Source organism: Aotus nancymaae, unplaced genomic scaffold (assembly GCF_030222135.1).
Source record: "Aotus nancymaae isolate 86718 unplaced genomic scaffold, 86718_ANA_hifiasm-v0.15.2.pri h1tg000012l, whole genome shotgun sequence".
Lineage (NCBI taxonomy): Eukaryota > Metazoa > Chordata > Mammalia > Primates > Aotidae > Aotus > Aotus nancymaae.
Genome location: NW_026988423.1, coordinates 47,717,245 through 47,785,767, shown reverse-complemented (window position 1 = coordinate 47,785,767; position 68,523 = coordinate 47,717,245). Strand labels below are relative to the sequence as shown.

The following is a 68,523-nucleotide window of genomic DNA, read 5'->3' as shown; positions in this document are numbered from 1 at the left end:
ACTCAAGAGATCCTCCTGCCTTGGCCTCCCAAAGTGCTAGAATCACAGATGTGTAAAATTTCTGTTTGGGTCTGGATGCTGTGGCTCAGGCCTGCAATCCCAGCACTTTGGGAGGTCGAGGTGGGAGGATCTCTTGAGGTCAAGAACTTCAGAGCAGCCAGAACAACATGGCGAGACCTCATTTCTACAAAAAATAAAATATTAACGGTGTGTGGTGGCCGATGTCTGTAGTCTTAGCTACTCTGGAGGCTGACATGAGAGGATCGCTTGAACCTGGGAGGTTGAGGCTGTAGCGAATTATGATCACGCCACTGTACTCCAGCCTGGTGACAGAGGGAGGCCCTGTCTCAAAAGAGGGGGAAAAAAAGGTCTGGTTCTTCTTTACAGCTTCTCTTCTTTGCAAAGACTTCCTATATATCCATGGATTTCAAGAGTGTTGGCCTTTCTTGGAACATTTTGATAATAGTTGCTTTAAAGTCTTGATCTGGGACTGGGCATGGTGGCTCATGCCTGTCTTCCCAGCACTTTGGGAGGCTGAGGCAGGCGGATCACCTGAGGTCAGGAGTTCGAGGCCAGCCTGGCCAACATGGTGAAAGCCCCGTCTCTACTAAACATACAAAAATTAGCTTGGCGTGATGATGTGTGCCTGTAATTCCAGCTACTTGGGAGGCTGAAGAAGGAGAATTGTTTGAACCTGGAAGGTGTAGGCTGCAGTGAGCCAAGATCACGCTACTGCACCCCAGCCTGGGTGACAGAGAGACTCCATCTCAAAAACAAAAACAAAAAATCCCAAAAACTTCTGGGCTTGAGCAGTCCTCCCTCTTCAGCCTACAGAATAGCCCAGGCAGCTTTATTGAGATATAACTGGTTACCAACGGTTCTGGGTTCAAATCCTGACTCCACTAGCTGTGTGACTCTGGGTGAGTCACTTTAATCCACCAAGCTTCTGTGTCCTGAGGGTTAATAGTGGCTGTGTGGGGGGCCAGCCTGGCATTGGACAGGCATTCAAGAGGTGCTAATTATTATTTTTGAAGCAGCTTTATTGACATAGAAGTCACATATCATACAATTACCCCTTTTAAAATGCACATTTCAGTGGCTTTTAGGATATTCGCAGAGGTGCGCAACTGTCATTGAAGTCAATTCTAGAACATTTTCGTTGCTACAAAGAGAAACTACAGACAAGGCCTGGGTGTAGTGCCTTATGCTTGTAGTCCCAGCACTTTGGGAGGCCAGGGTGGAAGGATCTCTTGAGGCCAGGAGTTTGAGACCAGCCTGGGAAATATAGCAAGACCCTGTCTCTACAAAAAAAAAAAAAATTAACTGGGCATGGTTGCACACACCTGTGGTTCCAGCTACTCAGGAAGCTGAGACTGGAGGATCACTTAAGCCCCAGGAGCTTAGGGCTGCAGTAAACTGTGATTGCACTACTGCACTCCGGAGACCTGGGTGTCAGAGTGAGACCTTGTCTCTGAAAAATCAAAAATAGAAAAGAGCCGGGTGTAGCAGCTCACACCTGTAATCCCAGCACTTTGGGAGGCTGAGGTGGGTGGATCACTTGAGGTCAGGAGTGTGAGACCAGCCTGGCCAAAATGGTGAAACCCTGTCTCTACTAAAAATACAAAAATTAGCAGGGTGTGGTGGCGTGTGCCTGTAGTCCCAGCTACTCAGGAGGCTGAGGCAGGAGAATCGCTTAACCCAGGAGGCGGAGGTTGCAGTCAGCTGAGATCACGCCACTGCACTCCAGCCTGGGCAACAGAGTAAGACTGTCTCAAAAAGAAAGAAAGAAAAAAGAAAGGAAGAAGGAAAGAAAGAAAGAGAAAGGAAGAAAGAAAGAAAAAGAAAGAAAGAAGAAAGAGAAAGAAAGAAAGTAAGTTAGTTCAAACCCTTTACCCTCATTCCAGGAGACTGGGATAGAGACTTATCCCTAAGTCGCTAATCTATTTTCTGTCTCTATGGATTTGCCTATTCTGGACATTCCATGGAAATGGAATCATATGCTGCGTGACATTTTGTGTCCGGCTTCTTTGACTTAGCGTCATGTTTTCAAGGCTCACCCGTGCTGTAACTTGCATTCACATTTGATCTCTTGTGGCGGAGTCGTATTCCACTGGACGGACAGCACGTTTTGTTGAGCCAGTCATCAGTCGATGGACAGTGGGTTGCTTCTACCCTTTGGCGATTGTGAATAGTGCTGCTATGAATGTTTGGTTAGTTATTATTATCATTATTTTGAGACAGAGTCTCGCTCTGTCACTAGGCTGAGTGCAGTGGCATGATCTTGTCTCACCACAACCTCCGACTCCCTGATTCAAGTGATTCTCCTGCCTCAGCCTCCTGAGTAGCTGGGACTACCAGTGCCCACCACCATGCCCAGCTAATTTTTGTATTTTTAGTAGAGTCAGGGTTTCAACATGTTGGCCAGGCTGGTCTCAAAATCTGCTTCTTTTTTTTTTTTTTTTTTTTTTTTTTGAGATGGAGTCTCATTGTGTCTTCTAGGCTGGAGTGCAGTGGCATGATCTCAGCTCACTGCAACCTCTGCCTCCTGAGTTCAAGCGATTCTCCTGTCTCAGCCTCCTCAGTAGCTGGGATTACAGGCATGTGCGCCACCACATCCGACTAATTTTTTGTATTTTTAGTAGAGACGGGGTTTCACCATGTTGGTTAGGCTGGTCTTGAACTCCTAACCTCGTGGTCTGCCTGCTTCAGCCTCCCAAAGTACTGGGATTACAGGCGTAAGCCACCGTGCCCGACCTGAAATGTGCTTCTTTATAAGAGCCAAGGTCTCACTCTGCGGCCCAGTGGGAATGCAGTAGTAAGATCCTAGCTCACCCCTGTCTCCAACTCCTTGGCTCAAGCGATCCTCCCACCTCAGCCTCCCAAGTAACTGGGACTACAGGTGTGCACCACTACATCTAGCTAATTTAAAAAAAAGTGTTTTTCTTTTCTTTCTTTTTTTCTTTTTCTTTTTTTTTTTTAGAAATGGAATCTACCTATGTTGCTCAGGCTGGTCTTGAACTTCTGGGCTCAAGTAATCCTCCCCACCTTGGCCTCCCAAAGCTTTGGGATCACAGGCCCGAGCCACCTCACCCAGCTAGCATCTGGTTATGCTGAGAAACTCAGGAAGTTTCCAAAGGGAGCAGCTGTTCGCAGATCTGATGTGAGAGAAGGCAGAGAGAGTTGGCAGGCAGTAGGGGAAGAGGTGTCAGGCTCTTTTCAACAACCAGTTCTTGCAGGAACTAAGAGTGAGAACTCACTCCCTTCTGCAAGAATGGCACCAAGCGCTTCATGAGGGCTCTGCCCCCAGCACCCAAACACTTCCCACCAGATCCAACTGCAACGCTGGGGATCAAAGTTCAACAGGAGGCCGGGCGAGGTAACTCACACCTGTAATCCCAGCGCTCTGGGAGGCCGAGGCAGGCCGATCACCTGAGGTCAGGAGTTCGAGACCAGCCTGACCAACATGGAGAAACCCCATCTCTACTAAACATACAAAATTAGCCAGGCATGGTGGCTCAGGCCTGTAATCCCTGAACTTTGGGAGGCCGAGGCAGGCAGATCACCTGATGTCAGGAGTTCGAGACCAGCCTGACCAACAGGGAGAAACCCCGTCTCTACTAAAAATATAAAAATTAGCTGGGTGTGGTGGCGCATGCCCCAAGGCGGGGTCTTAGGCAGGTGGAAAAGGGCTGGCCAGAGAGCTAGGGGGCGGTTGGGAAGTGTGGCTCTTTTGCCAACCTGGCTCTGTCACCCAAGCTGGAGTGCGATGGCGCAATCTCGGTTTTACCATGTTGGCCATGAGGTGGAGGTTGCAGGAGAATTGCTTGAGCCCGGGAGATGGAGGTTACAGTGAGCCGAGATCACATCATTGCACTCCAGCCTGGGCAAAAGGAGTGAAACTTCGTCTCAAAAAAAAAAAAATTCAGCTCAAGATTTAAAGTGGTCAGATATGGAAACCATAAAGCATAGCACGGGCCCCTCCACCTCCACTTGCCCTCCCTCACCTTCTTTCAGCCCCACCTCCCAGGCCCCCGATCTCAACCCGGCCTTCCCGCCTTTGCACCTGTGATTTTCCGCCTGGAAGGTGAGTTCCTCCTAACCACTCACTGGACTCGTCCCTTCTTAGTTTTTCTCTCCAGTTTTTATTTTGAAAACTTAAAACCAGGCTGGCCTGGCACAGTGGCTCACACCTGTAATCCTAGCACATTGGGAGGCTAAGGTGGGTGGATTGCTTGAGCCCAGGAGTTCAAGACCAGCCTGGCCAACATGGCAAAACCCCATCTCTACAAATAATACACACATTAGCTGGGTGTGATCGCGTGTGCCTGTAGTCTTAGTTACCTAGGAGGCTGAGGTGGGAGGGTCATCTGAGCCTGGGGAGGTCGAGGCTACAGTGAGCCAAGATGGCACCACTGCACTCCAGCCTGAGCAACAGAGTGAGACCCTGTATCAAAAGAAAGAAAGAAAGAAGGAAAAATAAAAAGAAAGAAAGAAAGAATAAAAGAAAAACTTAAAAGCTACAGAAGGCTGAGTGTGGTGGCTCGTGCCTGTAATCCCAGCATTTTGGGAGGCCAAGGCGGGTGAATCACTTGAGGCCAGGAGTTCAAGACCAGCCTGGCCAACATGGCAAGACCCCGTCTCTACTAAAAATCCCAGCTACTCAAGACGCTGAGGCAGGAGAATTGCTTGAGCTCGGGAGGAGGAGGTGAGAGTGAGCCAAGATTGCGCCATTGCACTCCAGCCTGGGTGACAGAGTGAGATGAGACTCTGTCTCAAAAAACAAACAAACAAACAAAAAAAACCTACAGAAAATTTGCAAGAATAGTCCAATGAACTTTCAGATGCCCTTCGCTCTGGCTCGCCAAATGCTAACCTGGATATGGCTGGTTGCAACACTTTGCTTTTTCCTGAACCATTTGAGAGCTAGATGAACACGTCATGACAATTGACTGCTCAAAACTTCAGCATGCATCTCCCACAAACAGGACATTCTCCACCAGAGGTTCTGGAAGTGGAGCAAGGTTGAGTACTGAGTCCTGCCTGCTGGCATCTTCAATGCCCCTTCACTGCCCAAGCAGAAGCCAGGGAGGCTCCCTGGAGGAGGCGGGGCTCAGGCTCAGCTTCCCTCCTTTCTTTCTCTCATTTCCTCTCTCCTTCCTTCCCTCCCTCCCTCCTTCCCTTCTTTCTTTTCTCTCTCCCTCCCTTGCTTTCTCCCTCCTCCCTCCCTCCCTTCTTTCCTTCCTTCTCTTTCTCCTTCCTTCCTTCTTTCTTTTTTTTTGAGATGGAGTCTTGCTTTGTTGCCTGGCTGGAGTGCAGTGGCACCATCTTGGCTCACTGCAACCTCCGCCTCCCAGGTTCAAGCGATTCTTGTGCCTCTGCCTCCTGAGTAGCTGGAACTACAGTTGAGCGCCACCATGCCCGGCTAATTTTTGTATTTTTAGTAGAGATGGGGTTTCACCATGTTGACCAGGCTGGTCTGGAACTCTTAACCTCAGGTGATCCACCTTCCTCGGCCTCCCAAAGTGCTGGGATTACAGGCGCTAGCCAGTGTCCCTGGTCTCTTCTTTCTTACAACCTTTATTATTATTTATATTTATTTATTTTTGTTTTGAGACTGGGTCTTGCTCTGTCGCCCAGGCTGGAGTGCAATGGTGCGATCTCTGCTCACTGCAACCTCCTTCTCCCGGGTTCAAGACATTCTCCTGCCTCAGCCTCCTGAGTAGCTGAAATTACAGACACCTGCCACCACGCCCAGCTAATACTTTCATATTTTAAGTAGAGGCAGGATTTCACCATGTTGGCCAAGCTGGTATTGAACATCTGACCTCAAGTTATTCGCTCGCCTGAGCCTCTTAAAGTGCTGGGATTACAGGTGTGAGCCACTGCGCATGGCCTACAGACTTTTTATTATTATTATTATTATTATTTTTTGAGATAGAGTCTCACACTGTTGCCCAGGCTGGAGTGCAATGGTGCGCCCTCAGCTCCCTGCAACCTCCGATTCCCGAGTTCAAGTGATTCTCCTGCCTCGGCCTCCTGAGTAGTTGGGATTACAGGTGCACACCACCACGTTGATCTAATTTTTTTGTATTGTTAGTAGAGACAGAGTTTCACTATGTTGGCCAGACTGGTCTAGAACTCCTGACCTTGTTATCCGCCCACCTCAGTCTCCCGAAGTGCTAGGATTACAGGAGTGAGCCACTGTGTCTGGCTCCTACAGCCTTTATTTCTAAGAACAGTTTCAGATTTATAGAAAAATTGAGAAGAGGCCAGGCGCAATGGCTCACGCCTGTAATCCCAGCACTTTGAGAGGCCGAGGTGGGCGGATCATGAGGTCAAGAGATCGAGACCATTCTGGCCAACATAGTGAAACCCCGTCTCTATTAAAAATACAAAAAATAGCCGGGCGTGGTGGCACGTGCCTGTGGTCCCAGCTACTCGGGAGGCTGAGGCGGAAGAATCGCTTGAACCCATAAGGCGGAGATTGCAGTGAGCCGAGATTCAGCCTGGCGACAGAGCAAGATTCCGTCTCAAAAAAAAAAAAAAAAAAAATTGAGAAGATGGTACAGAGTTCTGTATACCCCCATGCTCTTTCTCCTACTACTAACATTTTACGTTGATACTGGCTGTTTGTTTCAGTTAATGAAACAAGGTTGATATCAATATTGGTACAATATTGTTAAGTGAAGTGTATGTTTTATATGGATTGGCACAGGTTTTTTTGTTTGTTTTTCTAAGACAGAGTCTGGCTCCATCACCCAGGCTGGAGTGCAATGGCGTGATCTCGGCTCACTGCAACCTCTGCCTCCTGGGTTCAAGTGATTCTCCTGCCTCAGTCTCCTTAGTAGCTGTGACTACAGGCACCCGCCACCATGCCCGGCTAATTTTTGTGTTTTTGGTAGAGACGGGATTTCACCATGTTGCTCAAGCTGGTCGGGAACTCCTGACCTCAAGTGATTCTCCTGCCTCAGCCTCCCAAAGTGCTGGGATTAAAAGCGTGAACCACCGTGCCCAGCCTCACAGGTTTTATCTAATGGCCTTTTTCTGTTCCAGGATCTTATCTGGGATCCCATATCACATTTATTTACATTCCATTTACATTTATTTGCATGTATTTGCATATATTGATTTCCATAGCTCTTTCCAATGTCCTGTTTCTGCTTCAGGATCCCATTCAGGCTACCAGGTGACATTTACTCATCATGTAATGAAGGCTCTTCTTGGTTGCCACAGTGTCTCAGACTTCCCTTGTTATGAGGATCTTCGGATCTTAAGAGTGCTGGTCGCCAGGTGCGGTGGCGCGTGCCTATAGTCCCAGCTACTCAGGAGGCTGAGGTGGGAGGATCGCTTGAGCCCAGGAGTTCTGGGCTGTAATGCGCTATGCCGATCGGGTGTCCAAACTAAGTTCAGCATCAATATGGTGACCTCCCGGGAGTGGGGGCCCACCAGGTTGCCTAAGGAGGGGTGAACCGGCCCAGGTCAGATACAGAGCAGGTCAAAACTCCGGTGCTGATCAGTAGTGGGATCGCGCCTGTGAATAAATAGCCACTGTACTCCAGCCTGGGCAACATAGCGAGACCCGGTCTCTTAAAAACAACAACAAAAAAAAGAGTGCTGGTCAGCTATATTGCAGATGCTCCTGTCTTGGGATTTGGTCTAATGTTTTTCTCATGATTAGATTAGGATTATGGGTTTTTAGGAGAAAGATCACAGGTAAAGTGCCATTCGCTTTACATTCTATCACGAGTATAGATAACATGATAAATGACTACTGATGTTGATTTTGATCTCCTGGCTGGGGCAGTGTTTGTTAGCTTTCTTTCTTTCTTTCTTTTATTTTTTTTGAGATGGAGTCTCACTCTGTCGCCCAGGTTGGAGTGCAGTGGTGAGATCTCCGTGCACTGCAACCTCTGCCTCCCAGGTTTAAGCGATTCTCCTGCCTCAGCCTCCTGAGTAGCTGGGACTACATGCACACGCCACCACACCCAGCTAATTTTTTGTATTTTAGTAGAGACGGGGTTTCACCATTTTGGCCAGGATGGTCTCGATCTCCTGACCTCATGATCCGCCCGCCTTGGCCTCCCAAAATGCTGGAATTACAGGCGTGAGCCACCGCGCCCAGAGTGTTTGCCAGCTTTTTTTTTTTTCTTCTTCTTTTTTTCTTTTTGGAGACAGTCTTGCTCTGTCTCCCAGACTGGAGCGTAGTGGTGTGATCTTGGCTCACTGCAACCTCCGCCTCCCGGGTTCAAGTGATTATCCTGTCTCAGCCTCCTGAGTAGCTGGGATTACAGGCACCCATGACCATGCCCAGCTTTTGTATTTTTAGTAGAGACGGAGTTTCACCATGATGGCCAGGCTGGTCTTGAACTCTTGACCTCAGGTGATCCACCCAACTTGGCTTCCAAAGTGCTGGGATTACAGGCATGAGCACCTGGCCTCCATTTTATTTTCATTTTATTCACAAAGACCCCCATAACAACTATTTTATTTTATTTTATTTTGAGATGGAGTCTCCTTCTGTCTCCCAGGCTGGAGCACAGTGGCCGGATCTCGACTCACTGCCACCTTCGCCTTCTGGGTTCAAGCAATTCTCCCACCTCAGCCTCCCAAGTAGCTGGGATTACAGGCGTGCGCCACCATGCCCACCTCACTTTCCTACTTTCACTAGAGACTCAGTTTCACCATGTTGGCCAGGCTGGTTTTGACCTCCTGACCTCAAGTGACCCATCTGCCAGGGCCTCTCAAAGTGCTAGGGTTACAGGAGTGAGCTGCCTCGTCTGGTCCTAGCAGTGATTTCTGATTCCTCGGTGTGGCTGCAAGGCCACTGAGCCCCAGGCCCTGAAGAGACCACACAGACTGAAGCCTGGAGGGTTTTTGTTTGTTTGTTTGTTTTTTTGAGATGGAGTCTCGCACTGTTGCCAGGCTGGAGTGCAGTGGCGCGATCTCAGCTCGCTGCAACCTCTGCCTCCTGAGTAGCTGGGATTACAGGTGCCCGCCACCATGCCTGGCCAATTTTTGTATTTTTAGTAGAGATGGGGTTTTACCATGTTGGTCAGGCGCCTGGAGTTTTTTATGGCAGCCAAAGCTTGGCGATGACTGATGGGACAAATGTGGGGGCCTTCCCTTCTTGATGTCCTGGGACCATATATATTCAGATCAGAGCAGGAGCTACAGGGAGGACTGACTGTGAGTTCCCTGCCAGCCTGCTGAGATGGCAAAGAATTGGAATGAAATTGACAGAAAGAAAATAAACATGCGTGCTTGTTGCATGCAGGTGGGTGAGGAGAGCATGGGGACGTGAATGGCTACTGATGCTGAGGGGTAGTGACACCAACTGGGTGGCAGCTGGGAAGCCCTGGGGCATCCACACTCCCCTTGCTCAGCTGGAGAGAAGGGAGGAAGCATAAAGGGAGGGAGGGCAGAGGAAAAGAGGGCAGAGTTGAGTGCTGTGGGTGAGCACCAAGGCACACTTCAAACGCTCAAGCCGCAATGCATAAGCCCTGATATAAAAAGAGCATTGAGTCAAGCGTGGTGGCTCATGCCTGTAATCCCAGCACTTTGGGAGGCCAAGGTGGGTGGATCACTTGAGGTCAGGAGTTCAAGACCAGCCTGTCCAACACCATGAAACCCCATCTCTACTAAAAACACAAAAAGTAGCCAGGTGTGGTCCCTGCCTGTAATCCTATCTGCTCCGGAGGCTGAGACAGGAGGATTGCTTGAACCTGGGAGGCGGAGGTTGCAGTGAGCAGAGATCATACCATTGCATTCCAACCTGTGTGATGGAGTGAGACTGTCTCAAAAAAAAAAAATTGAAAAATTACGAAGCTCAAACCTAGTCACCAGTGTGGCTGCTCCTGGCCCCACCCCGCCTCCTGCCAGGGGATGGGACAGTTCAGATGTGATTTTACCCTTCCTGAGATGATGCAGACAGGGGAACTGGCAGGGAATGAGGGTTCCAGCAGGGCTGGGTCAGGAGGTGCACCTGGCAATAGGGCAAAGACCTGGCAGCTGGACTTCCTGGGCCCTGAGAAGGCAAGGGATCTGTGTGTGTGTGTGTGTGTGTGTGTGTGTGTGTGTGTGTGTGTGTGTGTGGCAGGAGAGGGCGTGGGCGGTGTCCGCTCATCCATGCTGGGAGACGTGGGAGAGATGGGGTGGGGGACCCGTGGCAGGAGAGAGGCCAGGCCTGGGGCCTCTGTGCCGGGAGTGAAGGGTAATACGATCTCTGAGTCACCTGGAAATGGAGCAGGATGGTGCTGATGATCCCGGCTCCCGGGTTTTGTCCCTGGCTGTCACTGCTGACTCATGGCAGGTTTCTCTCAGCCTCTTGGTGTGTCACAGAAGCAGACAGATTCTCTGTAAACCGTCGTCATCAGGGGTGTGTCGGGCCCAGGGTGCTGGGTTCTGACATTCTCTGATCTTCCAAGAGGAAGCAGGAGAGGACGGTTCCAGCCTCTTGCTCTGCCTACTAGAGACAAGGCCTGTCCTGGCCTGGGACCAGGGGGGCTTCTCTGGGAGTCCTGGCTGGTCCCGAGTCAGGGGCGCCCTCCCTGTGAAGCCCCGCCTCCCCTGTCCTTCATCACCCAGCCCACAGCAAGGCCGCCCTCCTGACTCTCCCTCCAATTAACCGAAGCTCCTGGGTTGGGCCCTTGATGCCCACGCTGATGCTCCCAACTTATCTTCCAGCCCCAGTTCCCTCACCTGCCGGCTTTCCACCCCTCAAGTTCACTTTTCCACAGATACTTCCTCCCCCAACACGCCCCTGTTTTTGTCCCTGCTACTCTCCTTTTGGGAGAGTGCTCTCCTCTTCATAGGTCTCTAAGCTTTTACTCATTCTTCCTGTTTCCTTTCCGCTTGCCACTTCCTCCAGGAAGACTGCCTGGGGTGCTTCCTAAGCTTTTACTCATTCTTCAGGTTTCCTTTCCACTTGCCACTTCCTACAGGAGGCCTGCCTGGGGTGTCCCAGGTCGCCTTGATATTTCCCACTCCGGTGTTCACACAGAGCTGGTTTTCCCTGAGTGGGAGCTGTTTATTTAAATTCGGGATGGGCTGAGTACACCTTGATGAGCTCCACGCCTAGCCCTGGGCCTGGCCCAGTGCAGGCACTCAGCATGTCTTTCCAGAAAGAATGAAGGAATAAAAAAAGATGGAGAGTAATAAATAGGAGCGTAGAGGTAGAAGATGAGCCCCAGAATCAGACATCGGGCAGGGTGTGGATGCCGCTCTTGCCATTATTCTGGTAGCCCTGGAATGTCACATCAGCTCCCAGAGCCTTAGTTTTCTCATTTCTAAAATGGGAATGGGCTGGGCCTGGTGGCTCATCCCTACATTCCCAGCACTTTGGGAGGCAGAGGCAGGAGGATCACCTGAAGCCAGGAGTTAGAGACCAGCCTGGGCAACATAAGGAGACCCTGTCTCTACAAAAAAACAGAAAGTTAGCTGAGTGTGGTGGTGCACACCCGTAGTCCCAGCTACTCCGGAGGCTGAAGGTGGAGGTTTGCTTGAGCCCAGGAGTTTTGAGGCTGCTGCAGTGAGTTACGATTGTGCCACTGCACTCTAGCCTGGGTGACAGAGCAAGACTCCACCTTTTTTTTTTTGGTGCCATGACTCGGATACTCCATCTCTTTAAAAAAAAAAACCAACAAGAGAATGACAGTGAATGCCCCTGCACTGTTTTGCAGTGAGATGAAATGATATCCTGCTATTCAATGTTTTTCAGAGGCACTTAGCGTAGTGCCTGGTCTCAGAGTAGGTGCTCAAAAAATGGTTTGCTGGCCGGGCACGGTGGCTCACCCCTGTAATCCCACCACTTTGGGAGGCTGAGGTGGGCAGATCATGAGGTGAGGAGTTTGAGACCAGCCTGTCCAACATGATGAAACCGCTGTCTCTACTAAAAATACAAAAACTGGTCAAGCGTGGTGGTGTGCACCTGTAATCCCAGCTACTTGGAAGGTTGAGGCAGGAGAATCGCTCGAACCCAGGAGGCAGAGGTTGCAGTGAGCTCAGATTGTACCACTGCACTCCAGCCTGGAGAGAAAAAAAAAGAAAAGAAAAAAGAAAAAGTTTTGCTGGTTGTCTTGCTTCCTGAGAGGCCAAGGCAGAGGCGCCTGGCAGGAGGAGGCTGTCCTGGATGGGGAGTGGGGGTGGGGGCTGGGGAGGATTGACTCCACCATCAGATTACAGGGTCTTCAGGACTTCCTCAGCCCTTAGATCCTCTCCCTCCCCTGCCTCTGGGAAATTGAAGTAAAGGCAGGTAGACAGGGATGCCCTGAAGTGAGGTGGGGGGAGCAGGAGAGCGGGGTGGTGGTGGTGGTGGTGGTGGTGGGTGGGAGGGAGGGTTTATGCCTGGGGCCTGGATGGATTCTCTGTGAAGTGGGGGAGTGACCTGTGAAGGGTTGGACAGCTGAGTAGTAGAATGGTGGGAGTGCCGAGGGTCATGGTAAGTATGGGGCTTGCTATTTATTTATTTATTAGAGAGGAGGTCTTGCTCTGTCACCCAGGTTGGAGTACAGTGGCATGATCAGGGCTCAATGTAGCCTCCAACTCCTGGGCTTAAGTGATCCTCCTGTCTGAGCCTCCGAGTAGCTGAGATTACAGGTGTATGCCACCATGCCTGGCTAATTAAAAAAAAAAAATTTTTTTTTAAATAGAAATAGGGTCTCATTACGTTGCCGAGGCAGGTCTCGAATTCCTGGCCTCAAGCCTCCAAAAGTTTTGGGATTAGAGGCATAAGCCACCATTCCTGGCCAGGCTTTTTGAAACAGACAGACACAGACTGAAATTGATGCACCCATCTGGGAGAAAGGAATTTCACAAAGGGTCTCTCAGTCCTAACCTCTGTGTAAGCATCCCTCCCTTCACACAGCCTTCTCCTCTGAGTCTCTCTAACTAAGCTCTCTCACCAGATCTCCCCACTTCGCTCAGCCCCTCTCCCCATCCCTGCCACCAGAAGTGCCAGACCCTGGGACTCTGCCAGGAGGCAGCGGTGTGGTCTTTCTTCTCTTCCTCGGAAGCACCCCCAGATGTGGCCACCACCCCCACCCTCGGCCCACGTGGGGCCCAGCCTAGGGGCAGCACCTGCTGAGCTAGTCTGGCCAGACTGGCAGGCAGGCCTGTCTTCACCCAGCTCCAGCCCGAGGGGGTGGACGGTCTCACTGGTGTGGGGTGCCAGTCTGAGAGCCAGGGACTCCCCCATTCAGCCTGGTGCCAGGCCTCTAATCTGAGCTCAAGGACTTCAGAAAGAAAAAGGATCTTGCTGCCTAAAGAAAAAAATAATCCATCCTTTGTTTATTTTTTAATTTATTTTAATTTTTTGAGACGAGTCTCGCTCTGTCGCCCAGGCTGGAGTGCAGTGGCGAGATCTCGGTTCAATGCAATCTCCACCTCCTGGGTTCGAGCGATTCTCCTGCCTCAGCCTTCTGAGTAACTGGAATTACAGACACACGCCGCCACGCCTGGCTAAGTTTTTGTATTTTTAGTAGAGACGGGGTTTCGCTGTGTTAGCTAGGATGGTCTTGATCTCTTGACCTCGTGATCTGCCTGCCTCTGCCTCCAAAAGTGCTGGGATTACGGGCATGAGCTACTGCGCCTGGCCTAGGAATCATTTTAATTTACACCAGCTTTCCTGGTTTTAGTCTTCCTGTTCCCAGAAGACATGGAGTGTAGGCCCTGGGACCTAGAGTGCTCAGCCCACTGAGATCTTTTTGTCTGCAGGACAGGGTCCCATCACCGGCCCTAGGGCTCAGAAGCCAGTGGGAGCTTGGGGTTAGAAGGGAGACTTTGTTTTTGTCTCTGCTAAGGACTCCCAGGGAGCTGAGCTCAGGACAAGCTGCATGTGTGTGTGTTACAACTGGGGACTTGAGGCCGGGCGAGGTGGCTCATGCCTGTAATCCTAGCACTTTGGGAGGCTGAGGCGGGTCACTTCAGGTCAGAAGTTTGAGACCAGCCTGGCTAACATGGCGAAACCCCATTTCTACTAAAAATACAAATATTAGCTGGGTGCGATGGCAGGGGCCTGTAATCTTAGCTACTTGGGAGGTTGAGGCAGGAGAATCGCTTGAACCCAGGAGGCGGAAGTTGCAGTGAGCCCAGATTGCGCCACTGCTCTATAGCCTGGGTGATAGAGCCATATTCTGTCTCAAAAAGAAAAAGAAAAAAGAAAAAAGAAGAAAAAAACAATTGGGGACTTGGCCAAGCCCCTGGAACTTTGGGGACAGAGGTCTCAAAGTCCTAGCTCCCACCTGATATGATCAGGATCCAAGCTGAGCAGCAGCCACTTTGCATCCAGAACTTTGCTCCCTCCTCTTGGTATTAAACTCTTTGGTTCACAAAGCATTTTTACATCCTCCTCTCATTTCAAGCGTGCCTCGGACTGGGGAGTGGGCCCCAGTGTTCTCATTGTACAAGAGAGGAAGCTGGGGCTCACAGATGGAATTGTATTATCCAAGGCCCCAGGGCTGGGAGGATGGCTTATGGATACACAGTTTCCCAGCTTTTGTCCTGAACTTTTTGGCTCACGAAGCATTTTTACATCCCCATCTCATTTCATGTCTGTTTTTGTTTTTGAGAGGGGAGGGGGTGCAACATCCTTATTTTTACAAAGGAGCTGTAGCTCAGGGATGGCCCCGGGGCTGGAAAGGTGGTTTACACGGTGGGCAGAGATGGGTGAGCTGATCTGGTGGTTTTTATTCTTGACAGAAACTAGCAAATGTGGCCTGGCGCGGTGGCTCACGCCTGTAATCCCAGCACTTTGGGAGGCTGAGGCAGGTGGATCACTTGAGGCCAGAAGTTTGAGACCAGCGTGGCCAATATGCTGAAACCCTGTCTCTACTAAAACTACAAAAATTAGCTGGGCGTAGTGGCGGGCACCTGTAATCCCAGGTACTCAAGAGGCTGAGGCATGAGAATTGCTTGAACCCGGAAGGGGGAGACTGCAGTGAGCTGAGATCACGCCACTGCAGTCCAGCCTGGGTGACAGAGAGAAAGAAAAAAATTAGAAACCAGCACATGTGATACAATTCTGTCGTCACAAAATCACACAGTGCATGTTATGAAAAAGAAAAAGAAGGCCAGACGCAATGGCTCACACCTGCAATCCCAGCACTTTGGGAGGCCAAGGCAGTGAGATCACGAGATCAGGAGTTCGAGACCAGCCTGGACAACATGGGGAAACCCCGTCTCTACTAAAAATACAAAAATTAGCCGGATGTGGTGGCACTTGCCTGTAGTCCCAGCTACTTGGGAGGCTGAGGCAGGAGAATCACTTGAACTCAGGAGGCGGAGGTTTCAGTGAGCCGAGGTCTCTCCACTGCACTCCAGCCCGGTCAACAGAGCAAGACTCCATCTCAACCACCTCCCCCCACCCCACAAAAAAAGAAAAGAAAACAAATGAGTGCCAACCAACCCTGCAACCCTAAACAAAGGTGATGAATGGCACATGCCTTATAAGGTGTCCCTGTAAAAGATCTTAGGGCTTTGGGGAGAGCGCCAGATGCAGGCCTGGAGGTAAACTTCCTTGTTTTCCTCTGCCTTAGGGCTCTGGGAGCCAGAGCAGAGTGGAGAGAAGCATCTTGCCTTTGCTGGTGTTTTTCCTGCAGCAGGTGGGTGGGACTCAGCCAATCTCTCTTGGCATCAGCGAGGCATCAACAAATCTCTCTCCAGCTCCAGTGCTGAGCTACTGGCCAATCCCCAGGACATCCTTCTGGCCTGCCCCTTCACACCTGGGTCCCCTAGCCCCACCTTCCCCTGTGAGCTCCGAGCCTCTTCCCCTGCCCTATGTTTGCCTGGGGCCCCTCCTGCACCTGCCCTTCCCCAAACTCCCAACCCCTCCCTGCTCTCTGCTCTGGATACGCGTGTCTGCGGCTGGCAGGAAGGACAGCTTCTTAGCCACTTCTGTAGGACCACAGGTGGACTGTTCTAGGGCTTGCCTGCTCCCCCTCCCCCATGGCTGCTTCTCCAAGTGCCAGCTGGCTGTGTCCCAGGAAAGCAAGGGCAGGAAGTGGGATGGGGGGTGGGTTCTGGCCACCTGGCCAAGGCAAGCGTCTACTCAGAAAGCTTGCTAAAGGCTACCTGGCTGGGACCACAGGTAAGAGGCACTGGGGAAGGAGGCACCCATGCTGGAGTGCCCACCGGTCCTGGGCAAGCCCCCGGCCCTCTCTGGGCTTCAGTTCACTCCTTTGAGCCAAGACAATAAGGCCCTAGGGCCTCCTGTTGACTGGCAGGAGGCTGTGATGAGGTCATCACGGAGAAAGCAATTATCGACAATCATGATGGGGGGCGGGGGAAGGCCTTGTAAAGAAAGCCCCAGGGAGGCGTGGTCCAGGCAGAAACCATCCCTGTTTGCTTTGGTGAGTGTGCCTACGATGGAGGTGGTGTGGGAGTGTGATTGGAAACTGGAGAATCCCTCATTCTTTCCATCAAGCATTTATTTTTTCTTTTCTTTTGAGACAGGGTCTCGCTCCGTTGCCCAAGGCTGGAGTGCAATGGTGCGATTATAGCTCACTGCAGCCTCAAACTTCTGGCCTCAAGCGATCCTCTCACCCCGGCCTCCCCAAGTGCTGGGATTACAGGCATGAATGACCCGAATATTTCTTGGGCGTCTGTGATGTATGAAGCCTGGTGTTGGGCGCGGAGGTTGCAGAAGGCATTGTTCTTGTCTTCCAGGAGCACCAGCCTAGCAGGGGAGATATGTGTGTAGAGTCAACCAAAACACCAGGCCTCAGCTTCCCCTCTGTAACATGGGCGGCTCAGGCTAGGCTGTCCCAGGCTGCCCGCTGCTTCATTACCGGTCAACAGACCTACCTCGGATACCTCCCATGTGTATTCACTAATCGCTTCAACCCAAACCATGGCACCCTTGGTTACTTTCCCTCAAGGACTAGGCAGCCTTTTGGTCAGAACTGGGCACACGGCCACCAGTGCTGGACAATGATGGCAGCTCAGGGACACACTGGAGCCGTGGCCCCTGCAACGCTCCCAGCATGGCGGGGAACAGAGATACAAAATGACCACACGGGAGGTGAGGAGAGGCTCCCTCAGTGTGGTTGGGATGAGCCCAGACACTCTCGATCACTCCCACGGTGACCCCTTCCCGGAGGTCCCCTCAGTCGTCTGCCTTGAAGGAAGCTCTTCCTGATCTAGACCCTCCATCCTCCCTCTATCTCCCAGGGCTCGTGCCATTCCAGGCAGAAATTTCTGACCCTTTTACTCTGGCCCCTCCCTCCCCAGCCCAATCTCTGGTTAAACTGGATTCCTCGCTGTTCCCAGAACGAGCTGCCTTTCCCCACCTTGCCACCTCTGCCCTTGCTGTTTCCTCTGCCCGAATGTCCTCCTTCACCAGTCTCGCTACCTGGCACATCTCTCCCGGAGGCTCCGTTCCCAGAACGAGCTGCCTGTGTCCACCTTGGCCCACCCTTGGTCTTTGTCCCCTCCACCAGAATGTCCTCCCTTAGCCAGTCCTGTTGCCTTGCAGAACTTTTCTTTTTCTTTCTTGTTTTTTTTGTTTGAGATGGAGCCTCACTCGGTCGCCCAGGCTGGAGTGCCATGGCGAGATCTTGGCTCACTGCAACCTCTGCCTCCCGGGTTTAAGCAATTCTCCTGCCTCAGCCTCTTGAGTAGCTGGGATTACAGGCACCCACCACCATGCTCGGCTAATTTTTTTTTGTATGTTTAGTAGAGACGGGGTTTCACCATATTGGTCAGGCTAGTCTTGAACTCCTGACCTCATGATACACCCACCTCGGCCTCCCAAAGTGCTGGGATTACACTGCGCCCAGCTGCCTTGCAGAATTTTTCTGGGGGCCTGTTCCTGATGCCTTCTTTAGCATAATCCAAGAATCCAGCACCCCCTGGAGTTGTGCCACGCAGCGCCCCTTTGCAGTCAAGATCCCCCAGCACCACCGCCTCCGCCCCGGAAGAGTTCCCCTTCCCTTTGCAATCTCCTGGGACTTTGCACCCACTCTGGTTTTATCAGAAGGTTTTGTGTCTCCACAGGGTAAACACCCATTTATGGGGCTGATGATGGCTCCAGGATCTAGTTCATGGCTTGCTGGTGACCGGCCCCGCCCAGTTCTGGGCAAGCAGGCTGGACCCCGGCAGGAACAGAGCCCACCAGCCTAAACTTCTGCGGAGGTGGAGAGGGGACAGGCGCCTGTCCCTTTTGGCTGAAGGTGTATCGTGTCCAAGACCCCTCTTCCAGCCAAGCAGAAAAGCCGGGCGATAAAGATGGGTGAGAGTGAGTGATGAACCCAGGGGTCCCGGCCTCCTGGCTCCTCGCTTCCCCACATGTAACTTTATCTGACCAATGCCTCGAACATTGCTGGTGAGGTCAGATGCACTAATGATCAGAATCACAACAGTAACGAAACTGCCAGTGATGAAACTGATAAGATAAGACAATAATCAAGGATAAGAAAGGACAATAATCAAGGTGGGGTTTCTCGTGTCGTTTCCAAGACTTCATCCTCAAATTCTCTCCCTGAGGGTCCCCACCCTGTCCTCCCACCTAAGCCTGGAATGAGGAAGCACTGGCCTGTGGGGACCCTGGTCTTCAGGCTCCCAAACCTGGCTGGGTCTGGCTGCCCCCTGACCTTGCCCTGTAACACCCAGGTGTCCCTGGGTTATGACTCAGTGTCTGTCTGCCGGCTGATCTCAGCACGGGCTTTGAGGAAGGGGAGAGGGTAGTTTCTTCTGAGACAGGATAGTGACTCAGGGGCCCAGGGTTGGGGCCTCAAAAGTGCCTTTGTTGGCCTGGGTTCAGGAATCCAGAGAAACTGGTCAAGGGGAGGCCCCAGTGAGGAAAACCCCTCCCTCTGCCCCCGCCCCTCCACCAGAGCCATATAACCGCTCAACCTGTCCAGGAGAGAGAGCGCGCTGGCAGCTGTTGGCAGGAAGGAACTGGTCTGCTCACACTTGCTGGGTTGTGCATCAGGACTCACAGAGCAAAGGAGCTCTCTGCGAAGGTCAAGTCCGTCCCCAGCGCTTGGAATCCTACAGCCCCCACAGTCGGATCCCCGCAGCCTTCCGGGTCCTCGACCTCCGCGGACGCTGAGCGATGGCCTCCATGGGGCTACAGGTGGCGGGCATCGCGCTGGCCGTGCTGGGCTGGCTGGCCGCCATGCTGTGCTGTGCGCTGCCCATGTGGCGCGTGACGGCCTTCATCGGCAGCAACATCGTCACGTCGCAGACCATCTGGGAGGGCCTGTGGATGAACTGCGTGGTGCAGAGCACCGGCCAGATGCAGTGCAAGGTGTACGACTCGCTGCTGGCGCTGCCGCAGGACCTGCAGGCGGCCCGTGCCCTGGTCATCATCTGCATCATCGTGGCCGCGCTGGGCGTGCTGCTGTCCGTGGTGGGCGGCAAGTGCACCAACTGCCTGGAGGACGAGAGCGCCAAGGCCAAGACCATGATCGTGGCGGGCGTGGTGTTTCTGCTGGCCGGCCTGCTGGTGATAGTGCCGGCGTCCTGGACGGCCCACAACATCATCCAAGACTTCTACAACCCCCTGGTGGCCTCCGGGCAGAAGCGGGAGTTGGGCGCCTCCCTCTACATCGGCTGGGCCGCCTCGGGCCTCCTGCTGCTTGGCGGGGGGCTGCTCTGCTGTAACTGCCCACCCCGCACAGACAAGCCTTACTCTGCCAAGTATTCTGCCGCCCGCTCTGCCGCCACCAGCAACTACGTGTAAGGTGCCACGGCTCCGCTCTGTCCCTCTTGCCTTTGTTCTTCCCTGGACTGAGCTCAGTGCAGGCTGTGACCCCAGGAGGGCCCTGCCGTGGGCCACTGGCTGCTGGGGGCTGGGGACTGGGCAAACAGAGACTGAGCTAGGTAGGAGAGCAGCAGCCTTCAGCCTCTCTGGCCCACTTGGACACCGTCCCAAGGCCGCCTCCTGCTAGCAAAGACAGATGCCACCCTACTCTGGATATTGCGGAGGGTGTGGTGGTGGAGTGGGGAGCTGGCTCCTGCTGGCCACTTTGGGCTCTGCCCGTATCGGCGTTGGCCACTGTCCCCAGTTACAGGTTCTCCACCCTGTCTGCCTGCATCTCCTGAGACTCCAGCTCTCTCCCTGGTGTCTCCTCCATTCCCGGGCAGGACTTGATGTCACCTCTGGGACTGTGGCTTGCTCACCCAAACCCGCGCCCAGGAGTACGGCTGAGGCCTCGCCCACCCACCTGCCTGGGCAGTGCAGAGTGGATGGACGGGTTTGCAGGGGAGGGGTGAAGGCGATGTAAACAGGTTTGGGCAGTGGTGGGGGAGGGGGCCAGAGAGGCCGCTCTGGCTGCCCAGCTCTGCAGCCTCAGGACTCTCTGCTTCACCCACTTCAGCCCAGGGCCCCTGGGCCTCTAGCGACTGATCCCCTCTGAGTCCTCTGCCCCTGCCAAGGACACTAACCAGGCTGGGAGGGTGGCAGGGAGGAGGGGACGGCTTCACCCTCAGAAGTTCCGGGGTTTTTCCTCTGCCTTCTTTGTGGTTTCTGTTTTGTAATTTAAGATCTATTCACCACTGTAATTATTATTATTTTCTACAATAAACGGGACCTGTGCACAGGAATAAGTTGTATTGTCTCCGATTTCTGCTGTGGAGGTGGGTGGGGCAGGGCTGGAGGCCTGCGCAGGGGGTCGGTGAGGAGCAGGACCACTGGGCTGTGGCCAGGACATGAACACTTAAAAAAAAAAAACGAGATCCAGGGAATGGGGAGAAATTGAAGCTGGGCCAGGTGCGGTGGTGTGCACCTGTAATCCCAGCACTTTAAAAGGTGGAGGTGGGAGGATCACTTGAAGCGGGAGTCTGAGACCAGCCTGGGCAACACAGTGGCCCCATCCCTACAAAAAGTTAGAAAAATGAGCTGGGCGTGGTGCCTGTAATCCCTGTACTTGGGGAGGTTGAGGTAGGAGGTTTGCTTGAGCCCAGGAGTTTGAGGCTGCAGTGAGCTTTGATCACACCACTGCACTCTGGCCTGGGTAACAGATCGAGAACTTACGTCTTAAAGAAAAAAAAATCAAAACGGGCCTCCAAGGTATCAACTTAAGAAAGAAATCAAAAAAAAAAAAAAAAAAAAGAAAAAAGAAAAAATTGAAATGGGCCTCCACAGTGTCACCTAAAATTAAAAAAGAAAAAAACAATGAAATGGGCCCTCAAGTCATCATGTTAAAAAAAAAAAATTGAGGCCAGGTGCGGTGGCTCACTCCTATAATCCCAGCACTTTGGGAGGCTGAGGCAAGTGGATCTCAAGGTCAGGAGATTGAGACCATCCTGACCAACATGGTGAAACCCCGTCTCTACTAAAAATACAAAAATTAGCTGGGCGTGGTGGCACACACCTGTAGTCCCAGCCACTCAGGAGGCTGAGGGAGGAGAATCGCTTGAACCCGGGAGGCGGAGGCTGCAGTGAGTCAAGATCGAGATACTGTACTCCAGCCTGGGGGACAGAGCAAGACAGGGTCTCAAAAAAAAAAAAAACAACAACATTGAAATGGGCCCCCAAGGCATCACCTTGTCCAGGTGGGGGGCCCTTCTTTGGTTGGAGGGTAAACTCATATACAGGAAACAGTGTATGCGGACCCCAGTGAAGGTTTGGGGACCCCAGAAGGGAAGCCACATGGGCTCCCAGCTCCGAGGTATGGGCCACCTGCCGCCCCCACCCCGCTGTTGTTCCAGCTTTGTCTGGGAAGCCAGGCTGGTCTGTTCCTCTTTGCTGGGTCACCCTACAGGTCACACTTCCCAGCCTGCACAGGCCATCCCCGCTCCCAGCCTGGAATGTCCCTTTTCCCTTCTCCACCCTTCTGGATCCTGCTTGTCCTGAAAGCCCAGCTCGGAGCCTCCTCCCCCATGAAGTCTTCCCACTGTCTCTGATGGAGAAATTATCATCAGCCCTGTTCACACCCCTTGAGGTGCTGCTGGTCACCAACTGCCTTTCACCTGAAGCGCAGCCTCCAAGCCACAGCCAGAGCTTGGCATTCCGATCCCTTGATGGATGAGGAAATGGAGTGTGGCCCAGCCCCAGACCTACAGCTTGGGGCTTTGGGCTCTGAATTTGGGTGGGGGAGCTGTCCAGGACAGGGCTTGGGTCTCAGCAACCCCTTGGACTTGGCCTCGGCCGTGGGTCCCTGCTCTGACATCGTTGTGCACAGCACGTTCCAAGGTGGCTCAGGCTTCATTTTCTTGTCAGTGAGTTGGAGGTGAGTGGGCCCAGCACCCTGGAAGGAGCGACCCATTATACCTGGCTCAGGGAGGGCTCGGGGAGGGCTCTTCTCTGTCACTTTTTTTTTTTGAGAGAGAATTTTTGCTCTGCTGTTCAGGCTGGAGTACGGTGGCGTGATCGTGGCTTGCTGCAACCTCGCCCCCCAGGTTCAAGCAATTCTCCTGCCTCAGCCTTCCGAGTAGCTGGGATTACAGGCATCCGCCACCATGCTTGGCTAATTTTTGTATTTTTAGTAGAGATGGGGTTTCATCATGTTGGTAAGGCTGGTCTCAAACTCCCGACCTTGTCATCTGCCCTCCTCATCCTCCCAAAGTCCCGGGATTACAGGCGTGAGCCACCGAGCCGGGCCTCTTTTCTTTTTTTACAGTCAGGGTCTTGTCGCCAGGCTGGAGTGCAGTGGCATGAGCAAAGCTCACCGTAACCGCAGCCACGACCTCCAGGCTCAAGCAATCCTCCCCGCTCAGCCTCCTGAGTAGCTGGGACTACAGGCATGCACCCATGGCACCTGGCTAATTTTTACAATTTCTTTTTTGAGACAGAGTCCTGCTCTGTCACCTAGTGGCGTGAACTCAGCTCACTGCAACCTCCACCCACTGGGTTCAAGCAATTCTGTAAGCCTCCCAAGTAGCCGGGATTACAGGCATGTGCTACCATGCCCAACTAATTTTTGTGTTTTTAGTAGAAACAGGCTTTTACCATGTTGGCCAGGCTGGTCTTGAACTCTTGACCTCAAGTGATCCTCCCGCCTCGGCCTCCCAAAGTGCTAATTTTTATAATTTTTCTTGGAGATTGGGGGGGTCTCACTATGTTGCCCAGGCTGGTCTTGAACTCCCGATCTCAAGTAATCCTCATGTGTTGGCCTCCCAAAGTGTTGGGATTACAGGCTTTAGCCACCACAACCTGCCACTTCTTGATTCTGGAACCCACAGGAACTGATGTCACTCTTTTTTTTTTTTTTTTTTGAGATGGAGTTTTGCTGTTTTTGCCCAGGCTGGAGTGCAATGGCGTGATCTCAGCTCACTGCAACCTCCACTTCCCGGGTTCAAGAAATTCTCCTGCCTCAGCCTCCCAAGTAGCTGGGATTACAGACATGCGCCACCACCATGCCAGGCTGATTTTGTATTTTTTTAAGTAGAGACGGGGATTCTCCATGTTGGTCAGGCTGGTCTGGAACTCCAGACCTCAGGTGATCCGCCCACCTCGGCCTCCCAAAGTGCTGAGATTACAGGTGTGAGCCGCCGCACCTGGCCTGATGTTACTCTTTTCTGGGGCTAGAGAACTGCAGAGCCATGAGTCCTTCTGCCCCTTCTGGGAGCTCTTTTAATAGGCAGGGCATTTCTGAGGGGCAGGGTTGGTTTGGCGGTCCCATTTTACAAGGGAGGCAGAGGAGGCCCAGCAGAAGGGCCCAGCTAAGGCCACATGGAATCAGGGGACAGCTGGGGGCTGGGGGCTGGATCTCACTTCCTCAGCCTGGGTCACCTTCTGCTTTCGGTACAGGTAGACGATGCCGGAGATGAAGCCATCCTTGGCAGAGGTGCCAGGTACCACCTCCAGCTCGGAAGTAGCCAGCTCCCAGCGGTCCACAGGCAGGGCCACCAGGCGCTCCCACGCCCCAGCCTGCTCCAGCCTGTCCAGTGTGGCCTCCAGAGCCTCCTTGTATTGAAGATTAGACGAGTTGGTCCTGGTGGTCAGACACACCAGCCCACCTGGGGGAGAGGGGCAGGTGAGGTGGGAGAGGGGCAGGTGAGGTGGGCGAGGGGCAGGAGCCACAGTCCCAGGCCATCTCTGCTGGGGAGGGTTGTCCCTTCAAGGCAAGAAATTTTTCCAGCTTCCTTCCCAGGGCAGTCCTTCTGTGTCTTTTACATCAGGAATTCCTTTTTTTTTTCTTTTTCTTTCTTTTTTTTTTGAGACTGAGTCTTGTTCTGTCACCCAGGCTGAAGTGCAATGGCGTGCCCTCAGCTCACTGCAACCTCCGCCTCCCGGGTTCAAGTGATTTTCCTGCCTCAGCCTCCCGAGCAGCTGGGATTACTGGCACCTACCATCATGCGTGGCTATTTTGTATTTTTAGTAGAGATGGAGTTTTGCCATGTTGACCAGGCTGGTCTCGAACTCCTGGCCTCAGGTGATCTGCCTGCCTCAGCCTCCCAAAGTGCTTGGATTACAGGCATGAGCCACCATGCTCAGCCCTTTTTTTTTTCCTTTCTTGAGATAGGATCTCACCCTATTTCCCAGGCTGGAGTGTGGTGGCATAATCATAGCTCACTGTAGCCTTCAACTCCTGGGCTCAAGCAATCCTCCCACCTCAGCCTCCTGAGTAGCTGGGACCATAGGTGCTCACCACCATGCCTGGCTAATTTAAAAAATTTTTTTAGTAGAGATGGGGTCTTGCTATGTTGCCCAGGCTGCTCTTGAACTCCTGGGCTGAAGTGATCCTCCTGCCTTGGCCTCCCAAAGTGCTGGGATTGGGATTATAGGTGTATGCTACCGTGCCTGGCAGGGAATTCTTAATCTCCTGGACTGAGAAGATACCCTCCTCTCCACTCACGCATGCCTCTGCCGGAGGACATGACTGTCTGAATGGACAGGAAGTAAGCCCTGACGTGTGCTTTGGATCTTGGGCTAGCCCCTTCACCTCTCTGGGCCTCAGTTTCCCACCTGGCATGGAGAGGATGACTATCTTACATCACAGGAAGGCTGGTATGTGTGTAGTGCCCTACAGTAAGTGCTGGCTAAATGGCCTTGTCACCTCAGGTCCAGGCACCTATAGTGTGCCCAGGGTGGCCTCAGGTGCACTGAGAAGGAGAGATGGGGAAGACCCAATGACTGGTCTGGGAAGGCTTCCTGGAGGAGGGAGTAAGGAGAAGCAGGGCGCTGCTGGTAGAAGGGAGCACAGTGAGAGGAGAGGCTCCAGAGCAGGGGAGACTGTCCCCCATGGGCAGGCGACGGGGCTCGGTCGGCAGAAGGGCTTAGCAGGCACACGTTGGGCTAGGAAGTCTGGTCCCGGCTGCTTCACGCAGTACAAAGTTCCTGTCTCCCTGGGCCCAACTTCAACCTTTCTGGCTGACCCCATCCGTGTCCCTGCATCTGTCAGCCTTCAAGACTCCCCAGAGGCCGATGCCTGCCCAGACCTGCCCAGGCTTAGCCACAGCCTCTGCTGGGCCTGGCAGGGGGTGCAGAGAGGGGAGGGAGAGGAAGCATTTTTACCTCTCCGATTTCCTGTTCTGCAGTCAGCCAGCGCCTCCTGGTTCTCACATTCAGCCCCTCTTCTTTCTGTCTTAGGCTGCAGCCCACGTGGATTCCTCACCTGGTCTCGGAAATGCCTCTCTTCTCTAAATTCTTGGAGTAGGGTCACGCACAGTGGCTCATGCCTGTAATGCCAGCACTTTGGGAGGCCAAGGCAGGCAGATCACTTGAGGTCAGGAGCTCAAGACCAGAATGGCCAACATGGTGAAACCCTGTCTCTACTAAAAATACAAAAAATAGCCGGGCATGGTGGTGGGCTCCTGTAATTCCAGCTACTTGGGAGCCTGAGGCAGGAAAATCGCTTGAACCTGGGAGGTGAATGTTGCAGTGAGCCGAGATTTCTCCACTGCACTCCGGCCTCGGCGAGAGAGTGAGACTCTGTCTCAAATTAAATAAATAAATTCTCGGAGCAATGAGCACTCATGATTTTTGTGGGTCCACCTTCAACCAGGCCCTGTCCTCTCTGGCTCCTTCCCGGGCCACAGTGGGCTTGAGATCAAGGCCCAGAGGGCAGGGTCTGAGCCTTGTGCCCAGAGCAGAGGAAAGCAAGCACAGAGCCAAGCAAGAACACAACAGGAAGGGCCGGATGCGGTGGCTCACGCCTATAATCCCAGCACTTTGGGAGGCCGAGGCAGGTGGATCACGAGGTCAAGAGATCGAGACCATCCTGGTCAACATGGTGAAACCCCGTCTCTACTAAAAATACAAAAAATTAGCTGGGCATGGTGGTGTGTGCCTGTAATCCCAGCTACTCAGGAGGCTGAGGCAGGAGAATCGCCTGAACCCAGGAGGCGGAGGTTGCGGTGAGCCGAGATCGCGCCATTGCACTCCAGCCTGGGTAACAAGAGCGAAACTCCGACTCAAAAAAAAAAAAAAAAAAAAAGGACACAGCAGGAGACGGAGATACACTGCTTCCATAGCAGTGCGCTGTGCAGTTTACAAACAGTGCCCAAAGCTCTCATCTCCCCAGAGCAGCCCCATTTCCCAGATGAGGAAACAGACCAGGAAAGAGAACGAGATGCCCCGAAGGCAATCCATGAATGAGTGAGGAAGCAGGGAGAGGAGGGAACAGAACCGAGACCTCACTGTGGGCCAAGACTGAGGCAAAGGTCTTAGAGACAGGATGTCACCCGATTCTTACTGCAGTCCTATTGTAACACCTGGCTCCCAGGCCGGGAAATGAAGGCTGCAGGAGGGTGGAGTTGCTCCTGGTTGCCCTTGGATAAGAGCCGAGCTAGCCACCTGTCTGCCCCGCCTGTTTGCCGGGGTCCACTGTTGGTGGCTGGATGTTAGGCTAGGCTGTGTGACCCTGGGCAGGACGCTGCCCATCGCTTGGCCTGAGGGGCTCTGGGGCCTGTGTCTGTGCTGTGCAGAGGGGAAGGAGTATGGTGGCGGGGGTGGAAGGTGGTTGGCTGGGCTGCTCCTCACCTGGCTTGGTGACACGTAGGAGCTCAGGTATCACACTGCAGGGCACCTGGCCATCACTGAGGGCACCGACGATCAGCACCGCGTCGAAGGTTCCTGTGTGTGTGTGGGGGGAGGTGGGGACATGGTGTGATGCTCAGAAGGTGCTTTGTCTATGGTGTGTCCTCAGAGCACCCTAGGGGAGGGACAGAGCTACTGCCCACATTTGCGGGACCCAGGTCCCCTGGAGGATAAGTATGGCCCAGTCCTGGGCTGCAATCAGATCGTGGGGTGCAGGGTTGAGTGAGGGGCAGGGGTTTAGTGTGGGAGGGGGATGGAAGATAGGCAAGGGAAAGGGCTCTGTGAGGGTGGGCCTCGGGGTGTTGGGGTGGGAGAGGAAGTACCTTCGGGGCTGGGCAGAGGCTCCTGGCCCAGGGTGCAGAGGCGGAGGCACTGATAGAGGCCTCGGGCCCGGGCCTGTTTCAGCATCTCTGGGCTCCCATCCACCCCATGCAGCTGGAAGAAGCCCTGGGCCTGCAGCTGGGGTGGGGGTGGGAGACTGAGTCATGATTCATACCTGCCGCTTCCTGGCTGGGTCCCTGCACCTTGGGAGGGCAGTGGACTCTGCACTGAATGTGGCCCATGTGTTTGTTTTTAAAATTTTTTGAGACAAGGTCTCTCTCTGTTGCCCAAACTGGAGTGCAGTGGTGTGATCGTAGCTCACTGCAGCCTTGAACTTCTGGGCTCAAGTGATCCTCCCACCTCAGCCTCCCATGTAGCTGGAACTACAGGCCTGCACCACCCTGCCTGGCTAATTTTTAAATTTGTTTGTAGGGACAGGGGTCTTGCTATGTTGCCCAGGCTGGCCTCAAACTATCCTCCTGCCTCAGCCCCACAAAGTGCTGGGATCATAGGTGGGAGCCACCATGCCTGGTCCCATCTCATGTATTTGGAACGGTGAGTCTGAGGCATGGGGGAGGGTTCTGGGGCCACAGGTAGGGGGAGATTTGAGGAAGTGCAGGGCTAAGGAGTAGGCAGGGGATCTGGAAGAGCCTCACCTCGGCAGCCACTAGGCCTGTGCCACAGGCCACGTCCAGGATCAGGGCACTGTGGGGCGGGCCTGGAAAGGCTTGTGTGAGGCAGTCCACTGCAAGGCGGGGGGCGCGGTACTGCAGGGTGGCCACGTCCTGGGGAAAGAGTGCTGCGCCTAAAACACCGGTGCCCCAGGTTTGGGGGATCGCCCTTGTGGGGTGGTCTCGGAATCTGCCAGGCTAAGCTGTGTGTGTTGGGGGATCGAGACTGGCTGGGGCTACTGTGAGTGGATGCCCAGGCATGAGGTGGTTCCCCTTGCTAAGGGGCCAGGACTGGAGAGTTAGCCCCCAGCCCACTGTATGGTGGATCAGCCCTCCAGGGACCTTCCCTCCTGGTCAAGGCAGCTCTCTCTGCTGAGTCCACAGTGACTTCTCTCTCTCTCTTTTTTTGGAGGGTAGGGGTGGGGGATGGAGTCTTGGTCTTTCACCCAGGCTGGAGTCAGTGGTGCAATCCTGGCTCACTGCAACCTCCACCTCCCAGGTTCAAGTGATTCTCCTGCCTCAGCCTCCTGAGTAGCTGGGATTACAGGTGTGCACCACCACGCCCAGCTAATTTTTGTGATTTTAGTAGAGACGGGGTTTCACCATGCTGGCCAGGCTGTTCTCGAACTCCTGACCTCAGGTGATCCGCCTGCCTCGGCCTCCCAAAGTGCTGGGATTACAGGTGTGAGCCACCGCACCCAGCCTCTTTTTTTTTTTTTTCTTCGGAGACGGAGTCTCCCTCTGTCGCTGGTGCTCCGCATCCTGGATTCAAGCCATTCTCCTGCATTGGCCTCCCAAGTAGCTGGGATTACCAGGCGCCCGCCACCACGCCTGGCTAATTTTGGTATTTTTAATAGAGACGGGGTTTCACCATGTTGGCCTCAAACTCCTGACCTCAGGTGATCTGCCCGCCTCGGCCTCACAAAGGGCTTGGGAATACAGGCGTGAGTCTCCGAGCCGGGGGCCACAGTGACTTCTCAATAGCACCTCCTCAGGCAGCCCCCAGGGAAGTGATGGCCCCTGATGGGGCTGCCAATCCTGAGCAGTGAGGCGGGTCCGGAAGGGGCAGGACCGTAGGGTTCTTAACCAGGCCTCATTTCACTCTCACAGCTGCCCCTGGTTCAAGGTTGATTCCCCGCTCTACAGGTAGAGAAATGGAGGCTGGTCTAGGGGAGGCAAGGACCCAGATGGGTTTACCTGGTCGTAATCCGGAGCCCATTGGTCATAGAAGTGGAGCTTTTGGGCCAGGTCGGGGATGCCATGAGCGGCCCCTACACGTGCCAGCACCTCAGGCAGGCTCCCAGCCTCCTCCTGGGCCATGCTCCTGCGGGGTCACGGCTGCCCTGTCTCGAGGTCCACTTCAATCGCCCAACCCCTCCTTTCCTCCTCCCACTGCAGAGGAGGCTGCCAGGCCACCAGCGCGACCCCTAATCCGACCCCTACCCCAGATGGGGACACTGAGCGCAGAGAGGGCGCGTTTGGACATTTACACTCCGGGGCTGCAGGGCTGGGGGAAGGGCAGCGTGGGGGAGAGGGGTGCCCCGCAGTTGGAGGAAGGCCCTGTTCTTTCCGGGGAGAGGGTCGGAAGCGGGCGACATGCGAAGCGAAAGGGTCTCGAAAGAGGCCTGAGTCTGAACTCACCAATCGAGCGCGCCTGGCGTGGGTGGGCAGCGGGGCTCGGGGCGGGGCCTGTATGCCGAGCCTGGCCACGCCCTCACCGCCTGCCCGCAACGATTGGCTTTCCGCTAAGAGAAACTAGCCAATCAAAAGAAGGCTCTTGCAGTCCGCCCCCTACCATCAGCCAATGAGCTCAAGGCTTGTGGCCCTCCTCCAGCCTGGGAAGAGCTGGGACTGCTGAGACATTTTCCTGCTGTGCTGGTTTAGGGGCTTCTCTGGGGTCTGGCCCCGGCCTCCCCCTCTGCCGTCCCACTCCGACTGCCCTCCTGCCTCCCGAAGTCCTTTATGCTTCCTGAAAGCATGAGGTTTGTAGGCACTGGGGAGTCCCTGAATTCTCACGGGCAGGAGAGGGGCCTAGGATTCACCCTCACTTTTACTTTGTATTTGTATTTATTTATTTTGTTTTGTTTTATGAGACAGGGTCTCACTCTGTCGCCCAGCCTCGAGTGCAGTGGCTCAACCGTATCTCACTGCAGGCTTGAACTCTTGGAGTCAAGCCATCCTCCTGCCTCAGCCTCCCAAGTAGCTGTGACAACAGATGCACGCCACCTTGCCCGGCTAATTTTTTTTTTTTTTTAATTTTTGTAGTTTTTGTAGAGACAAAAAATGTCGTCCAGGCTGGTCTTAAACTCCTAGCCTCAAGCGATTCTTCTGCCTTGGCCTCCCAAAGTGGTGAGATTATAGGTGTGAGCCTTCACATCCGGCCAGCCTTCATTTTTTAGAACACATCTTGGGTCTAGGCGGTGCTGTCCAGTAAAACTCGCCAAGGCCTAGGCCACAGTGTCCAGTAGAACTTCTTGCAATGATGTAAATGTCCTATATATAATCCGTACTGTTCCATAGTGTAGCCACTAGGCACGTATGGCTGTTGAGTGTTTGAAATGTGGCCAGCGTGACTGAGGAATGGAATGTTACATTTTATTTTAATAAGTTAAATAGCCACCTGTGGCTAGTGGCTACTGTACTGAACAGCAGCGGGAGGTGGAGGTTGCAGTGAACGGAGTTCGAGCCACTGCACTCCAGCCTGGAGACAGAGTGAGACTCCATCTAAAAAAAAAAAAAGAAAGAAAAAATTCTCAGTCTACCTGGGACCTTCTGAATCAGAATTAGATTGCTGGGGATGGGACCCAGAGTTTCTGTGTTTGTACAAACTCTTCAGGGGATTTCTAGGCGGCTGAAGGTTCAGAAGCACTGGTCTAGAGGCCCGGTGTAGGAATCAAGGGTTTGGGCAGGCAGAATTTGTCAGGCTGTTGCAACTGTCTGGGTGGGAGGTAATGGTTACATGACTTGGGTAGAAGTCATTGACTGGGGAGAGGAATGGATGAACTTTAGAGATGTTTAGGGGTGGAAGTGTCAGAGATATTTGAACCAGAGTAACTCCATCTTGAATAGCGGCTGAGTATAATAAGACTGAGACCTACTGGACTTCATTTCCAGATTTTTTTTGGTGGGGGGATGGAATCTCGCTCTGTTGCCCAGGCTGTAGTGCAGTGGCGCAATCTCAGCTCACTGCAACTTCCACCTCCTGCCTTAGCCTCCTGAGTAGCTGGGATTACAGGGGAAAGGCTTCTCAGAAACTCAAAGAATTCGACCATTCGTCTCTCACATTCCTATGACTTGGAGCCCCTCCCTGCCTTGAGTTGTCCCACCTTTCTGGATGAAACCAATGTCCTTTTTACATATATTGATTGATGTCTCATGTCTCCTAAAATGTAGAAAACCAAGCTGTGCCCCGACCACCTTGGGCATATGTGGTCAGGACCTCCTGAGACTGTGTCACAGGTATGTGTCCTCAACCTTGGCAAAATAGACTTTCTAAATTAACTGAGATCTGTCTCAGATTTCTGGGTTTACAGGGTGAAGAGCAGAATGAACCCTGTAGTGCTGGAAGAGAGTGGGAGACATTAAACTCATGGGTTTTGACATAAATAGATGAAAAGATATAGAAATAGACATAAATGTACGTGTGTGTATTTGTGAATTTCCCAGCTTTGTCTGCCAAAATGACCTAAAACCGTAACACCAGTAGCAATCACCACACTGAGATTCCAGATCTTGGTTTTAAAAATGCATTCTTGCCAGGTGGGTAGTGGCTCATGTGTGTCATTCTGGCACTTTGGGAGGTCGAGGCAGGCGGGTCACCTGAGGCCAGGAGTTCAAGACCAGCCTGGCCAACATGATGAAACTGTTTCTACTAAAAATATAACAATTAGCTGGACATGGTGGCGGGCATCTGTAATCCAGCTACTTGGGAGGCTGAGGCAGGAGAATTGCTTGAACCCAGGAGGTGGAGTTTCGGTGAGCCGAGATCACGTGATTGCACTCCAGCCTAGGTGACACAGCAGGAATTCGTCTTTTTTTTTTTTTCTTTAAAGCATTCTGAGCTAAAAGGAACCAGAGCTCCTTAGAGAAACAGCTGATTAAATGACTGAAATCTTTGAGGCAGGAAAACTATGAGATGTGCCTGAAATATCTTGAAATATCTCAAACTGCAAGTCTTTTCCAGTCCTCCTCCCTGTTCGAGGAACCTGTTCTAGCTTTGGGGCTGCAAGGCCTTTCTCTGACTCATCAAGTTTTATTTTTCTTCCTCTAATCCTTCAATCCCCTCAAGTCTTAAGTTTTTGAAGCCTCACAGCCTTTTCTATGTCTTTTGCTGAACATGACCCTCTCACTCAGGGCAGTGAATATCAAGCTCCCCCTCCCCCCAAGTGCAGCTGCTGCCAAAGTGAAGGGGTGAGCTTGAGGGGGTTGGGGAAGAGAAAATAGTTTGGGGTGGGAGATGAATTAAAAGGATCCATTGGCTGCGTGTAGTGGCTCACACCTGTAATCCCAGCACTTTGGGAGGCTGAGGCTGGAGGATCACTTAAGCCCAGGAGTTTAAGACCAGCCTGGCAACATAGTAAGACCCCAGCTCTACAAAAAAATTCAAAAATTAGCTGGGTGTGGTAGTACGTGCCTGTGGTTCCAGCTATTCGGGAGGCTGAGGTGGATCGCTTGAACCCAGGAGGTTGAGGTTGCAGTGAGTTAGGATTGTGCCGCTGCACTCTAGCCTGAGCAGCAGAGCAGACCCTGTCTAAAAAACACAACAAGCCCAACCCCAAGTGGTTTAAATATTAGGGGTTTCCTTCCTTCCTTCCTTCCTTCCTTCCTTCCTTCCTTCCTTCCTTCCTTCCTTCCTTCTTTCTTGAGACGGAGTTTTGCTAAGTGGTTTAAATATTAAGGGTTTGATTTCCTTCCTCCCTCCCTCTCTCTCTCTCTCTCCTTCTCTTTCTTTTCTTTTTCCTTTATTGAGACGGAGTCTTGCTCTGTTGCCCAGGTTGGAGTGCAATGGTGATCTCGGCTCACCACAACCTCTGCCTCCCGGGTTCAAGCGATTCTCCTGCCTCAGCCTCCCAAGTAGCTGGGATTACAGGCATGTGCCACCACATCCAGCTGATTTTGTATTTTTAGTAGAGACGGGGTTTCACCATGTTGGTCAGGCTGGTCTTGAACTCCTGACCTCAGTTGGTCTGCCTGCCTTGGCCTCCCAAAGTGCTGAGATGACAGGCATGAGCCACTGCAGCCAGCCTATGGATGCGTTTTCTTGTTCTTCTTGCTTTTTTTTTTTTTTTTTTTTTTGAGATGGAGTTTTGCTCTTGTTGCCCAGGCTGCAGTACAATGGTATGATCTTGGCTCACCACAGCCTCCACCTCCCGGGTTCAAGTGATTCTCCTGCCTCAGCCTCCTGAGTAGCTGGGATTGTGCCTGCCAACATGCCCGGCTAATTTTGTATTTTTGGTAGAGAGGGGGTTTCTGCATGTTAACCAGGCTGGTCTGGAACTCCTGACCTCAGGTGATCCGCCCGCCCCAGCCTCCTAAAGTGCTGGGATGACAGGCGTGAGCCACTGCGCCTGAACTATGGACATGCTTTCTAACCTGAATGTGCAATGGGAAGTTGTGACTTCAGATTTGCGTTTTACAAAGATGGCTCCAGAAGGCAGCGGGGAGAGTGGGCTGGGTGAACCCCAAGCTCCGAGACTGTTGCGATGACTTGGCAATAGCTGGAGTGACAAGAGTCAGGGGCTGCTGAGGAGGGGTGACCTTGGTGCTGATGGGGTGTGGGGCTGTCGAGGACCAGATGGCAAATTCCCTTCCTTGGAGTCTTCCTCCTACCTCACCTTCTTCACCGCCTCCTCCTCACTCTTCTCCCTACCTCTAAGCTTAGGAGTGGCCCCCGGCTCCGTCCTGGGTCTCCCTTCTCTGCCTACGCCCACTTCCTAGGTGATCTCATCTAGTCCCGTGGTTTTAAATACTATTTATTTGTGGGTGACTCCCAAATTGATGACTCCTAGTCTTGGCTCTTCCCTGAACTCTGGACTTGTTCACCCAGCCATGAAACTGACATCTCCTTGGAGGCCACAGGTCTCTCGCTGGCAGCGAGCCCAGACCTGAGAGCGATTCTTTCCACTCCCAAATCTGCTCCTCCTCAGGGCCCGTCTCTGCAAATGCCCCTGGACCACCTTGCACCCAAGGGCTCAGCTCCAGCTGTTTTTCTCCCCTCCCATGCCCTGGGAGCTCAAACCCTGTGAGCTCAAACTATACCAGTCAGGCACGGCAGCTCATTCCTGTAATCCCAGCACTTTGGGAGGCCAAGGTGGATGGATCACCTGAGAGCAGGAGTTCGAGACCAGCCTGGCCAACGTGGTGAAACCCCATCTCTACTAAAAATACAAAAATTAGCTGGGCATGGTGGCGGGCGCCTGTAATCCCAGCTACGTGGGAGGCTGAGGGAGGAGAATTGCTTAAACCCGGGAGGCAGAGGTTGCAGTGAGCTGAGATTGTGCCACTGCACTTCAGCCTGGGCGACAGAGCAAGACCATGTCTGGAAAAAAAAAAGAAAAGAAAAAGAAAAAAAGAGAAGAAAATCTCAAACACACACAAAAGAAGAGTTTAGTGTAATAACTCCCCATGTATTTGGTAATGAGTGTTTCAATAGTTAACAAACTGTTCCCAACCAGAGTGGCATTTTCACAGCACTCATCTGATGAGTTGACTCCTCTGCTTCAATCCTAAAGTCCAAGTTCTTTTCTGTCCTCATCTGTACCATCTCTTTTCCTCGCCCCGCCACGGCGGCTTCTGCTGTTCCTGGAAAGTGCCAAGGCTATCACAGGGCCTTTGCACTGTTTTCCAGCCAGGAAAATCCTCCTACCTTAGTCTCCCGAGTAGGAGAGAGTGTGCACCACCACACCCAGCTAATTTTTGATAGTTTTCGTAGAAGTAGGGTTTTGCCACGTTGCCCACTCTTCCTTCAACTCTGCTTCAGTGGGTTTTTTTTTTTTTTTGAGATGGAGTCTTGCTCTGTTGCCCAGGCTGGAGTGCAGTGGCATGATCTCTGCTCACTGCAACCTCTGCCCACCCCTGGTTCAAGCAATTCTCCTGCCTAAGCCTCCTAGGTAGCCGGGATTACAGGTACCCACCACCATGCCCTGCTGATTTTTGTATTTTTAGTAGAGATGGGGTTTCACGTTGTCCAGGCTGGTCTCGAACCCCTGATCTCAGGTGATCTGCCCACCTCCGCCTCCCAAAGTGCTGGGATGACAGGCGTGAGCCCCCACGCCCGCGGGTTGATGAGCTGTTTCTATGTGGATGCAGCTGCGTTCATTTTGCTCATTTCACCACCGTGTTAGTTCTCGCTCAAGCCTCAAGCGGGCACACCTGGTTGACTTACCCACTTTCCAGGGGATAGGATATAATGTTGCCATGCACGTGTCTCTTTGTTCAGGAGTGGATGTTTCTGGAAGGAGTGCTTTAACCCGCTGGAGGGCAGTGAAAACAATTCAGCTTGTTGTGAAATAGAATGAGTAGAAATTAGAGCACATTGCATGTAGTAAGAGTAATTATTGTTTTGTTAGGTTCTTGCTTCAGTTTCACATGTGCATTTAATGAGCAGCTTTGTACAATACGTTTGTTTTTCTTTTCTTTCTTTCTTTCTTTCTTTTTTTTTTTTTTTTTTACCAGAGGAAGCAGCTTTTATTGATGAGTTATCTCCAGAAACCAGAAAGACTATGTACTCACTTTCAGTTACTCCCTACGCCTCCAGGATCGCATGTTGCTCCACCTGGGGCCGATATAAATTGCCTCTAGATTTTCCAAAGCCCAGTCTTTCCCTTCCCTGTGCAGCCTTAGAAACTAAGTAGCGATGCTGTCTGGGGTTTGCTTCTCCCCCAGCAATGCCTGCTGCAGCTACTTAGTAACAACTAGAGGTGAGGGGTGTTCTGGAAGCAGTTAGGTGAGTTAAGTGTGATGCTCAGGAAAACAGGATCATAGCCTATCAAAGGTCCCTCTGCCCTGCCTCAGTGGCTTGATCCTTCATTAGTTGCATTTCTCTTTGTGTTGGATGACGCCCTTCTGAATCAGATCAGGGATTTCCACTGCCAGCCGTGGACCCAGCCCCAGAGCCATGAGATGCGCTAGTCCAAATTTGGGCACATTCCTGGCCCACAAAGGTTTGAAGTGATCCGTCAGGCATATTTTTCCACCCCTGCACATCTTTGCTGTCTTTCCATCAAGCTCAGGGACTGCAATTTCTGGGGCAGTAGTAGGATACGTGATAGGAATGTCAAACTCGATGTCAAACTCGTATTTCAGGAGGTCATGGATATACCGGCATTTTCCAAACCACCGAGTCCCTTCCTTGTTGGACTCCAATGGGAACCAAGCGCTGTCAGCATTCTTGTTCTCCACATACCGGATAAGGGACTGATAATCCTCCTTCAGTCGCTGCACCCGTAACTCCCGATCTCGGGGTCCGGCATTTGCCTTCAGCGCCGGGATCTCAGACACAACACGTCGCGTGGCCTCATCCGCCGTCTTGGACCAGGGCCACTTTTGTTTTTCTTTTTAGAGACAAGGTCTCCTTGCATTGCCCAGGCTGGAGTGCAGTGGCGAAATCCTAGCTCCTTACAGTCTTAGCCTTCTGAGCTCAAGTGATCCACCTGCCTCAGCCTCCTGAGTGGCTGGGATTGCAGGCCTGCACTACCACGCCCAGCTAATTTTTTTTTTTTTTTTTTTTTTTTTTAGACAGAGTTTTGCTCTTTTTGCCCAGTCTGGTGTGCAATGGCGAGATCTTGGCTCACTGCAACTCCACCTCCTAGGTTCAAGCCATTCTTCTCCCTCAGCCTCCCGAGTAGCTGGGATTATAGGCATACACCACTATGCCCAGCTAATTTTTTGTATTCTTAGTAGAGACGGGGTTTCTCCGTGCTGGTCAGGCTGGTCTGGAACTCCCGACCTCAGGTGATCCACCCATCTCGGCCTCCCAAAGTGCTGGGATTACAGGCGTGAGCTGCTGCGCCCAGCCTATTTAATACAATTCTTAGCATGAGTGGCATCCAGAGACTAAAAACCAGCAGGGCACTCCCGAGTCAGGGGACAGGCAGTGTCCGAGGCTCCGACGTTTTTGTTTTTGCAAATGAGGGTGAGATCATATCTCACTGTGGTTTCAATTTGCATTCCTCCCTAATGACTGGTGAGGCTGAACCTCTTGCCACACGCTTATCGGCTCCTGGAGTTTCCTTTTCCGTGGATTGCTTTTGCTTTTGTATTCCATTGGGTCGTTTGATTTTTTCCTTTCCCTATTTTTAACTGACAAGGGACAACGTATGACATGATGTTGTGATATGTGGATGTGTTGTTGAATGACTAAGCAAGCCATGTGACATATGCGTCACCTCACATATTTACATCATTAATTTGCAGTGAGAACATTAAAAATGTACTCTCTTGGCAACTTTTCTTCCTCCCTCCCTCCCCATCCCTCCCTCCTTCCCTCTCTCCCTCCTTCCCTTCTCTCCCCTCCCTTCCCCCTTCCCTTCCCTTCTTCCTTCCCCTCCCCTGCTCTCCCCTTCCCCTGTCCCCCTTCCCTTCCCTACCTTCCCCTCCCCTCCCTGCCCCCTTCCCTTCCCTACCTTCCCCTCCCCTCCCCTTCCCCCTTCCCTTCCCCCTTCCTTTCCACCTTCCCTTCCTTTCCCTTCCCCTCCCCTCCCTTCCCTCCCCTCCCTCTCCTTCCTTCCTTCCTTCTCTTCCTTCCTTCCCTCCCTCCCTCCTTCCTTCCTTCTTTCCTTCCTTCCTTCTCCCTGCCCCCCTCTTCCTCCCTCCCTTCCTCTCTCCCACCCACCTGTCAGGGTCTCAGTCTGTGGTCCAGGCTAGAGTGCACTTTGCAATCTCCACTCACTGCAACCTCTGCTTTCTGGCTTAAGCAATCCTCTGACCTCAGCCTTCCAAGTAGCTGGGACTACAGGCAAATGCCACCATGCCTGGCTAATTAATACAGAAAGGGTCTTGAGATGCTGCCCAGTCTGGTCTCCAGCTCCTGAGCTCAGGCAGTCCACCTGCCTTGGCCTCCCAAATTGCTGAGCGCGATCGCAGGCATGAACCACTGCGCCTGGCCAGCAGTTTTCAAGTGTACAAGAGATCGTTATCAACTGTAGCTAGCGCGAGGGACAGCAGAGCTCTTGAATTCGCTCCTTCTGGCTACCCGGAATTCCATGTGGATCATGTAGTTTTATCTCACTGGTTTGCAGGCGTTCCTCGGATACTTGAGATTCTGGATAGTTTGCGGGTTGCGAACATTTCTCTCAGCCTGTCACAGCCTTTGCCTTTGCTCGGTGACTCGGGCCAGGACAGTGGTGGTGGCTGGTGGTGGCTGTGAGGGGCTCCAGGACTTCTTTCAACAATATGGTTTATTATTTATTTATTTATTTATTTATTTATTGAGACACAGTCTTGCTCAAAGGAATATTTTTTCTCTTTCTTTTTTTTCTTTTTTTTTTTTTTGAGACGGAGTCTCACTCTGTCTACCAGGCTGGAGTGTAGCGGCTTGATCTCGGCTCACCGCAACCTCCGCCTCCCGGGTTCAAGCGATTCTCCTGCCTCAGCCTCCCGAGTAGCTGGGATTACAGGCATGTGCCACCACTTTTGGCTAAATTTTGTATTTTTGTTAGACATGGGGTTTGGCCAGGCTGGTCTCAAACTCCTGACCTCAAGTGATTCACCTGCCTTTGCCTCCCAAAGTGCTGGGATTACAGGAGTGAGCCGCCACCCCCGGTCCATAGTATGGTTTAAACAGAGAGGTGAGGGGGCCCTGAGGAATATTTTCTTTTCTCTTTCTTTCTTTCTTTCTTTTTTTTTTTTTTAAGACGGAGTCTCGCTCTGTCTTACCAGGCTGGAGTGTAGTGGCTTGATCTCGGCTCACCGCAACCTCCGCCTCCCGGGTTCAAGTGATTCTCCTGCCTCCGCCTCCTGAGTAGCTGGAATTACAGGCACCCATCACCACACCCAGATAATTTTTGTCCAGGTACTTGGGAGGCTGACTTGGCAGAATCGCTTGAATCTGGCAGGTGGAGGTTGCAGTGAGCCGAGATTGTGCCACTGCACTCCAGCCTGGGTGACAGAGGGAGACTCTGTCTCAAAACAAAACAAACAAAAATAAAAAGAGCAAGTAGAAAAAGAAGGAGTGGATGAGGATGGGGTGGGGTGCTGGGAGAATATTCCACAGAAAGGTCTAGGAGAGCTGGCAGAAAACAAGTGTCTGAAAACTTTGTTTCTGAACAAATTGATCAACAAAGGAATCGGTGAATGTTATGAATAATTCCCACTGCTGGTCTTTAATATGTTGCTTATTTTAAAATTTATTTATTTTTGAGACAATGTCTTGCTCTGTCACCCAGGCTGGAGTACAGTGGCACAGTCACAGCTCACTGCAGTCTCGACCTCAGGCTTAAACGATCCTCCCACCACAGCCTCCTGAGCAGCTGGGACTACAGGCACGCACTGTCACTCCTGCTTTTTGTATTTTTTTTTTGGTAGAGACAGGGGTCTTGTTATGTTGCTCAGGCTGGCTTTGAACTCCTAGGCTTAAGTGATCCTCCTGCATCAGCTTTCCAAAGTGCTGAGATTACAGGTGTGAGCCACTGCATTGGGCCTGTATATATGCTATTTTGTCCATTTATCGGCACTTTTATTTTGGGATGAATAATAGTTTTGAACCATGAGATGGTTTGACAACTTTATATCCCTTTAAAAACATTTTTTTTTTTTTTTTTTTTTTTGAGACATAGTCTCACTCTGTCACTAGGCTGGGGTGCAGTGGCGCGATCTTGGCTCACTGCAACTTCCACCTCCTGGGTTCAAGCAATTCTCCAGCCTCAGCCTCCTGAGTAGCTGGGACTATAGGCGCCCACCATTGTGCCTGGCTAATTTTTGTTTTTAGTAAAGACAGGTTTCACCATGTTGGTGAGGCTGGTCTCTATCTCTTGACCTCGTAATCCTCCTGCCTTGGCCTCCCAAAGTGTAAAAACGTTTAAAAAAAAAAAAATCATCCTTGGTGTTGGCTGAAAAAAATAAATAAATAAAAAATGAATGTTTTTGAAGTATTTCCATTTGTTTTTATTTTAAAAATTTTGAATTAATTTTAAGATAGCAAAGGTTTTTCTTTGCATTTGGCAGTGGGTTTTTTAAACTTTAAATTTCAAAATCATGTTGGGTTTCCAAGTGAATTGCCTGAAAACAGTTTGGTTGCAATAATGATTTCCACACATTGGTTTGTGAATTAATACAGTTTTTGCAGCCTGGCTGGTTTCTTTTTACAAATTTACACTCACTTGAAAGCAATTTCGAACCATTTGTCGCTTATTTTGTTTTTAAAAATCCTTGAATTCCTTTTCTTTCACAGATACCGACTTCATTGCTCGTCTGCCCCCAGGAGCCGTCAAAGGCCCGGCAGCGACCGGATTGCACCGGTTTCTCCCCACAACTTTCCCTGCCTGGTTCTAAGTATTTTCCACTTTTACAGATAAGGACAATTGGGGCAAAAACTCATCAAGGTTATAGACTTGTACCAGCTCTGTTCATAAGTCTGCCATCTCCCATCAGTTTCTTTAACCAGGATACAGTCCTTCATGCTTTCATTGCTGTATTATATTTTGTTTCTCTTTTTCTGAGATGGAGTCTTGCTCTATCCCCCAGGCTGCAGCGCAGTGGCGCGATCTCAGCTCAGTTGCAACCTCGGCTTCCTGGGTTCAAGCGATTCTCCTGTCTCAGCCTCCCGAGTAGCTGGGAATACAGGCATGCACCACCACGCCCAGCTAATTTTTGTATTTTTAGTAGAGACAGGGTTTCACCATGTTGGCCAGGATGATCTCGAACTCTTGACTTCATGATCCGCCTGTCTCGGCCTCCCAAAGTGGTGGGATTACAGAAGTGAGCCACTGCACCCAGCCACTTTCATTGCTTTTATTATTTTTATTTTTATTTATTTATTTTTTTGCTCTGCCCCCCTTTCATTGCTTTTTAATCATTATTTTCAAATGTAAGTGGCTTGGATAAAACCATCTTTAGAAAGAAAAAATGCAGGCCAGGAGTGGTGGCTTACACTTGTAATCCTAGTACTTTGGGAGGCTGAGGTGGGAGGATCTCTTGAGCCCAGGAATTTGAGATCATCCTGGGCAACTTAGTGAGACCCCATCTCTACACAAATAATAATAATAAGAAAAAGTAGCCAGGTATGATGGCACATGCCTGTAGCCCACCTACTCAGGAGGCCGAGGCAGGAGAATCATTTAAAGCCAAGGGTTCAAGAACAGCCTGGGCAACAGAGCAAGATCCCCCTCTTAAATTTTTTTTTTTTTTTTTTGAGGCAGCGTCTCCTCTCTGTTGCCAGGCTGGAGTGCAGTGGCGAAATCTCGGCTCACTGCAACCTCTGCCTCTCAGGTTCAAGGGATCATCCTGCCTCAGCCTACCTAGTAGCTGAGATTACAGGCACGCGCCATCATGCCTGGCTAATTTTTGTATTTTTAGTAGAGAAGGGGTTTCACCATGTTGGCCAGGCTGGCCTCGAACACCTGACCTTGTGATCCACCTGACTCAGTCTCCCAAAGCGCTGGGATTATAGGAGTGAGCCACAGTACCTGGCTGTTTTTTCCTTTCTTTTTCCAACGACAAACAAAAAGAAGAAATACCAAGCTCCAATAAGTATACAGGCATATTCTTTTTGTGTAGTTTTTTGGCAAAAAAAAAAAAAAAAAAAAATGAAGATTTGAAACAAAATGAAGTTTTAACTTAGGAACATGAAATAAAAAAGATTTTGGTCCTGATAATTTCTCCGTGGTTTTGCCTCCCGCAACCCAGGCATGACGAGACTTGCACAGGGCGAGCCTGAGGGTGGCGTGACGTTGCTGTTACTGGGAAACCGGCCTCGCAGGCCCGGGGGACAAGCGAGTCACTGGGAACTCTCCACCCACTCGCGCGGGGCGCCCGGGCGCGCCCCGGTGTCTGCTGCCCCCGCGCGGCCGTGCTGCAGTACTGCGCCGTCAGGGGGCGCACCAGAGAGCCGATGGGCACCCGGGCTGCTTCCTGCTTCTCCTCTGACCCTGGGTCCTGGGGCGAAGGGCACAGGCCGGTGAATGGCGCCCCCCGGCGTTGTGCAAGGCAGAGGCTACTGATAACTGGGGTTTCTCGCCTGCTTGCTACCCTGCAAAATGAAACTCCAAGGCCACACAGAGCAATAGTGCACGGATGGCCTTGAACCTGGTGCTGAGTAAAAAAAGAGAAGGGCGCGGGCGGGCGGGAAGCTTTGGACTGAGGGTTCAAGGTTCCCAGTTGATTGATCTACATTGGAGGCTCCTCCCACAGACGGTCCTGCTGCCTTCAGGTGCAACCTGGTGGGTAGGGCCATTATTCATTTCTTTCTTTTTCTTGGACAGGATCCTACTTTGACACCTAGGCTGGAGTACAGTGGCGCAATCACGGCTTACTGCAGACTCAACCTCCTGGGTTCAAGCGATCCTTCTGCCTCAGCCTCCCGAGTAGCGGGGACTACAGGCATGTGCCACCATGCCCAGCTAATTTTTGAATTTTTTTGTAAAGATGGGGTCTTACTATATTGCCCAGGCTGCCTCTCTCCTCAAACCTACTCCTCTCTTCCCCGCCCCCACTTGATGGGCAGCTCTACCATCTGCCCGTCACTCGAGTCTTCTGATGTGGGGGGTATCGCTGGCCCCTGTCTCGCTTTACCTCTTTTCCTGCTCATTCCTCTGTTGGGATGCAAATCTCTATGCGTCCTTCATGTTTCTGTATGTCTTGTGAGTGAGGCACTAATGGATGGCCTTTTGCCCTGGACTTTCTTTTCCAGGATGTCTGTGTATCAGACAACCTTGAAAGATATAGCATCTCCCTCTGGGGCAAAAGGCAGCCCTGCTTACTGCTCATTAGAAAAGATTTGGGTTTCCTGGCCAAGCGTGGTGACTCATGCCTGTAATCCATCACAAAAAAAGAAAGAAAGAAGAAAGAAAGAGAGAGAGAAAAAGAAAGAAAGAAAGAAAGGCCGGTGCAGTGGGCTCACACCTGTAATCTCAGCACTTTGGGAGGCTGAGGCAGGTGAATCACCTGAGGTCAGGAGTTCGAAACCAGCCTGGCCAACATGGAAAAATCCCGTCTTTACTAAAAATACAAAAAATTAGCGGGGCATGGTGGTAGGGGCCTATAATCCCAGCTGCTTGGGAGGTTGAGGCAGGAGAATCACTTGAACCTGGGAGGCGGAGGTTGTGGTGAGCCAAGATTGCACCACTGCGCTGGGTGACAGAGCAAGGCTACATCTGAAAAGAAAAGCAAAGAGAAAAGAAAATAAAAGATTTGGGTTCCCTAAGCTCAGACTTCCTCTTCCTCTCTTGTAACACACCCACCTGGGGTGCTGCAGGCATCATCTGGCCTTGTCACATCACTCTATGGGATTTGGGGCTCAGGGGATGAATGCGAAATGCTTATACTCTAGTTCACTGCTATTGCCATGAGTAACATTGTCTTTGCTCTCTGACCCGGGAGTCTCATGTCTTCTTGTGGCAGCCACGGAGCTCAGCTGGATAACTCGTTAGCACGCGAGTGGGCAACGTCTCAGATCATCACGGGTCTGGACATCCTCCAATTCTATCTGTTGTACCAGCTACAGATTTCTGGCATCTGTTGTTTCCATTCCCAGGGCCTCAGCCCTGATCAAGTCTCCGACATCATACGGATGGGGTTTTTTTGTTCTGGACCCTGGGGATCAGCTCTAGTTGCCTGAACTCAAACCCTGCTCATGAACACATCTGTCCTTGCCTCACTTTCTCTCTTCCCTATGGATGCTTGCAGGGCCCATGCCCCATATAAACTCCTTGGACTTCAATTTTTTTTTTATTTGTTTAGAGATAGGATCTTGCTCTGTCACCCAGGCTGGAGTGATCCTGGCTCACTGCAGCCTCTATATTCTGGGCTGAAGTGATTCTCCCACCTTAGCCTCCCGAGTAGCTGGGACTACAGGGGTGCACCACCACAGCTGGCCATTTCTTCCTTTTTTTTTTGTAGAGATAGGGTCTTGCTATGTTGCCCATGCTGGTCTGAAACTCCTGGCCTCAAGTGATCCTCCTACCTTGGCCTCCCAAAGCCTTGGGATTACAGACATGAACTCATTCCTAGGTGGCACTTGAATTCCTGTTCCAAGATCTGGAGAAATCTGACCCAAAGAAAGCTTTGCTCGAAGACCTTCTTGGCTGTGTTGGGGTCAGACTTGGACTGAGGTTTCCGAGGAAGCAGTAGAGCGACCGGAGCCAGGTAAAGACGGGGGTCTCTTGTGGCAACTGGGTCCCCATGGTTACTTGGCCCCCACCCTGTGGCATCTGTGAGGTCATCCTGCTTCTCTCAGCTGGAGGAAGAGGGGGAGGCCAGATATGGAGACCATTCCTCCGGTCAGATCCAGCCTTTTGGGGATTCTCTTGCAGGCCGTGAGGCTCTCAGTGCTGGTGAGTGGAGGGTAGGGGTAAGTGGGGTGGAGACCTCACACCAGGCCCTTTACAAAGCCACCTCAGAGCTGCCGGACCCAAGCCCTGCCTGTCCCATCCAGTGGAACTAGGTGGGCTGCCTGCCTTCCAGAATAATCTGACATCTCCCAGAAACCCCACCCCAAACTTCAGTGCTGAAATTTTCTTTTCTTTTATTTATTTAGAGATAGCGTCTTGCTGTGTGACCCAGGCCGGAGTGCCGTGGTGCCATCTCAGCTCACTACAGCCTCCAACTCCCAGGCTCAAGTATTCCTCCCTACTCAGCCTCCAAGTAGTTGGGACTATAGGTGTGCCTTACCACGCCTGACTAAATTTTGTATTTTGTAGAGACCGTGTCTCACTATGATGCCCAGGCTGGTCTCCAACTCCTGGCCTCACGTGATCCTCCCACCTCAGCTTCCCAAGGTGCTGGGATTATAGGCGTGAGCCACTGCATCTGGTGGAAGTTTCTCTGTTGAGGGTCACTCCTATGGGTGATTCATTGTTTTTCCCTTTTTTTTTTTTTTTTTTTGAGATGGAGTCTCACTCTGTTGCCCAGGCTGGAGTGCAGTGGTGCGATTTCACCTCACTGCAGCCTCCGCCTCCCGGGTTCAAGCGATTCTCCTGACTCAGCCTCCCAAGCAGCTGGGACTACAGGTGCATGCTACCATGCCTGGCTAATTTTTGTATTTTTAGTAGAGACGCAGTTTCACCATGTTTGCCATGTTGGTTTCGAACTCCTGACCCCCTGATCCGTCTGCCTCGGTCCCCCAAAGTGCTGGGATTACAGACGTGAGCCACCGTGCCCCGCCTCTCATTCATTTTTTTTAAATATGCAAAAGCTTGTGGTCAGGGTCACAGCTCAGTAACACTTAGGAGGCCGAGGTGGGAGGATAGATGGAGCCTGGGAGGCCAAGGCTGCAGTGAGCTACGATCGTATAACAGGGTGCAGTAGAGAAAGACAGACACCATTAGATTTGCATCTTGGCTGTTTCACTCTCTAGCTGTGTGACTTTGGGCAAATCGCTTCACCATTCTGAGCCTCTGCTTCCTCTCATACAAATGATCTCGGCCGGTGGCGGTGGCTGAACCTGTAATCCCAGCACTTTGGGATGCTGAGGCGGACAGATCACGGGGTCAAGAAATTGAGACCATCCTGACCGAGATGGTGAAACCCCGTCTTTACTAAAATTACAAAAATTAGCCGGGCATGGTGGGTGACTGTAATCCCAGCTTCTCCAGAGGCTGAGATAGGAGAATTACTTGAACCTGGGAGGTGGAGGTTGCAGTGAGCTGAGATCGTGCCACTGCACTCCAGCCTGATGACAGAGCCAGACTCCGTCTCAAAAAAGGCTCTCATGGGATCATGTGGGGTATCATAGGTTTCCTCCTCCCTGCCTCAGCACCACAGCCTGGGAGGTCCTATTCCCACCTCCACGCTAATTCTTCTCCCTGCTGCACCCCTTGGTCTCAGCATAGCTGTGCCCTCCATGCCCCCAGCTCTGCAAATCCAGCCCGTGAGTCAGGGGCATGCAGCCAATCTCAGATGGTGGGCCTGTGGACACCAGCATGGGGGGTCCAGGTGGGTGGACTGGTGTCACTCAAGGGCTGGGGGCTTTCCAGCTCTGATGAAGGGTCTTTTAACTTCAGGACTCGAGAACAGCTTTCCCCCTAACCCCAGTCCTGCAGTGTCTCAGTGAATGGGAGGCACCGTTGTCCAACCGGTCACCCAGATCAGAAATCTGAAAGGCTTTTTTTTTTTTTTTTTTTGAGACGGAGTCTCACTTTGTTGCCTAGGCTGGAGTACAGTGGTGTGATCTTAGCTCGCTGCAACCTCTGCCTCCTGGGTTCAAGTGACTGTCCTGCCTCAGCCTCCCGAGTAGCTGGAATTATAGGCACCATCATGACCGGCTAATTTTTTTTGTTTGGTTTGAGATGGAGTCTTGTTCTGTGTTCTGTTGCCCAGGATGGAGTGTTCTGTGTTCTGTCACCCAGGCTGGAGTACAGTGGTGCCATCTCGGCTTACTGAAACCTCTGCCTCCCGGGTTCAGGCAATTTTCTGCCTCAGCCTCTCGAGTATCTGGGATTACAGGCGCCCACCCACACACCTGGCTAATTTTTATATTTCTAGTAGAGATGAGGTTTCACCATCTTGGCCAGGGTGGTCTTGAACTCCTGACCTTGTGATCCACCCGCCTTGGCCTCCCAAAGTGCTGGGATTGTAGGCGTCAGCCACCGAGCCCGGCCATTTTTTTTTTTTTTTTAATAGAAACGGGGTTTCACCACATTGGCTAGACTGGTCTCCAACTCCTGACCTTGTGATCTGCCCGACTCGGCCTCCCAAAGTGTTGAGATTACAGGCGTGAGCCACTGTGCCCAGCGAGATCCTGTTTCTTAAAAAAAGAAAAATCCAATGGAAGGGAACCCAAATATACTATGAAACACCTTCTAAAAGTCCCCCCTCAGAATGGAGTCCTTAAAAGTGGGCAGAGTTCATCCTTGCACATGGAGGGAGCTGAGGCCTTGGGGTGGGAATCTGGCTCAAGGTGGTCCAGCAGCTTCACCTCTGCAGTAAAAGTGGGGCTCCTGGCCCGGCGCGGTGGCTCACGCCTGTAATCCCAGCACTTTGGGAGGCCGAGGCGGGTGGATCACGAGGTCAAGAGATCGAGACCATCCTGGTCAACATGGTGAAACCCCGTCTCTACTAAAAATACAAAAAATTAGCTGGGCATGGTGGCGCATGCCTGTAATCCCAGCTACTCAGGAGGCTGAGGCAGGAGAATTGCCTGAACCCAGGAGGCGGAGGTTACGGTGAGCCGAGATCGCGCCATTGCACTCCAGCCTGGGTAACAAGAGCGAAACTCCATCTCAAAAAAAAAAAAAAAAAAAAAATGCAAAAAAAGTTAGCTGGGCGTGGTGGCAGGCACCTATAATCCCAGCTACTTGGGAGGCTGAGGCAAGAAAATTGCTTAAACCTGGGAGTTGGAGGTTGCAGTGAGCTGAGATGGTGCCATTGCACTCCAGCCTAAGTGACAGAGTGAAACTCCATCTTGGAAAAAAAAAAAAAAAGAATTATTAAAAAAAATGTGGGGTCCCTGCCCCAGGAGGGTGATGATGGGTGACGACTGTCTCTCTCTCTTCTCCTGCAGTTGGTTCAGAACCGAGATCACCTCTACAATTTCCTGCTCCTCAAGATCAACCTCTTCAACCACTGGGTGTCAGGGCTGGCCCAGGAGGCCAGGGGAACCCGTGTCCGGCAGGCCCACCTACCCCTGGGGGTTGCAGCCTGCCCCCTGAGCCAGGCTCTCCAGGCTGAGCTGGCTCTGATACAGGTCCCTGTCTGGCTGGTACTGCAGGGACCCAGGCTGATGTGGGCTGGCATTCGGAGCGGCACCAGGGCCCTGGGCCTGGCCTTGCTGGGTGCCTGGGAGTGGCTGGGCCTGTCTGTGGCCCTCTGGACGGACCTGCTTTCGTTGTATCTGCATGGCCTGATGCTGGTGGCCTTGCTACTGGTGGTAGTCACCTGGAGGGTGTGTCAGAGGGCCCACTGCTCCCAACTGGGCTGGCAGCTCAGTAAGATGGTTGGTCTAGGGGTGCGGCTGGGCGGTGGAGGGGAGGCCTGGGGTGCTGGGTGTGGCCAGGGCTGGCTGGGCTGGGGGGCGGGCAGAGCCAAGCAGTTTAACCCTATGGGCTGTCTCCCCGTTCCAGGCCTTGCAAGTGAACTGGCTGGTGAGGGAGTTCCTGGCACAGCTGAGACACCTGTATTGGTGGGTGGAGACTGTGATTGCACTCGCCTCCTGGCACCTGGCCTATCTCATCACCTGGACCACCTGCCTGGCCTCCCACCTGCTGCAGGCTGCCTTGGAGCACACCACCCAGCTGGCCCAGGCCCAAGAGGTTGAACCCCAGGAGGCCTCAGAGTCTTCTTGCTGTCTTCACTGTCTGGGTCCTTGGCCTCAGAGTCTGGACCAGTTTTGCCAGAGCAAGGAACTCCCAGAGAATAAATGTATCCCCAACTGCCTCTCCCGGTCTGGCCTGGCCTACGGTCTCACTCCCTCTTCCCTAATGGGCTGGAGACACGTTGTGTGAGTGATGTGCACGTGTGTGCATGCATGTGAACCCAGGGCCGTCTTCTGGGAAGGAAATCACATTCTGTCAGCATCTTCTATGGGCCAGATATCAGCCATCTCAGACAATTTACTCATAATTTGGTTTAAATCTCCTAGCAACATGGCATGAGGTTTGACTAGCACCATTTACAGCCGAGAAAATGGAGCCTCCGAAGGTTGAACTTTCCCAAGGTCACAGTCCTTCGAGGGCGGAGCCAGCACCGGCTCTCTAGATTTTCTGTTTCCCAGAATCCTCAGCTTTCTCTAGGTGCCTGCCCGCAGTTCTCAGAAGTATTGGTGCCCAGGGCTTTAGGAGAGATGGGCAGTTAGAGACTTTGACCTCTGGGGGGTGCCAGGCCCTCATATTTCAGAGATTTAGACACTTGCTTTGAGAAGCAGCTGTGAGCCAGGCTTCAGTAAGCCCATTCATTCACGCACGTGGCCACTCATCCATCCACTTAACCACCCACCTCAAAGCCATCCACAGAACCATCCATGAACCTACCCACCAATCCATTCACCCACTCACCCATTCACCTGCCCATCCACCCACACATCCACCCATCCATCTGTCCACCCATCCATCCATCCACTCATCTGTTCTTCCATCCATCCATCCATCCATCATCCATTCACCAACCCACCCATCCATCCATCCACCCACCCACCCACCAACCCACACATTCACCCACCCACCCATCCATCTATCCACCCACCCACCCACCCACTAACCCACACATTCACCCACCCACCCATCCATCCATCCATCCACCCAGCAACCCACACATTCACCCACCCACCCATCATTCATCCATCCATCCATCCACCCACCCACCCACTAACCACACATTCACCCACCCACCCATCCATCCATCATCCATCCATCCATCCGCCCACCCATCCATCCATTAACCTATCCACCTATCCATCCACTCACCCATTTATCTACCTATTCATCCACCCGTTCATGCATCCATCCATCCACCCACCTACCCGTCCACCCATCCATCCACCCATCCATCTATCCATCTACCCATCCACTGATCCATTTACCCCTCTATCCACCCATCACCCACCCATCCACTGATCCATTTACCCATCCACCCATCTGCCTACCCATCTACTGACCCATTCATCAACCCGTTCATGCATCCATCCATCCACCATCCATCCACCTCGCACCCATCCACCCATCCATCCATCCATACATACATCCTTCCACCCACCCATCCATCCATCCATCCTTCCACCCACCCATCCATCCACAGAACCAACCACACTCACTCTCCTATCCGTTGAAGAGCCATCCGTCTCCCTGGGGAAAGAGGAAACCTAGCCAGTATCTCAGCGCTCCCCTAACCTGTGAGTGAGGACACAAGGTCCTGCTGCAGGGGTGGCTGATGCTGCTGTGCCAGCTCGGGCTGTGGCACTTCCGATCCCCCAGACTCAGCCTTCAGATGAGTGCTTCTGCTGAGAGGGGAAGGGATGTTTTCCTGAGTGTTTGCAATCACCTCTCACCCACTCCCAAGCCAGAGGGTGGTAATGTGAGCGTGCTCCTCCTCCACTTGGGTTCCCAGCTCAGCGAGGGCCTCCCTTACAGCCCAGGGTGGACGTGAGGTGAATATCCAGACGCTTCCTCCAGGTCTGAGCAGCAAGGCTGTCCTGCCCTAGGAGGGACATTTGGGGGGTCCCATCTGGCCAACGAGGCAGAACACGTGCTGGGAAGGACCTACAAGCACCTGGTCAGAGGAGTAACACGACTGGGATTCTAGAACATACACACAACTTTCAGGGAAGCCTGAGTGCAGGAGTAGGTAATGTCGGTCCATTGCTGATGTGGGGACTGTAGGAAAGGAGGAGGCCCTAGAACAGTCTGGGGCCAAGGTGGGGACAGAGGGATGTGGCCTGGGGGCCTGGGGTGGTAGGAGGTGGGGGAAGGGGAAGGGCAGGTGGACAGGGGCTCAAAAGTTCAGAGGAGCTGGGCGTGGTGACTCACACCTGTAATACCAGCACTTTTGGAGGCTGAGGTAGGAGGATCACCTGAGGTCAGGAGTTCGAGACCAGCCTGGCCAAAATGGAAAAATCCCGTCTCTACTAAAAATACAAAAATTAGCTGGGCGTGGTGGCGCATGCCTGTAATCCCAGCTACTTGGGAGGCTGAGGCAGGAGAATCGCCTGAACCCGGGAGGTGGATGTTGCAGTGAGCTGAGATTGAGCCACTGCACTCCAGCATGGGTGACAGAGTAGCTGGGACTACAGGCGTGCGCCACCACACCCTCTTAATTTTTGTATTTTTAGTAAAGATGGGGTTTCTCCAGGTTGGCCAGGCTGGTCTCAAAATCCTGACCTCAGGTGATTTACCCGCCTTTGCCTTCCAAAGTTCTGGGATTGCAGGCGTGAGCCATGGCGCCCAGACTTTTTTTTTTTAATAGCGTCTCTGGACCGGGGGTTCTCAGCCATTGTTGCTGATCAAGCCATTGTTTCTGGGCAAGGGCAAAGCCTGGGTGGACCCTGAGTCTGTCTTTGGATGTGCCTGGGCTGGGAGCTGGAACCCCTGTGAGCAAAGGAAGTCTTGTAGGAGGAGATGGCCCTTCTCAACCCAAGCCCAAGCCCCGTGGAGAAGATCTGGGCTTGGGGACACATGCTTGGGCTCTGTGCCTCTGCCTCTGCCCTGCCTTGATCACCGGGTGTGACATTGGATGAGGGTCTTTGCCCGCTCTGGGCTTTGGTTTCTATGTCTGTGCAGTGTGGGGTGGTGGAGTGATCCCTGACAAGGGAGTCAGCATTTGGTATGTTTTTTTGTTTTCTGAGACAGGGTCTCACTGTTGCTCAGGCTGGAGTGCGGTGGCGTGATCTCAGCTCACTGCAGCCTCTGCCTCCCAGGTTCAAACGATTCCTGTGCCTCAGTCTCCTGAGTAGCTGGGACTACAGGCATCCACCACCATGCCCAGCTAATTTTTGTATTTTTAGTAGAGACAGGGTTTTGCCATGTTGGCCAGGCTGGTCTTGAACTACTGACCTCAAGCGATTCTCTTGCTTTGGCCTCCCAAAGTGCTGGGATTAGAGGTGTGAGCACCATGACTGGCCAGGAGTCAGCATTTGGGGTTCCTTGATGCCAGGCCTTGTTCCTGAATGCCCAGGTGGGAGGTGGGGTGGGGCAGAAGGCGGGGGCCCTGTCTATGCGGCCTTGCCGATAAGGCCCTACTCCGGCTGACTTCTGGCTCCCCGAATTCCCTGTCCTGGAGTTATTGCTGCTTTTGCAAAGTCTCTTGTAGGACTTGAAGTCTTCCTGGCCTTCCAAGGTCCCTGGCATCCTGGGAGAAGGGAGAAGGGCAGAGTCTGCCCCGGCTGCCACTCACAACGGCGGACACAGCAGAGGCCTTGGGGTCAGAGAGCCTTGGGTTTGGATTCTGGATGCACAGCCTCTCGGCTGTGTAACGTTGGGCAAGTTCCTGAACCCTGAGAGCCTCAGTTTCCCCTCCTGGGATCAGGGCATAATCACAGCATGCCAGATGTCACAGGGTTGTGGCCTGGTCTATGCACGTGCGATCCTCACTCAGGGCTGGCATGGGAGGCTCTTGGGACCCCGATCCCCGTCTCCCAGGCCTGCCGCCTTCCCGGGGGTGGCTGCTTCTGAGGCCTGGGATGGGATCAGTCATTGCATCTGTCTCAGGCCTGTGAGTGTGGAGGGGCCCTGGCCTGCTGGAAGAAAACAAGTGGTGGCTGGTGTCAGGGGGGTGGGAGGGCATGGGCAGGGTGGGGGCAGCTGGCTGCAAGGCCGGCCAGCAGCTTCACGCAATCTGTCTGCTATGCAGTCCCGAGCCTGGCCTGTATTTATTTATGCTGAGCGTGTATTTATATCAGTCCCTTTTTCATTAATAGGGCAGGAAATGGCTGGAATTGTTACATACCTGGCGGGCCAGGGGTCCCACTTCGCCAAGACACACAGGGCGCTGGCTGCCCCGCTAGGATTGTAAGGGCCCCCTCCCCAGTCTGTCTGCAGGCCCCGGCCCGAGTTCCTGGCCCTTCCCTGACCCCCTCACCCTTGTTCTGAGACCTTCTCTACCTCCCGGAGCTCCTGCTCAGCCCCAGAACCCACATCCCCGGGAGAGGGGTTCACGTGCAGGCCTCTCCCCGGCCCCAGCCGCATCCTGACCTCATCCCAACCCCAGGAGAGGCTGCCCGAGTGCGCACCGGAGGTTGGGAGAGTGGCTGGTGACGTCCCGCTGGGGAGAGATCGGGTCCCGAGGGTTTGCGGATGGGATCCTGGCGCCCAGGATGGGGGTTCTGGGCAGAAGAGGAAATGAGGGGATATATCGTAAGAGGGCCCTCTGGAGCACAGAGGTGGTCCCATCCCTGGGCTTCGTGCTCCACCAAGCCCAGTCCCACCCATCATGTAAGCATGGGCAGCTGCTTTCACCGGGACCCGCCTAGCCCAAGAGAGGGGTCTCTGTGTCTTACTGCCAGCCCCTCTGCTGCCCTGGGTCTGGTAGGGGATGGGGGCTCACTCCTGTCCCGCCTCCCCACTCCCCGGTCCACACGCTGGGCTCAGCACCGAGCCTCTCTCCAGGCCCCAGCTCTTGGGCTCAGGCCCCAGGTGGGGCTGCCAGAGCTGAGAGGCGCGGCCCCTTCCCCAGAGCGCTCGCCTGACATAACCTATTAGCGCTTCTCGCCTCAACCCAGCTCCCGAAGCCAGCCTCCCCACTCAGGCCAGACTGCTCCGGTCCTGGTCCTGCCATCTGTCTCCCGAGCTGCTTTGCCTGGACAGGGTGAGCAGGAGCCGGCAAGATGCCCGACGGCCCAAAGGGTAGCTGTGCCTGTTTGTCCCCCAACCCCCAGCTAGGCTGCCCGATGATCAGGTGAACTTGACTGTGACCTCTGCCTGCTGCGGCCACCATGACTTCCTGTCTCAGAGTCCAGGGCTGGGGCTGCTGGGCGGTCATGGGGACTGAAGCTTAGAGGGCAAGGGGCTTTCCTGCAGTCCCGGGTCCCCGCCTTCTCCGCTGCACTTATTATTATTATTTTTTTTTGAGACAGAGTCTTGCTCTATCCACCAGCCTGGAGTATAGTGGCGAAATCTTGGCTCACTGCAACCTCTGCCTCCTGGATCCAAGCAATCTCCTGCCGCAGCCTCCCGAATAGCTGGGGTTATAGGCGCCCGCCACCATGACCGGCTAATTTTTGTATTTTTAGTACAGACAGAGTTTTGCCATGTTTGCCATGCTGGTCTCGAACTCTTGACCTCAGGTGATCCTCCCACCTTGGCCTCCCAAAGTGCTGGGATGACAGGTGTGAGCCACCGTGCCTGGCCTCTCGGCTGCACTTCTAGGGGCTGGTGGAGGGTGCTGGGGAAGGGCAGCTGACCTTGGGCAGCTGTTGGTATGGAGAAGGGGGCTGCTGGGAGACTTGCGTTTCTCTAGGATGGAGGCCCTCTGGGTGAAGGGAGGGGAAGGCTGCAGGCTCTCAGGACCATGCTGGGAACTAATGCAGGGGTCCCTGGCTTCCCTGGCTGCCCCCCGCATCTGTGCTAGATGGCAGAGGATGGCCGGGCACCTGGGAGGCCGTCATGTCTGGGCTCCCTCGGGAGGCTTTCTCCACCCCCTTGCCCAGCACCTGCTTAGCAGTGATAGTACCTTTTCTTCCTTCACCTCTCTTCGCCTTTGATCACCTTGGCTTGGGGTTGGGGGCTTAAGACCCCAAAAGTGCCTGGGATTGGGGGGTCAGCCGTCAGCCCCAAATCCTCCACCTGTAGGGATTCTTGCAGTTCCTGGGTGGAGCAGTTGGAGGTGGAGGGAGGTGGGTCCCTCAGGGCAAGACTGGATCCTTTGAGACGCCCCCCGGGGCAGGACTGTGTCCCCTGAGAATTCCCCTCCACGGCGAATGCAGCACCTCCTTCCACTGCTTGGCCAAGGCTGTCCAGTCCACTCCATTGTGTGTGTCTGAGAGTGTCTGTGTGGGGTGGGGAGAGGAAGGCATTTCCCCAAAGCCCCCACCTGCAGCTGCCTGTGGCTGGAGGGACCCCGGGCTCTCTACGCCTTTTGGGGGTCCTGCCAGTCCCTGGCTTGTGTGGCACTGGGCAGGTCCCTGGGCTCTGTCCCCGTTCCCACCATGAGGATGCCTGTAGGCTCTGCCAGCTTCTAAGCCTGAGTGAATCTGAGCCCCTCTTGGCCCAGGGGCAGGTAGGCATGGATTGGGGTGCTGGAGAAGGGCAAGATCGGGGTGCCACTGGGCCTGGAGACTGCAGCTGGGCCCTGCCGCGTTGCCTGCACATTGTGCTCGCATCTGGAGCTGCGTCCCGCCCCTCACCCCAACCCCACATCTGGAGACCAAAACCAGCTAGCCGGCTAAATGCAGAGCATCTGGGCCCCAAAGAGCCTGTTCCCAGGTTAACGCGGCCCATCTGGGCCTCTGGAGGCAGCTCCGCCCCGTCTCCTCGGCAGAATGCTGGCCGCTCATCTGGACAGCTGGAGCCCTGTGGTCACTCCGCCTCTCCCCGTGCCTGGCTGGGTCTGGTGTCGGGTGCTGCCTGGGTTCCCTGTCCTGAGGCAGGGTCCTGTGTGCAAAGGGCTCACGGGGCTTCTGGGTGCTGCCTGGGGATTAGCTTAGTGTAGACATAATCTGGACAAATGTCCCCTGCCAGGAGTGGTGACAGCAGCCACTCTGCACCAACATACCCGGCAGCCCCTTGGCAGTGCTTGAAAGAGCCTCTGAGGCTCCCTGGATTGCCTGGTTGCCCACGCCCCCCTGGAGTGCCACCAACTGTGGGGGGCAGGGCGCTGCACTGGGTCCCTGTCACAAAACTCACTTCACACAACCAGCCCTGCTGTTCCTTTCCAGGAATCCTCTCTTCTCCTCCCTCCTTCTCTGCCAACACCCGTGCTTGGCAGGGCAGGGGCTGGATGTGTCCTCCAGGAGCCCCAGACTCAGAGAAGAAAGCCTGGGGACGAGGCCACCCAAGGGCACTGGAAAAATAGACCATCTCAGGTGCAAAGGGCTGCCTGGGCAAAGACACGCCATGGGAACTGCCTGGTGGTGGCCTGGACCAGTTCCTCTTCATGGGGTCGTAGGCCCCTCTGACCTCACTAGGGACATGCGATCCTAATGAGCTAAAAGCACGTGGGAATTTTTTTTTTTTTTTTTTTTTTGAGACGGAGTTTCGCTCTTGTTACCCAGGCTGGGGTGCAATGGCGCGATCTCGGCTCACCGCAACCTCCGCCTCCTGGGTTCAGGCAATTCTCCTGCCTCAGCCTCCTGAGTAGCTGGGATTACAGGCATGCGCCACCATGCCCAGCTAATTTTTTGTATTTTTAGTAGAGATGGGGTTTCACCATGTTGACCAGGATGGTCTCGATCTCTTGACCTTGTGATCCACCTGCCTCAGCCTCCCAAAGTGCTGGGATTACAGGTGTGAGCCCTTGCGCCCGGCGGGAATTTTTTTTTTATTTTAGAGACGGCGTCTCATTTTGTCGCAGGCTGGAGTGCAGTAGTGTGATCTCAGCTCACTGTAGCCTCCGCCTCCCAGGTTCTAGCGATTCTCCTGCCTCAGCCTCCCGAGTAGCTGGGATTACAGGCACAGGCTACCATGCCTGGCTAATTTTTTGTGTTTTAGTAGAGATGGAGTTTCACCGCGTTGTCCAGGGAAGCCTCAAACTCCTGAGCTCAGGCAATCCACCCACCTCTGTCTCCCAAATTGCTGAGATTGCAGCTGTGAACCACCACACTGGCAACGTGGGAGTCTTAAGTCACAATTGTGGTAGTGAGCTACCTATCGTGGAGGGATCCAAGCTGGTAGGACTGCTGTCAGGAATATGGCAATGGCATAGGTTATTCTTTTTTTTTTTTTTTTTTGAGAGGGAGTCTCACTCTTGTTGCCCAGGCTGGAGTGCAGTGGCGTGATCTCAGCTCGCTGTAACCTCTGCCACCCAGGTTCAAGCAATTCTCCTGCTTCAGCCTCCCAAGTAGCTGGGATTACAGGTATCTGCCACCAAGCCTGGCTAACTTGTATACTTTCAGTAGAGACGAGGTTTCACCATGTTGGCCAGGCTGGTCTCAAACTCCTGACCTCAGGTGATCTGTCCACCTTGACCTCCCAAAGTGCTGGGATCACAAGTGTGAGCCATCACACCCGGCCGGCAGACGTTATTCCTGCAAGGAGGCTGAGGCTGTGAGGCAACCTCCCAGCACTACGCTAAAGCCTTGTAACTCCAAGATCCAAGGATTCTGTGACGCTGCCTTCCCAGGTTCTCGGCCTCCTGGGATAGGGGATGTGAATAGCCTTGGGGTGGAGGCTGGAGATTTGGCGTGCAGGGTCGGGGTGAGTGGGCCTAAGAAAGGAAGCAGGGGGTGGCCACAGCCCCTGGCCTGGAGGTAGGGACCTTGCTGCCTGCCTGCCCGAAATGGTCTCAGCTCTGGTGCTGGCCCAGCCTCCGAGGCCTGGGGTGTGTTTGCAGAACATGGCGATCCTGCATCCTGTGGTCAAGCTTTATCGAAGCATTGCTGGCCCCGACTGAAAGAGGTGCTTTATTGTAGCCTGCAGCCCGGAGGCCTGGAGCATCAGGCCATTCAAACCGCAGAGCCCCAAGCCTTCTCCCGCACCTCCTTACCCACGGAAAATGCGAGTCAGCAAACCTGCAGGGTGAAGACACAAATAAAATATAATGAGGGCTAGCAGGCATTAAATATTTGCTATGGGCCAGGTACGGTTCTGAGGGCTTTACTCACATTAACTCGTTCCAGTCTCCCTGGCAGGGAAGCACTGTTCTTACCATTCAACCCATTTTACAGATGGGGAACCTGAGGCCTGAGCTCTGCTTGGTTATCGGGTGGCAGAGCGCAAATGCAAACCAGGAAGTCTGGCCTCAAAGTCCGTGTCCCCCACCCCCCTGTTTTTAGAGAAGGTCTCACTCTGTCTCCCAGGCTAGAGTGCAGTGGCGTGATCATAGTTCACTGCAGCCTCAAACTCCTAGGCTCAAGAGTCCTCCTGCCTCAGCCTCCTGAGCAAATGGAACTATAGGTGCAAGCTACCACGCCTGGCTAATTTTTTTTTTTTTTTTTTTTTGGTAGAGATGGAGTCTCATGGCTGAGTGTGGTGGCTCATGCCTGTAATCCTAGCACTTTGGGAGGCTGAGGTGGGCAGGGCAGGTGTGCTCAGTTCAAGACCTGCCTGGGCAACATGGTGAAACTCCGTCTCAACTAAAGATACAAAAATTAGCTGGGCGTGGTGGCACGCATCTGTAGTCCCAGCTACTCCGGAGGCTGAGACAGGCGAATCACTTGAACCTGGGAGGCAGAGGTTGTGGTGAGCCGAGATCACACCGCTGCACTCCAGCCTGGGCGACAGAGTGGGACTCCATCTCAAAAAAAAAAAAAAAAGAGAGAGAGACGGGGTCTCACTTTGTTGCCCAGGCTGGTCTCAAATTCCTGGACTTAAGCGATCCTCCTGCCTTTACATCCCAAAGTGCTAAGATTACAGGCATGAGCCACCATGCCTGGCCAAATCTGTGTCCTGGACCACTGCGCTTCTGGCCTCTCTGCAAGCTGGGGTGGGATGAGGGAGTCAGAAAGAGCAGAGACAGAGTTAGACTAAGCCAGCCAGCGAGAGGGATGGCACCGAGACCCTCAGAGATGGTGTTGCTGGGCTCTGCCCAGGAAGAGAAACAGAACTGGCTGAGTTGCCAGGGCCCTCTGTTCTATCTCCCCCAAACTCCTGACCTCAGATGTTCTACCTGCCTTGGCCTCCCAAGATGTTGGGATTACAGGTGTAAGCCACTGTGCCTAGCCCACACTTTTTTTTTTTTTTTGAGACAGGGTCTTGCTCTGTTGCCCAGGCTGGAGTGCAGTGGCACAATCATAGCTCACTGCAGCCCCAAATGCCTAGGATCAAGTGATTCTCCCACCTCAGCCTCCCAAGTAACTGGGACTACAGGTGCACATCACCACGCCCAGCTAATTTTTTTTATTTTTATAGAGATGGGGTCTTGCTCTGTTGCCCAGGGCTGGTCTCGAACCCCTGGGCTCAAGTGATCCTCTCACCTTAGCCTCCTGAGTACCTGGGGCTATCGGTACGTGCCACCACGCCTGGCTATTTTTTTTTAATGGTCCCCAGGGCTTCCAAGGATGGGGCTGGGGGATCTCCACTGGTGTGTGTGAGGGGAGCATCCCTCTGTGTCTGCATCTGCCTGACCTGCTAGAGGACCTACGGAGACAGAATGAGGAGCAGGCACCCTGGGGCCAAGGCTGAGTCCAAGGATGGGACTACAGGTGCACATCACCATGGCATCATCCTTGGACCCTTCTGATGGACCTTCCCGTCCCTCTAGGAACTTCTCCCATCACCCAGAGTCCCCACCCCTCTCTAGGAAGCATGGGAGGCCCTCTTCACCGGGCCCTTCCTTCCTGCCAGGCACACAGAGAGGACTTCTCCATGATGTGATATCCTACATACTCCCCACAACACTTTTGGCTGGAAGGTCCCGAGGTCATCCCCATTTTACGGATGAGGAAACTGAGGCTCAGAGAGGTAAAGTCACGTATCTACATGGCTGAGAAGCGGCAGAGCTGGGGACTCCCTCCAGAGCAGGCGACTTCATCACCTCAGGGCTGTGTTGAGGCTGGCAAAGGGACTTCCTATTAGAGAGGATGGGAAGGGCCACCGGGAGGGGACCCCAGAAGGCACTTTATCGAACACGGGGACAGGACCTCCGGTTTTGCAAACTGTGCACGGATCCTGTGGTTTCCATGGTAGGGCGGCCACACGGCGGCAGGTGCCTTTGGTGATGGGCCCCCTTGCCTGGTCCCAGCCACGTGTGTGCCAGTCTCCCGAGCCCTGAGTTTAGCCAAGGTTGGCATTTCCCAGGGGGAACTTCAGCTGGGGACCAAGCAGAGCTGCCTGCCCTTCGATTCCATTTTGTGTCTCTGTGGAGCTGCCTCACCCAGCCCCTAATTCATCCTTGGCCAGGAGGGTGAAGAGGAAACCTCCCCCATTCCCCAAATGCTGGCTGTGGGATCAGGCTTCCCAGGTGCCCCAGCTGGGCTCAGCCTGGGCTGTCAGGGCTGGCCCAGGGCTGAGGGCAGTGACGGGGGCCAGTGTTGCTGGGAGAACAATGGAGTGGAGGGAGCGGAAACCCTCTCAGTAGCAAGAGCAGGGAAGGGGGCCAGGACAGCAGGGCTTCCCAGACAGGCTGGGTCCCGGGGTCCCTGGGGCAGGAGGCAGACGCAGGGAGAAAGGGGCACCCAGGCCATGCTTCCTGTATGCTTTTGAGGTGCTTTGGCCTGGCCCTGCATGGGGAGACCAAGGCAGGAAGGACCAACATGGGTCCTGTCTTGAGGTCCCAGGGGTCTGGCTCTCCCTGGGGAGCTGTAGCCTGAAGGGGCAAGTGGAGGGGGTTTCTTTATTTTATTTTATTTTATTTTTTTTGAGACAGAGTCTCGCTCTGTCATCCAGGCTGGAGTACAATGGTGCGACCTTGGCTCACCGCAGCCTCTGCCTCCGGGATCAAGCGATTCTTCTGTCTCAGCCTACTAAGTAGCTGGGACTAGAGGTGTGTGCCACCACGCCCAGCTAATTTTTTTTTTGTATTTTTAGTAGAGATGGGGTTTCACCGTGTTGGCCAGGATGGTCTTGACCTCCTGACCTCATGATCTGCCCGCCTCGACCTCCCAAAGTGCTGGGATTACAGGCGTGAGCCACCACGCCCGGCCTTATTTTTGTTTTTATGTTTTTGAGACAGAGTCTCGCTCTGTCGTTCAGGCTGGAGTTCAGTGGCATGATCTTGGCTCACTGCAACCTCCACTTCCCAGGCTTAAGTGATTCTTATGCCTCAGCTACCCAAGTAGCTGGATTACAGGCATATAACACCACACTCAACTAATTTTTACATTTTTATTAGAGATGGGGTCTCACCATGTTGGCCAGGCTGGTCTCGAACTCCTGACCTCAGGTGATCCTCCCGCCTCGGCCTCCCAAAGTGCTGGGATTACAGGCGTGAGCCACCGCACCCGGCGGATGTGACTTTTGACTGTCAAATCAGTGGCCCTGTTACCCCAGGATCTCTCCCCATCCCAGCTGCTCCTGGCCTCACTGTGGGCACTTCTCTTTCCCTCTGGGAGCTTCTGTGCTGTGGGTCCTGCGGCCACCAGCCTACAAGGGCACGATTAGGGTCCCCTCCCCTCACCCCAACCCCAGAGGTGGCTTCAGGAGCAGCTACCACCTTTCACATCTGGGTAAGGAGGGAAGAAGATGATGAGTGACAGAAGCTCAGGGAGGTGGGGCCTGTCCACCTTCCGAGTGTGCCCTGGGGTGGGGGTTTCTGGGAGCTCTGCCTTCTGTTCCTTCCTGGAGTCAGCTGAGAGGGATTGGGGCAAAGGGCTTTTATCATTTTCTCAACCCATAAATGCTTCCAGATGCCTCCTCTGTGCTGTTAACAGATTCCAGCGCCTAAGGTCACTCACGCCCTGCCTCTGCCTCAGTTTCCCCCTCTGAAGGGTGGAGCTGGGTTTGAGAAGGTGATAGACCTTCCAGCTCTTGCTTGAGTGAAGTCTATCTCTTGCCCCAGTGCCCATGACCCACCCACATCCCCAGAGCTGCAGGGCCTCCCGAGCTGGCCTTGGTCCCAAGCTGGGACCATGTCACTCTTTCGCTGCCTGGGCCTAGCAAGCCCAGCTCTGGCCTCTCCCCAACGCCCCAAGGGGACTTGTTGCAAACAGCAGGAGAGGGTTCCCTGGCCTCACCGTCTCTTCCAGAGGGAGCGAATTCTCCCAGACAAACCCAGCCTGCAACAAACCTGTGACCGAAACAACGAGGCGAGATTACGAAACCCAGATCGAGGGAAAGAGGCCACTCTGAGCCTTTCTCCGGGACAGGGGGTGGTGAAACTGGGCCAGGCCTGTGGGTCACAGCCTGCCTGGCCTGGACTATTTTTGTACCGTCTGGGGGGTGGGGGCTGATGAAACCCCAGCTGCGTTTCACCAAAACACTTTCCCCTTAAGCCCAGGCTCCATGTGGTTCAAATTCATTGTCACTTAACTCATCACTCAAGGCTCTGAGCCGCACCCCTCCCCCCTCCAAGAAAAAGACAAAAACACACAGTCTCTGGCATGCGGGCGAGGTGGGCGTGAGGGCCGGGACAACAGACCGCCTGCCTTGACCTTAGCCGCCCCCGGCCTCCTGCTCTCCGTGTTCCTGGCCCCTTCCATCCCACGCTTGACACTTGACGTCCCCAAAGCCTAAGACGGGATGAGTCGCTGTCTGAGCTCCACTAGGGGTGAGTTGGGAGCCTGGGGGAGGGGGGCCGTCACTGGGTCTCTGGTTCTCCCTCCCCTCCGCCCCCCCGCTGCTGGAAACCGGAAGTTGACATGTCCCAAAGGTGGATGCCCAGGAATGGCTGGAGTTCATCCCGTGGGCATGTCCATGTATTTGTGGACGTGTTTGTGCCCGTGAGCCAGGAGGAGCCAGTCTTCTCTTGCCCTGTGTTGTTTTTCTCAATGGTCTGTTGGCTCACACGTGATGTTCATCACCTCAGGGCTGCGTCGAGGCTGGCAAAGGGACTTCCCATCGGAGAGGACGGGAAGGGCTGCCTGGAGGGGACCCAGGAGGGCACTGGAGTCTTTATTGAACACGGGGACAGGATCCCGTGTTTTTTTTTTTTTTTTTTTTTTTTTTTTGCAAACTATGCACTGATCCTGTAGTTTCCATGGTAGGGCGGCCACACGGCAGCAGGTGCATTTGCTGACAGGCCCCCTTGCCCATCCCAGCCACGTGTGTGCCAATCTCCCGAGACTTCAGTTTAGCCAAGGTTGGCATTTCCCAGGGGGAACTTCAGCGGGGGACCAAGCAGAGCCGCATGCCCTCCGATTCCATCTGTGGGTGTCTCTCCAGGCCAGCATGAGCTGACCCACCCTGGATCCCCAGTGCCCAGTACTAGGCTCGGCACACAACCCAAGCGCAGCAAATGCTTGTGGAATGAATTAATACATTTTTCAAATCAAGTCAAAGTGCTATTTTCATTATCTTTAGGTCAGATTAAATTCAGAGCTGCAGCTCTCCAGAAAAACACTGGCAATCTGGCTTTTGCATGTTTCACGGTCAAGGACAGAGCTCCCTTTCTGAATTAGCCAGGAAGGCGAGCCCGGGTACCTAGAGAGAGGCAAGCCCTGAGCTCTCTCCCCTCTTGCCCAACTTGGGACGCCTGTGACCCCTCTGGCTCTGATAACCCCTCGCTGGGCTGCCCCTCCAGCCTTGATCTCTGGTTTGCAGACTGAGGGAACAGCAGGGTGGAGCTCTCAGAGTTTGCTTCCCTGGGCAGGGTCGACCGGTTCCTGATGCAGCAAAGTTGTTTGGGTGCAAACATTTCCCTGTATTGTCTGACTTCAGAAGGCAGCCAAGGGTCTAAGCAGGCGGGAGGAAGCTGAGGCAGGAGTTTTTTTCTCCCGTCCACTCCAAAAAGGACAAGAGCCTCCAAGACCCCAGGTGGGGGGTTGGGAGGTCACCTCACAGCCTAGGCAGATGCAGAAGAGCTAGGACAGGACAGAATCGGGGGAGAGGGGGGACAGATGTCAGATGTCCTGCTGGGCAGAGCCAAGGAGTCAGGTGTAGACAGACACGAGCTGGTCTGGGAATTCAAGTCCAACCAGGGCACCAGGTTGTACCTGGTCTGCTTCCTGGCTAATTCCCCAGGGCATGCTGGGAGATGCCCCTCATTCCCTTGTTAGCTGGGTGCACCAGCCTACCCAAGGATGTCTCTTAGACAGCTAAGGAATCTTGCCCCTCCTCTGAGGTTTCTGCTCAACGACACCTTTGCTGGGGACAGTGGCTCCTGGAGGTTGAGCCTTTGTGAATTTCCAGCATCCCCTGCCTTCTCTGCCACTTTAGTAAGACGCTTCTCCAGCTCCTGTTTTTCCTCCTCGGAACTCTGGAAGGATGCCCTCTGCATTTTGGATGTGTTTCCCAAGTGATGCTCCATCAACTATTGCTTTGGGAGGGGAAAGAGCTTCTGGATCCAAGAAGCTGAGAAAACACAAAGTCAGACAGGCTATTGTCTTGCAGGACTTATCAGAGCCTTGAAATTTTTTCTTTTGTTTGTTTGTTTTTGAGACAGAGTCTCTCTCTGTTACCCAGGCTGGAGTGAAGTGGTGGGATCATAGCTCACTGCAGCCTGGAATTCCTGGGCTCAAACGATCTTCCTGCCTCAGCCTTCAGAGTAGCTGGGACTAGGTGAATGCCACCATGCCTGGCTATCTTGAATTGTGAATAGGGCCTTTGAAATACCAAAAGTAGCCGGGTGTGGTGGATGCCTGTAGTCCCAGCTACTAGGGAGGCTGAGGGAAAACTTCTTGAACCCGGGAGGCAGAGGTTGCAGTGAGCCGAGATTGCACCACAGCACTCCAGCCTGGGCGACCGAGCGAGACTCTGTCTCGAACAAAACAAAAACCGAGGAGGTTAAGACAGACCTTGTCCATCTCTCTAATTTGTTCTGGAGACAGGAACCACAGTTAAGTCACCTGTGGCCAAGTCTGGCCAAGACCCAGGCAGCTGGGAAAGCCAAGAAGACTTTAGGCATCGTGGTGCTCTGAAGTTCTGGAAAGGGCAATGCCAGCCTCAGGAGTTATATGATTCAAAGGCCAGATTCAGGGATGAGTTCCCAAGATCCAGACCATGCCGGGCTCTCACCCTGCAGCTTCCACTCCCCTCTCCGCAGCGGAAGTCCCCGGACCCCACTGCTGGTCTCAGCTCTGTCCCAGCCCCTGAGGTTCAGCCTGATCTTAGGAGATTTCTGAAGGTGCCAACTTTAACATTCAGGGGCTTGGCATCCAAGCTTGGGTCCCAGTTCTTTTTTTGTTTGTTTGTTTTTTTGAGACAGAGTCTTGCTCTGTCACCTCACCTGGAGAGCAGTGGCATGATCTGGGCAAACTCTACCTTCTAGGTTCAAAGAATTCTCCTGTCTCAGCTCCCGAGTAGCTGGGATTACAGGTGTGTGCCACCACGCCTGGCTGTTTTTTGTATTTTTGGTAGAGATGGGGTTTCCCCATGTTGGCCAGGTTGGTTTCGAACTCCTGGGCTCGCCTCAGTCTCCCAAAGTGCTGGGGTTACAGGATTACAGGCCTGAGCCCCCAGTCCCAGATGTTTGTCACTACCTCTGATTGGCCTGGTAGAACACCTCCTCCCATCAGCTTTCACTGGGCCTCTTTGAGCCTGGCCACGCCCCAGGCCCTGCCTATTGGATGGGCTCTTTGCAGGTGAAGTTGCTGAAACCTGCTCATCTCCGAGGGAGTCAGCTGTCAGTCCTTCTCTGTTCCAGTCTGCAGCTCTCAATCACCTACAGAGCTTGGACACCAGATGGACTAGAAGAAACCATTCTACTCAAGTCTGGGGATAACACTGGGCCTTTCTAAAGCTCATTCACTCACTTATTCATTCATTGAACTTCCCTTCCTTCCTTCCTCCCTCCCTCCCTCCATATCTCTCTCTCTTTCCTTCCTTCCTTCCTTTTTCTTTCTTTCTTTCTTCTCTCTCTCTTTCTCTCTTTCTTTCTTTCTCTCTCACTCTGTCACCCAGGCTGGAGTGCAGTGGCACAATCTCAGCTCACTGCAACCTCCACCTCCCGGGTTCAAGAGATTCTCTCGCTTCAGCCTCCTGAGTAGCTGGGACTACAAGCACATGCCACCACACCTGGCTAATTTTTTTATTTTTAGTAGAGACGGGGTTTCACCATGTTGCCTAGGGTGGTCTTGAACTCTTGGCCTCAAGTGATCCACCGCCTTGGCCTCCCAAAGTGCTGGAATTACAGGCATGAGCCACCATGCCTGGCCTCTTTTTTTTCTTTTTCTTTTCTTTCTTTCTTTTTTTTTTTTAAATAGAGACAGGGTCTCACTCTGTCACCCAGGCTGGGGTGCAGTGGTGCAATGATAGCTCACCGCAACCTCTGCCTTCCAGGTTCAAGTAATCCTCCCACCTCAGCTTCCTAAGTAGCTGTGAGAACAGGTATGTGCTACCACGCCCAGCTAATTTTTACTTTTTTTTTTGTAGAGTTAGGGGTCTCACTGTGTCGCTCAGGCTGGTCTCAAACTCCCAGCCCCAGGTGATCCTCTGGCCTCAGTCTCCTGAACTGTTAGGATTACAGGCGTGAGCCACCACTCCTGGCTTGTTATTATTTCTGTGGACATGTGTTGAGTTGATCATTGTCACATTCTAAGTCAGTAGTTCTCAAACCTGAATGTGCATGAGAATCCTCTGAGGGCTTGTTAAAACAGACCGCTGGGGCTGAGCATGGTGGCTCACGCCTGTAATCCCAGCACTTTGGGAGGCTGAGGTGGGGAGGATGGCTTGAGTCCAGGAGTTTGAGATCAGCCTGGGCAATATAGAGAGACTCTGTCTCTACAAAAATTTAAAAAATTAGCCAAGTATGGTGCATGCCTGTAGTCCCAGCTGCTCAGGAGGCTGAGGCAGGATTGCTTGGGCCCAGGAGTTTGAGGCTGCGGTGAGCTATGATTGCACCACGGCACTCCAGGCTGGGTGACAGCGAGACCCTGACTCCAGAACAAAAACCACAAAAACATGAAACAAACCACCGGATGTCATTTCCAGAGTTTCTGCTCCAGGAGGTCTGGGCTGGGGCTGCTGGTTCGCCTTTTTAACAAGTTTCCAGGTGATATGGAGCTACTGGTCCCCGACCACACTGGAGAACTGATCCCAGTCATTATCAGCTATTAACACCCGTGTGCAGATTAGCTTATCAGACCATGGAAACCAAAGACTTCCTCCCACAAGGGAGGTCTGGACGGAGTAAGGCTTGTGGAAGGACCGGGGCCTTGCGGGGGAGAGGGGAGACATTGCCAGGAGGCAGACAGAGGCCCAGAGGGCTGACTGGAGGCACAGAGGACAGGCTTTGTCTTTTTCCTAGGCTGCGCAGGACCCCAGAGACATGCAGGCCTGGGGAAGTCCGGGCCGCCCGTGCTGAGCACGGGCTGGGATCGGGCCGCCGGCCCAGTGCACCTGACCTGCGGGGCTGGGAACAATGGCTGGGCCGGCACGGCCTGGCTGGCTGCCCCCATCAACTCTGTTTCCCTTCCCAGCTCCGATCTTCCCCGCCTCTCCTCACTCGCTCCCTCTCAGGCGGCCCATCCTGTCCGCTGGCCCCAAGACAGCACATTCCTTCATGCTGATCTCTTCCCGGAGGCTGCGAGTGCACATTCTCACAGAGAGGCGGGGACTGGGGCCAGGGACTGGGGGCCATGAGGAAGGGGGGCTCAGGTGGCCTTTCTGGGGGTCCTGGCTCTGCCTCCTTAGGCCAGAGGGCACTAGATGGGAAGGAGGAGTAGCCCCTCAGGCTGGTAGCCCTGAGGACCTGACCATTTCCTCCCCAGTCCTTCATCTCCTGATACTAGGAGGCTGAGCGCCTGCACTGCTAAGCCTCCTAGCCCTGTGCCCTGGTGTGGTGGTCACACAGGCTATATCCTCTGCAGAGCATGGCCTCTGTCCAGTAGGCTCAAGACATGACGTGCTTCCTGTGGGGGCAGTGGACCAATGCCAGGCTTTCCTTGGTCCCATCTGGGCCAGGATCTCCCCCTAGGTCCGTCTCCCTTCCTTGAAGGACCCATCTGCAGCAGCGTGGAAGGATCCATGTTCCCTCTGCCAGCCTTTTGTTCATCCACACAGAGGCAGGCAGGCTGTGTGCAGCCCCCACCGCACAATTTGATAAGCCTGAGCAGGGGAGGGCGGGGCTGGCCAGGGTGACAGCACACGATTGGCCGGGGTACATCAGTGTGTGTGGGGACAGGATGCTTGTGTGTCCTCTCTCCCTCCTCCCATCCCCGGTACCTGGTGGCCCCAGGCCTGCTGCCCTGCCTGGCAGCAGAGGGGATGGGGCTTGTGTCTGCTGTCCTCAGAGCCTTTCCCGGGCTGTCTGTGCTGGGTCAGGACTCTGCCTTGGGGTCGGGTTCAGTTCGAGGTCACGGTCAGGGTCAGGACTTGATTTGAGATTGGGATTGGAGTCAGAGCTCAGCCTATTGTGGGCTCAGGAATGAGACTAATTCCAGGTTGGAGCTCAGTCTGGGTGGAGAGTTGGGGTATGGTTTGGTGTGGAGCTCAGGGCTCCGTCTGGGGCAGGGATTGGGTTCAGTTGAGGGCTGGGACCAGGGCTAGTTTGGAGCCAGAGTCAGAGCTCAGTCTGAGGTGTAGGGGTCAGGCCTTGGCCTGGAGCCATGGCTGGACTTCAGCGTGGGGCAGGTGATGGGTTCTAACAGAAGTCGGGATTCAGTGCAGGGCAGAGGTTAGCCTTGAGTCCGGGGTCGGGGTCAGGTTTAGTCTGTGGCCGCAGGGGACACGGCCGGTGCTTTGTCTGGGGTTGTGGTTGAGCTTAGCTGGCTTGGGTACTGGGATCACTTTGGGTTTGGGCTCAAGGCTCAGATGGCGTCAGGCTAGGACGTCAGTGTGTGTTGAGACAGGACGCTTGTGTGGAGCTGACAGGGGCAGGTGTGTGTTGCAGGTGATCTGTATCCCTCTTGTATTTGCACCCCCACCCCGCAGCCCCCACAACCAGCTGGGACCGGGCTTGGTGGGTGGAGAGACAGCCTCAGTCGAGTTCTCTCTCCAGCAAAATGTGCTTTGATGCTGGAGAGCACAAAAGCACAGGGTGTGCCAGAGAGCACCTGGGCCCTCTCTGGGCCTCAGTTTCCCTATCCGAGAAGCTCAGTGTCTGGGAGCTGGGCTGAGCTCCCGAAACCTGGACTGGCAGCTGTATCAAGAGGATTGGAATGTGGAGGGCTTCCAGTGGCCACTGCAGGCGCTCTGGCCTGGAGCGGGGTGGCTGGACTGGGCAGGGGGAGGGGGGGCAGGCAGGTGGACAGGTCTTCTTGGGAGCCCTGAGGTGCAGAAGAGGCATCTACTGTCCCTTAGTGGCAGATAGTGCCACCTCTACCTCAAAATGAGGTAGGAGGTGGGACTTGAGTCCAGAGGCGGGGCTTAGACACCAGACCAAATTCAACACTAGCTAAAGCACGCT

At 53.4% G+C, this 68,523-nt stretch overlaps 4 protein-coding genes across 7 annotated transcripts; 2 read left to right on the top strand and 2 right to left on the bottom strand.

Moving 5' to 3' along the window:
* Positions 1 to 18,740: 18,740 nt before the first annotated feature.
* On the top strand, positions 18,741 to 20,540 carry CLDN4 (claudin 4). Its single transcript, XM_012449059.2, has one exon. The coding sequence runs from the start codon at positions 19,049 to 19,051 to the stop codon at positions 19,676 to 19,678; it is 630 nt and encodes a 209-aa protein (XP_012304482.1). The 5' UTR covers positions 18,741 to 19,048; the 3' UTR covers positions 19,679 to 20,540.
* A 2,945-nt stretch (positions 20,541 to 23,485) lies between these two features.
* On the bottom strand, positions 23,486 to 29,368 carry METTL27 (methyltransferase like 27). Of its 4 annotated transcripts, none has more exons than XM_064375656.1 (5): positions 29,110 to 29,368; positions 27,898 to 28,026; positions 27,244 to 27,379; positions 26,864 to 26,956; positions 23,486 to 23,845 (listed from the first exon to the last, which is right to left on the bottom strand). In XM_064375656.1, the coding sequence occupies exons 1-5, from the start codon at positions 29,230 to 29,232 to the stop codon at positions 23,658 to 23,660; spliced, it is 669 nt and encodes a 222-aa protein (XP_064231726.1). In that variant the 5' UTR covers positions 29,233 to 29,368; the 3' UTR covers positions 23,486 to 23,657. The 4 variants fall into 4 exon arrangements, with proteins under 4 accessions (XP_064231726.1, XP_064231725.1, XP_064231727.1 ...); XM_064375655.1 differs by having other exon boundaries at positions 23,486 to 23,898; positions 29,110 to 29,367; XM_064375657.1 differs by lacking the exon at positions 27,244 to 27,379 and having other exon boundaries at positions 23,486 to 23,898; positions 27,898 to 28,115.
* Positions 29,369 to 35,851: 6,483 nt separating this feature from the next.
* On the bottom strand, positions 35,852 to 40,250 carry LOC105715004 (ubiquitin-fold modifier-conjugating enzyme 1-like). Its single transcript, XM_064375731.1, has 2 exons — positions 40,230 to 40,250; positions 35,852 to 36,453 (listed from the first exon to the last, which is right to left on the bottom strand). Exons 1-2 carry the CDS (start codon positions 40,248 to 40,250, stop codon positions 35,941 to 35,943), a joined length of 534 nt encoding a protein of 177 aa, XP_064231801.1. The 3' UTR covers positions 35,852 to 35,940.
* Positions 40,251 to 44,327: 4,077 nt separating this feature from the next.
* On the top strand, positions 44,328 to 48,438 carry TMEM270 (transmembrane protein 270). The gene is given in 4 exon segments (XM_012449235.3): positions 44,328 to 44,399; positions 47,567 to 47,998; positions 48,126 to 48,339; positions 48,342 to 48,438. Coding segments are annotated over 4 exon segments (798 nt in total). The 3' UTR covers positions 48,422 to 48,438.
* Positions 48,439 to 68,523: the final 20,085 nt, after the last annotated feature.

Bases quoted from the DNA above. Each gene is read 5' to 3' on its own strand.
- METTL27 (XM_064375655.1), bottom strand. From the start codon at position 29,232: ATGGCCCAGGAGGAGGCTGGGAGCCTGCCTGAGGTGCTGGCACGTGTA. The intron at 27,380-27,897 runs GTGAGGCTCTTC...CCCCCACCCCAG, and splicing joins CAGGCCTAGTGGCTGCCGAG to CTGCAGGCCCAGGGCTTCTT. The intron at 26,957-27,243 runs GTACTTCCTCTC...ACACACACACAG, and splicing joins GCCTCTGCCCAGCCCCGAAG to GAACCTTCGACGCGGTGCTG.
- CLDN4 (XM_012449059.2), top strand. From the start codon at position 19,049: ATGGCCTCCATGGGGCTACAGGTGGCGGGCATCGCGCTGGCCGTGCTG.
- LOC105715004 (XM_064375731.1), bottom strand. From the start codon at position 40,250: ATGGTTCGAAATTGCTTTCAA. The intron at 36,454-40,229 runs GTGAGTGTAAAT...GAAAAACAAAAG, and splicing joins TGGTTCGAAATTGCTTTCAA to TGGCCCTGGTCCAAGACGGC.